General features: G+C 38.3%; 6 protein-coding genes and 2 pseudogenes across 7 annotated transcripts; 5 read left to right on the top strand and 3 right to left on the bottom strand.

Moving 5' to 3' along the window:
* Positions 1-2,190: 2,190 nt before the first annotated feature.
* LOC114823731 (uncharacterized) lies at positions 2,191-2,913 on the bottom strand. Its single transcript, XM_029099163.1, has one exon. It carries the CDS (start codon positions 2,911-2,913, stop codon positions 2,191-2,193), a length of 723 nt encoding a protein of 240 aa, XP_028954996.1.
* Positions 2,914-9,146: 6,233 nt separating this feature from the next.
* Positions 9,147-12,619, bottom strand: LOC103407444 (protein NRT1/ PTR FAMILY 5.4-like; annotated as a pseudogene).
* Positions 12,620-14,785: 2,166 nt separating this feature from the next.
* Positions 14,786-18,541, bottom strand: LOC103407445 (protein NRT1/ PTR FAMILY 5.4-like; annotated as a pseudogene).
* A 6,705-nt stretch (positions 18,542-25,246) lies between these two features.
* Positions 25,247-41,508, top strand: LOC103412127 (DNA-directed RNA polymerase V subunit 1-like). Of its 2 annotated transcripts, none has more exons than XM_029096080.2 (19): positions 25,247-25,406; positions 25,540-25,613; positions 25,860-25,927; positions 26,264-26,357; positions 26,820-26,946; positions 27,097-27,212; positions 27,896-27,949; positions 28,686-28,853; positions 29,722-31,770; positions 31,925-32,100; positions 33,462-33,537; positions 33,637-33,779; positions 34,424-34,575; positions 35,452-35,726; positions 36,829-37,002; positions 37,111-37,251; positions 37,364-38,991; positions 39,998-40,112; positions 40,857-41,508. In XM_029096080.2, exons 4-19 carry the CDS (start codon positions 26,277-26,279, stop codon positions 41,184-41,186), a joined length of 5,805 nt encoding a protein of 1,934 aa, XP_028951913.1. In that variant the 5' UTR covers positions 25,247-25,406; positions 25,540-25,613; positions 25,860-25,927; positions 26,264-26,276; the 3' UTR covers positions 41,187-41,508. The 2 variants fall into 2 exon arrangements, with proteins under 2 accessions (XP_028951913.1, XP_070673992.1); XM_070817891.1 differs by having other exon boundaries at positions 25,302-25,406; positions 25,549-25,613.
* A 1,466-nt stretch (positions 41,509-42,974) lies between these two features.
* On the top strand, positions 42,975-52,874 carry LOC103411425 (uncharacterized). Its single transcript, XM_008350062.4, has 17 exons — positions 42,975-43,315; positions 44,084-44,323; positions 44,707-44,853; positions 45,083-45,161; positions 45,341-45,524; positions 45,878-45,943; positions 46,262-46,501; positions 47,562-47,768; positions 47,885-48,188; positions 48,768-48,927; positions 49,319-49,427; positions 49,528-49,663; positions 49,783-49,838; positions 49,920-50,219; positions 50,317-50,439; positions 51,728-52,411; positions 52,550-52,874. Exons 1-17 carry the CDS (start codon positions 43,180-43,182, stop codon positions 52,718-52,720), a joined length of 3,342 nt encoding a protein of 1,113 aa, XP_008348284.4. The 5' UTR covers positions 42,975-43,179; the 3' UTR covers positions 52,721-52,874.
* A 1,880-nt stretch (positions 52,875-54,754) lies between these two features.
* LOC103426991 (polyadenylation and cleavage factor homolog 4-like) lies at positions 54,755-56,017 on the top strand. Its single transcript, XM_008365069.3, has one exon. The coding sequence runs from the start codon at positions 54,755-54,757 to the stop codon at positions 56,015-56,017; it is 1,263 nt and encodes a 420-aa protein (XP_008363291.3).
* Positions 56,018-58,616: 2,599 nt separating this feature from the next.
* On the top strand, positions 58,617-61,617 carry LOC103411417 (nuclear intron maturase 4, mitochondrial). Its single transcript, XM_008350055.4, has 2 exons — positions 58,617-58,828; positions 59,049-61,617. Exon 2 carries the CDS (start codon positions 59,120-59,122, stop codon positions 61,580-61,582), a length of 2,463 nt encoding a protein of 820 aa, XP_008348277.3. The 5' UTR covers positions 58,617-58,828; positions 59,049-59,119; the 3' UTR covers positions 61,583-61,617.
* A 1,968-nt stretch (positions 61,618-63,585) lies between these two features.
* LOC103411408 (transcription initiation factor TFIID subunit 13) lies at positions 63,586-66,290 on the top strand. Its single transcript, XM_008350048.4, has 6 exons — positions 63,586-63,892; positions 64,792-64,922; positions 65,024-65,061; positions 65,257-65,316; positions 65,405-65,479; positions 65,955-66,290. The coding sequence occupies exons 2-6, from the start codon at positions 64,820-64,822 to the stop codon at positions 66,129-66,131; spliced, it is 453 nt and encodes a 150-aa protein (XP_008348270.1). The 5' UTR covers positions 63,586-63,892; positions 64,792-64,819; the 3' UTR covers positions 66,132-66,290.
* Positions 66,291-66,656: the final 366 nt, after the last annotated feature.

Below are 66,656 nucleotides of genomic sequence, written 5' to 3'. Positions count from 1 at the left end.
TTCAAGATTAAGCCCAAAAGCCCTTGAAGATCCGTTCATCACTGTTCTTCAAAGATCAAGCCCAAAAGCCCTTGAAGATCCGTTCATCACCGTTATTCAAGATCAAGCCTTAACGGCCCCTTGAAGAAACATTCATCCTTAAGATCAAGCCCCAACGGCTCCTTGAAGATCCGCTCAAATCCACCTTCAAAGATCAAGCCCACGGCCCCTTGAAGAAACTTCCAACAGTTCATCCAAGATCAAGCCTCAACGGCCCTTGGATCAACGAAACATCCACAAATCAACGCCTTACGGAGATCGAATCAGAGGATCAAATAGAGAGAGATTGTAACCCAAAATCATCAAAACTCAAAATATTTGTTTGTGCACGTTGTTCTTGTCTCTTTCGTTTCAGGAATTTTCGGTGTTCACAGTGCTGTTTTTGTTTTATTTTCGAATATTTGAACTCATTCGGCACTTAGTATTACGGTCTAATGGTATTACTCCTCACTTGTAAGTGAGAGGTTAAGTACGATTCTCGTCAAAAGCGAATTTGAACCACATTATTACTAGTTCATTGTAAAGTTTAACCAATTCCTCCACTCATGTAATATGTAGATAATATCGTTTATTCAAAAAAGAAAAAAAAAATGAAATCGTTCATTTTATTCTCATTTGACCTTTGAGAAAATTGACCATTTCGGTCCAGTCTACGGTTGTGTTATATACCAAAGTTGCTTCGATTTTTCAAATATAGACATTTTCTCTATGTATTTTCTCTATGTACAATTATTGTCATGGTGCTTTTGTGTGTTTATTGTATTACTATTCCTCGAAATACCGAATAGAATTTTTAACAATTACAAATAAACATGTTAATAATAGACAAAAATAAAGGGAGAAAATCGATCTTTTTTCAATTGACATAGCGAAAGTAAGCTAAAAATAATTTAGAAAATTATGAAGCTGATACGTGTATTTTTATTCACAATTTATGAGAATGTCCTTGTTAAGTTGATGAGACCCACATCCGTTCGAAGCATAATTCAACCACCAAGAAGACTTAAGTTGCTTACTACAATTTTTCCAAGCTCGGTTGTCCATGATAAAAAGATAAGGCAAGAGAACTAACGGTAGAATTAATAACTAATTTCTACTTTTAAGCTTTCCTCATTGAAGACATACTGCTTTATTTGAGGAAGCAAAATCACATCAACCGAGGATTAGCTTTTCTTGCACAAATGCTTCCCATCCATGCTTGATTTACTCTCTGGTCTCAGTGGAAAGGGATGGTGGCCCTCGACAACGTTGGGGAATTGTCGAAGGCTCTTGGGCTAGGTTCACCGGAATGAATGGAAGAGGTGTAGAGATAAAAATAAAGAAAACGTTTTTGCTTTCCTTGGGTTTTAGTTTAATGCTAATTTTTCTTTGCTACTAATTGAGGGCAAATTTGGGAGTTTGGTGAAAAAAAATTATAAGTTGGCAGAACTGACGATGAAAAACAATAGAATTATCCCTAAGTTTGTTTAGCATAATTTATTTTGGTCTTTCCATGAAAAATTTGTTAATAACTTCATTAAATTGTTACTTGAACGACCAAGTAACCACCTTTTTAAGGGTATTTTTATCAAACCAACCTCCTCTATTTGACGAGGATATTGATAGATTTTTCATTGAGGGACCAATTGATTCACAGTGGACAAACTCATGGACAACTGTTATCGGTTTTCATGGTCAGGGATCAAAGTTAGGAGTTATGGCAATCTCAAATACTACCTTAAGCTAAAATGCTTTTCCCAAATTAAAAGTATTTGAAATTGGACTAAGGCTATTCAAATAGATTCACACCATGTCACCTTTTGCATGTGGTCCAATATCCTAGTAGATAAGGTATTGAGTTTCTACCCATGTGTCCTCCGAGTTCAAAAGGCAATTGAATAAAGCAAAAATGGAACCAAACTACAAAGATGAAAATGCAAGAAAAAAAGGTGAAAATTTGAATGAACTTGTGCATTTGACCTTTTAATAATCACCTCCTATGAGAAATTAAGGCTAAAATATGTATGCTTTTGTTATTTTTTAACTTATTACATATGGGGTTTAATCCCTTATTTGACCTGCACTAGGTAATCCGAAGTACCAAGATACTTGTGTCACACTCGTGAGGTACCAAACCAAAATTTTCTTTGGTTGGTGCCGGTGGATTTAATTTCATTCATCACCATCGCTTGGCCCATCCGTCGTACTCCTGATTAGTGAATTGTATTTGGCTGGTGGTGGAATTTGATGTCTTTTTCCACCGTTGCTTGGCCCTTCCTCACTAATTCCAATTAATGAATTGTATTTGGTTGGTAGTGGAATTTGACGTCCTTTGCCACCATTACTTGGCCCTTCCTCACTAATTCCGATTAGTGATGTGTATTTGGCTGGTGGTGGAATTTGATGTCCGCCACCATCATTGCTTGGCCCTTCCTCACTAATTTCGATTAATGAATTGGCTGGTGGTGGAATGTAATATCCTTTGCCACCATTGCTTGGCCCTTTCTCACTAACTTCGATTGGTGATGTGTATTTGGCTGGCGGTGGAATTTGATGTCCGCCACCATTGCTTGGCCCTTCCTCACTAATTCCGATTAATGAATTGTATTTGGCTGGTGGTGGAATTTGATGTCCATTCCCACCATTGCTTGGCCCTTCCTCACTAATTCTGATTAGTGATGTGTATTTGGCTGGTGGTGGAATTTGATGTCCGCCACCATTGATTGGCCTTTCATCACTTATTCCGATTATTGAATTGTATTTGGTTGGTGGTGGAATTTGATGTCCTTTGCCACCATTGCTTGGCCCTTCCTCCCTAATTTCGATTAATGAAGTGTACGTGGCTAGTGGTGGAATTTGATGTCCTTCGCCACCATTGCTTTGCCCTTTCGACATAATCCTGATTAGTGAAGCGTATTTGGCTGATGATGGAATTTGATGTCCTTTGCCACCATTGCTTGGCCCTTGCTCACTAATTTCGATTAATGAATTGTATTTGGCTGGTGGTGGAATTCGATGTCCTTTGCCACCATTGCTTGGCCCTTCCTTGGTCAGTAATTCCGATTAGTGAAGTGTATTTGGCTAGTGGTGGAGTTTCATTTCCTTCACCACCTTTGCTTGGCCCTTCCTTCGTAATCCCAACTAGTGGCATTTTTAGACCACCATCGATTGGTCCCGAATCCTTAATCCCTTGTGACAATTGGTCGAATGAGCGTTCTTTCCCCTCATGATTAGTTCCAACCAATTCAAATGGACCTAATGGTCGGGCATTGATTTCAAGAAACATAAAACTCAATAGTAAAAGAAGAATTGGAGCACCAAAACTTTGGAGTGTTGGAACTCTAGCCATTTTACAAGTGATAATGGTAGAGCTAACTAAGCTATTGCTTGATGAGAATGCTGGTTGGGATATGCTTATACCATTGTATCAAGAGTCTTTTTATAGTGACCTATGGAAAGCTTAAACAATGAACTTTGTTTAAATTACTTGAATCCTCTCCTTCCACCCTTCCAACTTTGCATTTCTTTCTTCACTTTCATAGAACTAAATCCGGTTGTGACTTACAAATAAGTATATAAATTTCTCTAATACATATAAGTATTGTAGTCAAATCCATATATTCCTCTAATACAACCAAAACATCTCAAACCTCTTGTATCCCTTTCCACAAGAAGGAAATGAAAAAGTGGCAGACAATTGTGCCATGTTTAAAGTTCATAAAATTTTGACTTTCAATATAAAAAATGAAGTACATAAAAAAACCATTGTAAATCATGGAGTTTGTTGTTCAATAAGAGGGGATGTGGATTGGATTTGGAGGCTCAAATCAAATGCATCATCATTTTTTAGTTTAGTTTAATTGGGTAGATTTGGATTTGAATGAAATCCAATTAGAAAGTAAGGAGTGTTATAGGCTTATTTTATTGAAGAATTATAACGAAAAGGAGGCCGGTGACAGGAGAGAAAGGAGAGAATTAGTGAATTATTTGGTGTATATTATCTCACTCCACTGTGTCTTTATATAATGTAGTAAGGAAGAGAAAATAATTGTCTTTCAAGTAATACATTACAACTGCCAGTTAGTACTATGGTCTAGTGCTATTCCTCTTCACTTGTAAGTGAGAGGTCTTAGGTTTGATTTTCGCCAAAGGAGAATTTAAACCACATTATTGCTAGCTCATTGTGAGGCATAGCCCACTTCCCCACCCTTTAGTGTAGATAATATCATTAAAAAAAAAGTAATACATTACAACTAGGAAACTATTTAAAAAATATTATAGAATCCTATAAGGATTTAGACAATCACATTCCAAACTATTTTAGGACTACAAAAATGAGCTAATATTCAAGGATTGCTAAAATTTAAGGATTTTTATGTTTTTAGAAATAGGGTCGTTGGTTGTTGAATGGATCATGTTTTATGGCTTATTTACTAATTCATAATCAGAATGAGAGAAATTAAATTAAGGAGTTGTAATAGGGTGGGATCAGAATCAGATTCATGCTGAAACAGTTTACTAAAATTTCAAGAATCGGTTAATTCATATGAATCAGAATGAAAATCAGTGTGATCACTAAAATGCCTCTATTCTAGTAATCTATTTTATATGCTAATTATTTTAACCTTGTGAGGAAAACTTTAATTCTTTTTATTTTTCATTTTTTGGCTGAGAGAACATAATTGGTGTTGGATTAATGCGAAGGTAAATCTTGTAATTTAATAAATAAGTGAGGGCATAATGAGAGGAAAAATCCATTATGAATCCCCCAATAACTTAGAAATCAATTTCCCCCAAATTTTAGAGAATCTAAATCCTCCAAATTTTGGAGTTGTATTCCGAAATTTGGGATTTTAGAAACCCTACCCCTATATAACATATGGGAAGAAATTTATAAACAAAGAAGGTCTAGCAAGGCTTGTCCCTCATCAATGTGGGACAAATTGTTCCTCACATTTCAACTCTCAACACGCTCCCACACGTGTGACCAATTTTCAAGCCTACACGTGGACATCAAGTGGGTGATGCGTGAGCACGTGTAGCCCATGGACTTTCACACGAGGGACAACATGTTCTGATACCATGATAAAATTGGAGTTTCACCGAAAAATCAATTGGCAATATGGGAAGTAACCCAAGACCATATAAGCCACTAGTAAGGCTTGTCCCTCACATGTCAACTCTCAACATTATAAACTCCCCAAGTTTCCATTACCTTGGTTCAAGGTTCTAAAAAACGCTAGACGCTAGTCGGACGGCGGGCTAGCGCCTAGCGCCTAGGCGGCTAGGCGGGGTCTAGGTGGACACCTAGGCGGCCTAGGCGGATTTAGGTAAATTTCTTGTATATCTTGTAAATAAATGCAGATTGACACCTACAAAAAATTATATTTGTATCAAATTCATAGATAAGATAATAAAAGAATGATAAATGCAAAAAGAGTATCCAACAAGTCTAAAATTTAAAACACATTAAGCATATATGCCATATAACAATAATGAGGAGTATTATAGGATGACACATGTACAACAAGTTCACAATTCAAACCACATATAAATTAATCAAATTTACGACATACTATATATAAATAAACATTGATACTATGTTATTTAAAAAAAAAAGAATATATATAGGTATACATGTTAAATATGAGGATACATGTAAAGTTCAAAAATTATATTATTTTGTAAGCCCATATTATTGGGCCTCTCAATGAAACAAAACGTTGGCCTTTCATTTTTTTTTTATTTAATCCTTCACAGACTGTTTAAAGGAAGCAAAAAGTTGCAAATTGCTTAAAAGTTAAAACCCTAACTTGCAGCTCTTTGCAATTAGATTCATCTTCTACAACTTGCCACCGCACCCATCTCTACAAACCTTCTACAACCCGTCGCCATCACCCATCCCTGCAAATGCACAAATCTCATCTACATCTCTCTCTCTCTCTCTCTCTCTCTCTCTCTCTCTCTCTCTCTCTCTCTCTCTCTCACACACACACACACACACACACACCATATTCGACTTCTCTTCTCTCAGACGGCGAGACTCGGAAGGCTGTGAGTCTCGCGACATAAATTTCTTTTCTAGGCCACCCAGCATCCGTCGAGCCCGCCTAGCCCGCCCAGGCGACCGCCTTACACCGCTTAATGTCCTTGCCGATTTTGTGAACGATTTTGAGTTAATCGCGGCGGAGCACCGCCGCCTAGCGCCTAGGCGCCGCCTAGACCGCGTTTTAGAACATTGCCTTGGTTCCTTCGTTATTAACTAAAGGGACCAGTATGGCCCCTGGCCTACTGCCTTTTTTTTCTTTTCTTGCTACTATAACAGGTGATGTTGTTGCATGTCAGTCTAGTATCCTTAAAATTAAAGTGTGTTCTCAATTCGAATTTTTTTCCGTTCCAGGCAGGCCACATTTTTCTCTCTATCCCTCTTATTGCGGCATAGTAGTATTCACTTCCCCTCCTTATTCTTGTTTTCTTTGGCTATAACTTTTTTTTTTTTGAAAATTAAAGTGTGTTCTCAATTCGAATTTTTTTCCGTTCCAGGCAGGCCACATTTTTCTCTCTATCCCTCTTATTGCGGCATAGTAGTATTCACTTCCCCTCCTTATTCTTGTTTTCTTTGGCTATAACTTTTTTTTTTTTGAACAAACGACATCTATACTAAGAGGTTGGGGGAGTGGGCTAAGCCTCACAATAGGCTAGCAATAATGTGATTCAAATTTGTCTTTGGCAAGAATCGAACCTAAGACCTCTCACTTACAAGTGAAGAGTAATACCACTAGACTGTAGTACTAAGTAGCAACTTTTTATATACATTTCTTGCTTATTCTTTACCTCATATTCTGGTCTTTGGGTTTGTGCAATGTTTAGTTCTCTCTATTGAATTTATGGTCTTTCAATTTTTATGCAAATTACTTCAATCTCTCATGTTCTAAGTTTCAAACTACCAATGTATGTTAGAGGCCCTCCCATGCATGAAATCCTAGCTCTACCACTGATGTTAGTCTTCAATAGGCACTTTTAATACAATATAATACGAGATTATAATTTTTATTAACAAACTTCTTTTTACCTTTCACACACACACATCTGTCAATTTCTGGCTATCGAATCAAATTAATTGAAGAGGATCAAATAACATAAATTAAGAGGAAGTGGGTGGGAGGTAAAAAGAGATGCAAGGATAGCAACACCCTTAACAAATCATTAGTGATAGCTTTGGTGGATATTGAGATTATGAAATTTTAGCCAATGAAACAAACTGATCAAAACCAAAAGTGGCTGATGAAAATTTGACTACATAACAGATGAAAAGGGAATTTTTGATCAAGGAATTTCATACATGCAGATGCAGGCCTTTATACTAATTCTACTAGAGCCTGCTTTCTGAAATTCTATTGCTAGATCCCGATGTCCCAAATCATAAGGGAAGAGATGTAATTTTAAGCTGCGAGGCAGTTCTACGACATTACTGTTGGAAAATATTAGTATTTAGGTTTACTTTAATGTTTTGTTTTCTGGGTTTAGCCCGTTAGCATTAGGGTTTAGGGTTAGTTTATTATAAATAGAGTGCTTTGTTATTCATTAGATATCAAGCTATTCACAATGTAGTCTCTTAGGGTTTTGTAGCCGTTCCGGCATTATCAGTTAGTTTAATAATATTCCTATTATTTTGTTAGTCTCGTTTGTTGCGTATTCTGATATTCAACATGGTATCAGAGCAGGTTTGATCTTTCGGGATTTAATCTGTTCTTGATAGGTATCCATGTCGTTTGTTTGATAATAGTTTTCAGTGTTCGTTTTGAAAAGAAAAAAATTTGATTATGTTTGCTCGGACGACTCACCAGAATCTGCCCCACTTCCGCTGCATCGTCACCCAGCCATCAGCCTTCGTACCAGGTCTGCAACTAGAAACCCAGCACATCTGCCGTTCGTATCCAACACCAGCCGCACCACCACCCGTTGCCAGACCCACTTGAATCTCCGGCGCCGACCCATCACCTGCAACTCAGTCCTAAATCTCTCCATCCTCGCTACACTTGCTCGCATATGCCTAGCACCAGCACCGACAGAACCATACATGCACCATATCAGATCAACCCGACTCACACCCGCATCGCTGCAACCTGACCCAGTCCCAGCCGTTCGTCTGAACCATTCACCAGTACCCATTCTTGCTTTTGCTGTGTTAATTTTCTATTAAAAAGGAAAAGAAAGAAAAAGAAAAACTGTTGTCCAATGCAAGAAAAAGTTATGTTGTTTGTTGGAGGAAAGCATTCGAAAAGTCCCAGGAGAAAGAAAAAAAAAATTGGATGTTTGTTTATGGGCCCACACGGGCAGGGAAAGTATGGTTAAGTTTGTTTTAGGCCTCCATGAATTGTTGGTTGGCCTGTTTGGAATTGTTTTGTGATCGTCATTCGAGTACTTGGAATTGTGACCATTCAAGTGATAGTATTTGTGTTTGTTTGTTCGTTGCTAGAATTGAAATATGAAAATCTCGTCCGTTTAGTGACGGGTTCTTTTCATACTCTCAACACTAGCCAGTCAAGAATCAAGAACCAGTTTGCCAGTTTGCAATCAAGAATCAAGTCAAGTCAAGTCAAGAATCAAGTCAAGTCAAGTTTGCATACCTGCCTGTCTGTCTGTCCGCGTTGCGGAGCTTGCCTGTCTATCTGTCCGCGTTGCGGAGCCTGCCTGTCTGTCTGTCCGCGTTGCAGAGCCTGCCTGTCCGCGTTGCAGAGCCTGCCTGTCCGCGTTGCGGAGCCTGCCTGTCTGCCTGTCCGCGTTGCGGAGCCTGCCTGTCTGTCTGTCCGCCTAACGGAGCCAGTCCGCATCTGCTTGTTTGCAAACCCATGTCGTATACCGCCATGAGTTTGACGGGGGGTGTTGGAAAATATTAGTATTTAGGTTTACTTTAATGTTTTGTTTTCTGGGCTTAGCCCGTTAGCATTAGGGTTTAGGGTTAGTTTATTATAAATAGAGTGCTTTGTTATTCATTAGATATCAAGCTATTCACAATGTAGTCTCTTAGGGTTTTGTAGCCGTTCCGGCATTATCAGTTAGTTTAATAATATTCCTATTATTTTGTTAGTCTCGTTTGTTGCGTATTCTGATATTCAACAATTACAACACAAAACATGTATTCTATACCACTAGTTTCTGTTATCTGCAAGATAGGCCAAGCTACAAGCTTCGGTTCTTGATCATCCAGATTGAGACGGCTCTGTCTGCTTCTCGGTTCCTTCTGTTTCAAACTCTTTGTATATGAAACGTTTAGCAATCCACACATAAATGAAAAAATTAACAGTGCTTAGTGCGGCAATTACCCAATAGAAGCAATCGAGGTGGGCACGATTGATATTGTCACTAAGCCATGTTTCGCCATGCTTTGAGCTAATTACTTGCACCACAGTTATTATACTAATGCTTACGAAGTTTCCAGCACCTATAACGCTGAGGTATGCTGCTGCTCCCATGCTTCTCATTTCCTCTGGCATTTGATCGTAAAAGAATTATTGGATTCCAACCAATGCAAATGCATCAGATAAACCGCATACCATGTACTGTGGAATTAACCACCACACTCTCATTGGCACTATTGTTTTCGGGTTGTCCAAGAGGTTTTGTTCTCTTGCAATGCTAACCCTTTTTGCTTCTACCAAACCTGACACAACCATGGTGATTATGGACAGAAATGGCCAATGCCGATTCTTTGTAAGATGGTGATGCCAGAGGACTGTCCCGTGAATTTTCGGGCAGTTGGGACAAAAACACGATCATAGATTGGAATGACAACTATAACTGTCAGGCTAACGAAGATTTGAAGTGATGCTTCGGGATGCACAAAGTTTGAACCAATTGACCGGACCATTGTGCTTCCTTGCTTGGTGAAGGTGGTCTGGAAAAAGGACTGGACTACAGCAAACATTAAGCAACACATCCATACGGGAATCAGGCGTAGGATGAGCTTTACTTGTTCTACTTGATTTTGTGAGCATAATCTCCATGGATTTCTGGTCATGCATGAAGCATCATGGTCGTCAACGATCATTGCCTTGTCCAAGCATCTAAATTTTTCAACGAGTAAGAAAAAGGAAAGCCATAAAAATCTTAGTATAACTACCAAGAGAAAAAGAACAATAGTACCTGAATTTCACTATACGCAATACAAATTTAAATAGGGATGTGATATCCACAAACCCCTTTTTACTTCTCACACATCTTTTGAATTTTCAGCCATCGGATCGGATGAAATAAAGAAGATCAAACGATAGAAATTAACAAGGATAAAAAGGGGTGTGGGGATAGCACACCCCTTATAAAATTATACCTAATGGAAAATATGTCTTTGGATTATGGTGGCATGTTAGACATACCTGAACTGACTGGTATGCGCCAAAGTCCTAGTCTCGTGTTGACTCTTGTCATCACTGTGCACAACACCACCAGTGGGTGTTCCATTGACGCGCCACTTCCTCGCTGCCGCCACAAACACCTGAGCCACCGAGGTGAAAGGGCTGCCTAAGGGTCCCTGCCTTCTGTACTTCTTGTAACCGAACAGGAACAGAACCAATGCGACCGCCATTGCCCCTGTCAATATTCCAAACCCTGCCGCCCACCCAACATAATCCTACACCACGGGTAGGCATAGTGACAAATTCAATACGTAAAATGACCACAAACTCAATCGGATGCCAAAGTTTTTGAATTTTTACATTATCTTAGGAACTATTTTGACACAATTGAAATACCACAACTTTAGGGTCACCATAATTTTTCTTAATATTAATCACCAAAAATGTTCCTCTGGTTTCTTATTAGGTGTAAATAAATGAGGTCCAGAGTCGACTCACATAACAGACAAAAAAAAAATCAGCTAGGATTCAAAATTTTGGGATTTGCTATCTTTATGTACCATTACTCTAAAACTAATGCTAAATGGACTTTTAGTTTTATTTGGCAAAACTTTGAAGAGAGAGAGAGAGAGACAAAAAAAAAAAAACAAAAAAAAACTCTACTTGTGCATGTAAATATGATCGGAGGAAGAGTCTCTTGACCTGTACATATATGACTACCAAAATGGCAGCAGAGGCACCAATTACGACCCCCAAGAACCACCAGTTGAAAAATGAGCTCTTCGCCTTCTTATCCCGCAGCGTGTCATTTCTTCATAAGGTAACTAAAACAAAAAAAAAGGTCGTACCCAGTGCACAAGGCTTCAACTAATTCAGTCAAGTAATTAAATGACTTTGACTGAAAAAAAATGTAATTAAGAGATAAATTAATAGACATTAACTGAAAAAAAAAAAACTAAAGCAGATTTAACTAATTTCCCTGGGCAGTGCACACAGAAGAGACGCGAAAATTCGAGGTTTTGCTGCTGCTGAAATGTTCATTTTTATTGTCTAAAAAAAACAAAGATGAAATAACATTACAAAGTGTTAAAGTCCCACATCGGTGGGTGCAAGAAAACCAAAGGGGTTTAAACTAACAAGAAAAGCGAAATGACTTTCACTACATAGACAATTAAAACTGCACCAGAGAAACCAGTGAAGTATATATCTCTATCCTTCAATCGTAACTAGATAACGATAAATCTGGTTTCCAATAGGGTGATTTTGAAAATAGAGTAAAATAACACATAAATTTGAGCAGAGAACAATATGACAACAGAAATTGTTATTAACCTTGCTGCAAGATGATGTGCATGAGTAGGTCACATTGGCGGTAAAAATGAAAATCTATCTTCTTTATTGAACTCGAATGATTGAATCAATTACAACAACATAATGTTCTTTGCTCTTTGCCTATAAACAAGCCTAAATCATCTCTGGATGCTCCGAGATCGAAATCATCATTTCAAATATATGTAGTTGCTGTCAATTAGTTCATCTAATTCCCGCAACCACCATGCTAAACTCTCCCGCAATCATTTTCTTTAACAACATTCCGATTTGCATTAGCATGCACTATAGAACCCAACTGTGACCTATCCTTGCCTCCTCTAGATCCGTCAGGTGCATTCGTATCTAGTTGATGTAGATTAGTTGATCTACTTCTTGCAACCACTATGGTATGTCCTCCGAAGCCGTTTCCCTTGACCACCTTCCTATCTGCATTTATCATGGACTATAAGATCCAAGTCTGACCTATCCGTGTTCCCTGTTGATCCCTCAGGTGCATTCAAGTACACAGCACCTTTATACATCCATCCCTTGGTCTCATGACTATAGAAATCGTCAAAACATTCGCCACATAACACGCACCAAATCTGATCTTCATCAGCAGGAACGGCGATTTCTTCATCAGCTGTCTTCTTTTCCACAGTGGTCTCAGCCTCAGCACAAGTAGTTTCAAACCCTAACCCTTTGAGGCTACCATCACGATTTCGTTTTTTTCGGTATTCATATGCAGGTGCTGTACAAGTGGTGGAAAACCCTAACCCTAACCCTAACTCTTTGAGGCTACCATCACGATTGCGTTTTTTTCGGTATTCATAACTGGGTTCCTCATATCTCCCACCGATTGATCCTCCACCAAGTCTAAAATCAAACACAGAATCAGATGGAGATGGAGATGCCCTCACAGTTACAGATAACATATTCGAAATCGAAATCGAAATCTTACAGTTGAGAAAGCAATACGTAATTATAGAGTGATTATTCTAAATCAACGAGTGAAATCAAATCAAACCCTACAATCGATAATCAAATATCAATTCTACAAGAAGGAAATTGGATATCTAATTAACAAGTAATATAACAGGAAACCCTAAATCAACGAGTAACATCAAAAGAAACCCTAAAAGCAAGCCCAAAATTACATAACGAAATTCAAAATTCAGAACATATCTTGGTCTGTGGTTGGATCGATCTCGATGAAATCGTCGACTCGTGTTTCTCGGCACAAAATGGGCGGCGACGGCGGAGGCAGAGGAATCGAGAACCAGGGCCACTGGCGACGTTGTTTATAGCGAGCGAGGAAAGGCAACGAAGGAAATCAATAATCAGAGAGAGAGAGAGAGAGAGAGAGATGAAGTACGCGCTTTTTTCTGCTGGCTTCGCTTCTGGTGTATAGCCTTGCAACGGTAACTTGAAAGAAAAAATTTGAATTTTTTTTTTTTTAAGAATTCGAAAGGGTCTTTGTAATTTTTATGGGTAACACTCTACCCTTTCAAGTTTGATGCAATTGCAACTTTATATATCTTTAATAATTTCAATTTTTTACATAAACTTGTATTTTATTGCAATTTCATACATTTATTAATCAATTCGTCAAATTTCATACATTCATTAATTTTTGACAAATATTATTTGAACCCAACATATTTCTTTTTACGGACCATATCTTTTTTCTTCCCAAACTAATATTTTTCTCGACACCCAACTTTTATATCTACAAATACTTACACAACCATAGTTAATTAAAATTTCACTTGATCTCTTAAAAGGGTACATAGACAATCTAGGATTCAACCCAGGTACAACGGCAAAATCAAACGAACATACGTAAATAAATACGGAATGAGACAGAACGAGACAGAATGAAATGAGATGGAACAGAGATTTCATACTATGTTTGGTATGCACAGACCGAAATGGGAGAGTTGTTATGTTCTGCGTTGGTACGTGTAAGGCGGAATGGAACGGAAGATTAAATGACAAACGTACATATGATTGTCTGTCCACCCCATCGACTCAACCCCATTTCTTTCGAAGCGATGGCAGATCCGTCATTGTCGCCGGAGCACGATGGTAGATCCGTCGTTGTCGCCGGAGCTCTGTATCTCACCACCTCGTGCGCCACCGCGTGCTTGTACTTCATTTACGATAGCATCATCTCTGCCAGGATCGGAGAGTCCGACTCCCGGGACCAAATCCTTGCTACTTCTTCACGGACCTTCCCCAGGACATCCGAACGCAAGTCAAGCAGCGTCCCGAGGACCAAATCCTTGTTGTCTTAAGTAATCGTGTTGCGTCGACCTACTCTCGATTTCAATTTTCACTCAGTTGCATCTTCTCTGTCAAAACTCTCTCTCTTTCTCTCGGTCGTTCTGCCACCGACACTCGACTCACCACCTCTCTCCTTTCCTTTCAGCCATATGGCAATGCTGTGTGCAGGTTCTGTCATACCTTCCAAATTGTTCTACCAATTTAAAAAGCAAGTCATATTCTATTCCCTAAAGAGTTGGAATTTGGGGTACAACTGCTGCAAACTAGGGATTTGGAGGAAGCTCAAGGACTAAGGGTATCTTGTTTTTGAATTAGGACTCGAATTAGGGATTTGGGGATCCTGCAAAACCGAAAAATTTTCAGGGATACCGAAATTTTGATTCGATTTCGGTTTTTAGAAACTCGTCCCAAAAGAGGTCGGTTTGGAATTCGGTTTGTGTTTTTCAGTTTAGAATCTCGTCCCGAATCACCCCTATTTATACCTTCTTATTGACTCTAACTTTGTTTTTGAGTTATGTTATGAAATAATGTGTGAAAATGCTAAATACTTTAGGTTTAGGGAGAAAAATATGGTCTTTGGTGAAAATTTTGATATTTTGATATTTAATAATCTAGCTCATAATTTATCACCTTTTTAATTATTTAAACTTATCTTATCCTTCGCACGCAGTTGAATGAGCTTGTACAACAATATGCGCTCCTTCTTCCTATTTAGAAAAGATCAAAGAGTTTAGTGTAAAACGCTACGGTAGCTTGCTTACCTAGTGCTTGCGTTAAAGTTCTAAAAGAAAAACTAAGCATGAGAAAAAGATAGGTCATAAGCTTGTGTTCTTGACCGTCCAGATTAAGTATTTCTCCTCGTTGGTTACTTTTGCTGCAAGCTTTTTGTATACAAAACGTTTAGCAATCCACAGATGAACGCACAAGTTCAAAGTGCTCAAAGCTGCAATTACCCAATAAAAGTAATTGAGGTGGGCACGATTGATGTTGTCATTAAGCCATTTTTCACCATGCTTTGAGCTAATCGCTTGCACCAGGGTTATAATACCGCTGCTTATGAAGCTTCCGACACCATTAACATTAAGGTATGCTGCCGCTCCCATGCTTCTCATTTCCTCCGGCATTTGATCGTAAAAGAATTCTTGGATTCCGACCAATGCAAATAAATCAGATAAATCGCATACCATGTACTGTGGAATTAACCACCACAATCTCATTGGCACTACTGCTTTCGGGTTGTCCAAGAGGTTGTGATCTTTTACAACGCTAACTCTTTTCGCTTCTACCAAACCTGACACGACCATGGTGATTATGGATAGAAATAGGCCAATGCCGATTCGTTGTAGGATGGTAATGCCAGAGGAATGTCTGTGATTTTTCGGGCTGTTGGGACAAAAACACGGTCATATATTGGAATCACAACTATAACCGTGAGAAAAACAAAGATTTGAAGTGATGCTTGCGGAAGCTTGAAGTTTGAACCAATTGAGCGGACCATTGTGCTTCCTTGCTTGGTGAAGAAGGTCTGAACAAAGGATTGGACTAAACCAAACACAAGCAACATGTCCATACCGGAATGAGGCGTAGGATGAGCTTTACTTGTTCAACTTGAGTTTGAGAGCATAATCTCCATGGATTTCTGGTCGTGCTTGAAGCATCGAGGTCATCAATGATCATTGCCTTGTCCAAGCATCTAAAGTTTGCAACTAGTTAGCAAACCATGTAGAAATATCAGAGAGACGGGCCATACGACCCACTTCCAACAACACCGATATTGTCCCCAACTTGGTAATTACCACCTGTACAATCCGTCAGGTGTGAGGTTTTATCACAAAAGGCCTCGGTATTAGTTGGAGTGGAATTAGGGTATTTAAACTCTTCTTTTGTCATTGATACGGTCGATGTGGGACATTTCAACACGCCCCCTGACGTGGGACCCAATTAGCAGGTCACACGTGGGAGATCCACACACCAACAACCACGTGGAGCCAAGGGGACTCACCCTACACGCGGGGCCAAGGGACCCACCATCATCGCGTGGGGCCAAGGGGACCCACCCATCACGTGGCAGTACGGTACGGGCCCGCTCCCTGGCGGTAATTACCACCTGTACAATCCGTCAGGTGTGGAGTTTTATCACAAAAGGCCTCGGTATTAGTTGGAGTAGAATTAGGGTATTTAAACTCTTCTTTTGTCATTGATACGGTCGATGTGGGACATTTCAACACGCCCCCTCACGTGGGACCCAATTAGCAGGTCACACGTGGGAGATCCACACACCGACAACCACGTGGAGCCAAGGGGACTCACCCTACACGCGGGGCCAAGGGACCCACCATCATCGCGTGGGGCCAAGGGGACCCACCCATCACGTGGCAGTACGGTACGGGCCCGCTCCCTGGCTCTGATACCATGTAGAAATATCAGAGAGACGGGTCATACGACCCACTTCCAACAACACCGATATTGTCCCCAACTTGGTAATTACCACCTATACAATCCGTCAGGTGTGGGGTTTTATCACAAAAGGCCTCGGTATTAGTTGGAGTGGAATTAGGGTATTTAAACTCTTCTTTTGTCATTGATACGGTCGATGTGGGACATTTCAACAAACCATGCATGTCATACATGCATAAGTGCTACAAACCAATACAAATTTAGAGAGAGAGAGAGATATGTACATATATATATAACTATAAATTCTATTATTCTACCTGAATTGGCTGGTATGTGCTAAAGTCCTGCTAGTATCATGACTCTTGTCATCTCTGTACACACCAAAACCAGTTGATGTTCCATCGAGGTGCCGCTTCCTCGCTGCCGCCACAAACACCTGAGCCACCATGGTGAAGGGGCTGCCTAAGGGTCCCGGCCATCTGAACTTCTTGTAACCGAACAAGAACAGAGCCAAGGCCACTACCATTGCCCCTGTCAGTATTCCAAACCCTGCCGCCCACCCGACATTATCTTACAACGGGGGAAATCATAGTGACAAATTTTCGGCCTCAGTATTACTGTTATAAACTTATTGAACTAAATAATCCAGGATTACCGAAATTTTTAATCACTGAACAAGTTACATCCTCGATTTCTTAATAAGGTTCGGAGCAGACTTGCGTGGTGTATGAATATATGACCAGAGTTAGAGTCTGTTAACCTGCACATATATGACTACAAAAACGGCAGCAGAGGCACTAAATATGATCCCCTAGTACCACCAGTTGAAGAACGAACTCTTCGCCTTCTTTTCCTCTGGCGAGTCCTCACAAAACTGGTCAACCGCAAAAGTTTGTGCACACGGTCTGTGGCCAGCTAGCCCAATTGACAATATGTAAAGTGCTACAAAGAACATTGCTTTGTGATAATGCAGAGGAATTACTGAAACTGTAATGTTCAACACCACCGTTGCCTTGCATTACAAGAAAAGATACAACGATCATGGGTGTGAAATTAAAAGGGTAACAAAATTAATGAAAGTTTTGAATTTAATTCTACGTACGAAGCAGTAAATGATAGACGAGACGAGGATGGTTTTGAATCGACCAAGATAGGCATCGGCTATGAAGGCTCCAATTACTGTGAGGAGATAGGAGACTCCAACCCAAGTGTTGACATTCTTTGTAGCCATGGGGATTGGCTCATGGAGTTCATTTGTGAGGTATGTGACGAGGTTACCAGACATGCCAAGGTAAACAAATCTCTCTGCCACCTCAACAACTGCAACCACAAAATAAGAAATAAGAGAAACAAAAATAAAACTTTTGCTGCCTGGTACTACAGTCTAACGGTACTTCTCTCCACTTGATAGTGCTTGTAAGCTGGAAGTCTAAACTTGGACTCTTGTGAATGACGAGTTCTATACAAAATTATTACGATTAGCCCATAGTGCGACATATCCCAAATCTCACACCTCTCGTTTACGTAAATATATCGGTCTTAAACAGAAAAACAAAAACACAGCTTCTAAGAAGGTTTAGCAGCTTACAGATGATGAAAATGGCAGCACTCCAGCCACCTCTTGAAGTGGAAGGTTCTTTATGGCCAGAGGTAGCCATAGGAAATTTGTGAAGAATTAATATGGACATTTTCTAAGTAATCTCACTTTTTGGCTTAACTTGGATAAATAAGCAACATATATATAAACAGTTGGTGGGGAAACTTGGGCCTTAAATTCTATGGGTATAATTCAAAAATTGCATGTCAATGTCAAGTAGGTAACCAGAACAGATGCAGTTCATGTAATCATGGAATTAAGAAAAGGAAAGAGATAAAGACAGGTGGAGAAGAAGACAAGCTGGCATGTTACTTGGACTGTGCACACACACGAGACGTCAAAGTTTGAGGTTTTGCAATCTATTCCAAACATTTTTTTTTTCTTTTTCTTGTAGAGATGGAATAGGGGGTGGGGCATCAAACCCATTGAATCGATCAAACCGATCAATTCGAATTGTATTGATTGGTTTGGTTGATTTTTACTGAGAAAAACAGTCAAATAATGTAAAACCGAACCGAACCAATTTACTTTAATTTGGTTCGGTTTTGATGCTTTTTGAAACCGAACTGATCATTATATTTCATTTATCAATTAATCTATTTTATTTATGTCGACATATTCTAGGTTATTTGGTGGTCTTACCACACACACACTTGTGTCTCAGCATATTATATGTAGTAATGATTATTAACAATTAGGAGATTTATATGTATTCTATGTTAATATGAGGTTGTAACGGTAAATCGTTTGCTAGTAAGAGATTTAATTGAATTAAAACTAACTTGAGTGCTACTAGACCCACCAAAGTGTCCTATTTTCCCACCCACATGATAATCTCACCCACCATAAAAAATTAAAAAGGTAAAATGTTATTTTCCCACCTACCATTATTCCCAAAATAACCATAATATATTTTTTTAAATAACTCTACTATATCTTTAAATAAATAAATAAAAATAGAAAAAATGAAAGAAAATGCAAGACCTAAGACCTAGACATTCATCATCTCCTTCACACCTATTACCGCCATGCAGAGACCTCGAACCCCCAAACCACTATTCTTCCTCCTTTTTTGTCAAAACCACAAATCTCACACCCAATTCTCTTTTTTCTCCATTGAAGTTTCTCGCCTTCGTCTAGCACACACCCATTCCTTCCTCCAACTTTTCCGTCGATTCTAACCCAAATCTTTCCCAACCTCTTTCCACCAAAGATATCACACCCCACCCACCATTATTTATTTATTATTTTAAATTATTTTTTGTTTTTTCAAAATTTTTGTAATGAATTAAATAGGGGTTTAAGTGTCTTTTTTTTTAAAGAATAAATATGTTATTAACATTTTCATTAAATGGTGGGTGGGGAAATAAGACACTGGGGTGGGAATATCACCACTCACTAAGTTCTTTTTTACTTGATGAAATTTTTATGTTCCAAAAAACATAATCTTTTGACCTGATTGGAATGTGAAAGATGTGTGGATGTTTGAGGGATTAAAATTACGAACCGTTGCCACTTAGTATTACGATATGGTGGTATTCCTCTTCACTTATAAGTGAGAGGTCTTAGGTTCAAATCTTGTGGATGACGACTTCGATACCAAATTAGGTTGCCCATTGTGTGGCTTAGCCAAAATCTTGTCTTCCCTTAGTGTAAAATATATTGTTGTACTAAAAAAAAGTTGAAATGTTGCACATTTGTATCAATATGTTCGATTAGGTTTAAACGACCGAATCAAACCGATTAATAATGGTTTGGTTTGGTCCGATTTCTATGTTGTATTGGTCAAACTCAAAATAAAATGAATCATTAATTGCTAGTTGGTTCAGCTATACTTTCGGTGTCAAACCGTACCGCGGCCACCCCTATACAAAAATTTGACGTGAAATCCGAAAACAAAGAGTAATTTAGTAAATATGCTTTTGAAATGATTCAAATTTAAACTATGGAGCTTTAATGAAAATGACTTGTGCTAAGTTTATTTTAACCAAAAACTATTCTATAATTTTATTTAATGAAAAAGGTTTAAACTTTAATAAAAATAAGGGTAAATTACATTTTACCCCCTCAGGTTTGGGGTCTATTTCAATTTCTTACAACATATTTAAAACATTTCAATTTCTTACAACATATTTAAAACATTTTAATTTCATACATTTACTTATCATTTTATTTTAATTTCATATATCCGTTAGAAAATTCGTTAAAAAAAAAAATTAGGTACCTTTGTAGTTTGAAGCATTTGAACAGTTCGGCGGGAGGAAGTATGCATGCGTTGGGCTTTGCTTTTTTTTTTTTTTTCTTTACTCTCTTGATAATATCATTAAAACAAGGTTTTATATAGTTCTTGTTATTTATCTTGTTCCATTTGTTTGCCTAATGGAAGATTTTCTTTTAATATTGGGATAATGCTTTGTTGTTGTTGTATTAATTTGTTGCTAAGAAAATGACCAACAAGTAAAACACGCATAATCTTACCAAGCAAAATGTTTCAGCATGCACTAAGCAAAAAGTAGCATGTCAAGATATAATGGGAACTTTAACGAAAAACCACATTTTTACACTAAAAAGTCAATCATGATACTATTTACTTTACCCTTTATTTTGTATTTATCGTTAAAAGTCAAAGTTTTCAAACATTTTTAATTAGTTTTCCTTATAATTAATGTGTAAACTTGTTTTGATTAGCATATTCAGAGGTGCTCTACAAAGTATGAACTATAAAGGCTTGCTTGGTGAGCCCGTTACGACATGTTGTGGACATTTAAAACGGACTTGAGTCTTAATCAATGTTTGATATGCTTAATTGAGGATCACAACGAAATTCTTTTTTGGACCCAAGTACAGAAAACCATCAGAATCATAATATCTCTGTCGGCATAGGTTACAAGTCACTCGCGCATTCTCCAGCTACAACCTCTAGTCGTCAACTTCAGCTTAACAACATAAAATAAATGGAAAATTTGATTCAAGTAAATAAATAATTTTAATACTTTAGCTTAGGTTCATAGTCATTTCATTTCCTAGTATAGACATTGAAAAAGAAAATCATTGATTATGTGTTATTGATTAAAAATGATTTTCTACACTATGAAAAATAGGAAATGTTTGGACAATGATTTAAAAAGAAAGACCCTTGGACCAATCCTTGGGTTAAACTAACCCAAACCATCTCTAACTAGGGGTGGGCAAATGGGTCCTGGACCCGCGAGTCGGGGCAGATCCTTGCTGACACGCTCTGATTCCGATATTCCTCAAATACCAGGATAGGCATGTGCTGACCGACACCCAAGGGTGACGAAAGCCATTTATTAAGTGCAAATACTGAAAATAAGGAATAGATAAAACTTATAATTGTAAAAGAATAAGGAATATGCATTTAAGGAACGTGTTCAGAGCATACAACTAACTAGAACACTAAAGGAAATAATATAAAATTAGATGAACAAATGAGTGGATCCTACACCGAGAGAACTCGAAGATGCCGATGCAGAAGTGCCTGAATGCCGGGATTGTATACCTTGATTCTAAGTCCTGAAGGGAGCGCAAAACAAACATGAGTGGACCAAGTTGATATAGATATAATAAAACAGTTATCAACATACTAACCCCCATGTTTTATGAAAACACATATATCATGATAAACATAGGTTTTCCGAAGCTTAGCATGCCGTGTAATGTCTCAAATCATAACTTGTATATATAATAATCACTAGTGAGTGTCCAATAACCCCCAGGCCCCATGCCGGCTCCCCGTCTCCCCGTCTCTGAGCAGACAGTTAGAGGAAAATACACTTCAGGTCTCATGCCGGCTCCCCGTCCCTGTGCTAAATAGTCAAAGGAAACACACTTCAGGCCCTATGCCAACACCATAATCGTCGTCCGGGACGGACCAGAATCTATCCCTACGTCTCGTAGCGGAAATGACCACTAGGTAAGTACAAAACTATTGAACATATCTATATTGAAAAACAACTTCATAGTATAAAGTCATTCATCATCTATACTATAAAGATGTGTTCGAATCATGTTCTAAATATCATATCGTCATCCATCGGATATTCTATAAGAACATGGGTTCTAGGAAAAATAATAGTAATTCAATCTAGCCTCAATAAGCATCTTATCTCAAAGCATTTCATAGAACATAATCGTTAAATCATGCTTTTCATGTATACATATCTACTATCAGAACATGCATTTATAGAAGGGGTCCACTCACAATACTTCACCGCCGAAAAGCCACGCAACCTATCGAAGAAGGAACGCTGCATATAATTGCCCCTAAGCACATAAAGGGTCCAATTATTAAAACTCTATTATAACAATTGAATCTGGGAAAACGGACGTCAGAAACGGGTTCAGGACGTTGAATTACCCTAAGAAGGGTCCCGGTTAAATTTCGTAAACGTAAATATAATATTCCAAAGAATATTCCCTAACAAAATATGAAATATTCCCTAATGGAATATTCCACAAGAAGGCTTGAGTCGGCTAGGGTTTAGGGTTGGTAGGGTTAAAGGGTTTAGGCTTAGGATGCACGAGCCTAAGGCCCTAAAGGAAAATGGCTTCAAGGCCTTAGGGTTTTTTAAAATCAATTAATAAAAAAAAATAATTAAAAAGGTTGGGGTTGGGCTTAGGGCCCCCAACAGCTACAGCCCAAAGGTCTTAAGCCTAAGGGTTTTAAAACAAAAACAAAATAAATTAAACTAAAAAGGGGTTTTGGGTTTGAAATAAAATAAATAGAAACAAAAAAAAAAAGAGTTGGGTTGGGTTTAAGCACAGCCCAAAGGGCCTGCTTCAAATGGGTTTAGGCCCGAAGGCCTTGGTTTCTTGGTCTCGCCGGAGAAGAAGGCCATAATTCAGCCGGAACTTCCCTAACTTTAAACGTTCATAACTTTGTCAAAACTTAACGAAATTGAGTGATTCAAAAAAGGAAAGTTGTAGCTCTCAAAGAGAAAAAGAGAATGGTACCATAGACGACGTCTAAGTCGCCATGGTTTGACCGGAAAATGCCTCGAAAGCCTCAGAGGTCGCCGGAAACTGGGTAAGATTCAAATGAGTATAACTTCTTCAATACTCAATGACATTGGGTGAAACAAAAAGGAAAGTTGTAGTACTCAGCGAGACGAAGAGATTGATACCTTGCACGTCGGCCAAATCACCGTGGTTTGCCCGGAATTTGCCTCGAAAGGGGCGGTCTGCGTCGGAGCTCTCGTACGGGGCTTCATGGTTCGACTTCCAAAATGCCAAGACTATGGTTGAATTCGTAGTGACGAGATAAAGACGATGGTGATGTTGAAATTGTGATTTGATGATGATTTTAGGATATGGTTTATGGGTGTGGCACGGTGAAGAAGAAGAAAGAGAGAAAGTGAGGGAGAGTGACGGGAAAAAGAGGGAAGAAGGAGACCAAAAAGGGGATGGGCCCCACGTGACACACAATTTAACACCAAAAACAATTTTTAAAAGAAAACAATACCCAAAACAAAATGAAATTACATTATTTTTAGGGATGGGGTTTTACACTTGCGGTTCAGATGAGTACGGGGTGAGTCCAAAAGTTATAAATACAAAACGGGACAGGGCGGGCCGATTCTTGAAAAATAACGGGGCATGCCGGTTCTAAAAATTGGAGAAAACGGGCCCTCGGCCCGGACTGTTCTCTACCCTCAAATCTGTATCTTTTTTTTTTGTCAAAGATACCCTTTAATCTCTTATCCTCAAACCCACCCAATTTGGCCAATTCACTTAACTCTCCCCTCACCTCACCCACTTTTTATCCCGACTCTGACTTCGACTCTCCTCCCTCGATCTCTCCTCCTTGAATCTCCTTTCCTCTCTCGTCTAAGATTCAATCTCGAGCCCAGGCTCCCATTTCAGATTTCAATCTTGAGCCCAGGCTCCCAAATCATATGGCATGCGTGAAAGCCCTCCAACAGAACAACTTCAACCTTAGTCGCTGATCGACCACTCATTCTCCGACATGCTGCAGATGCTAGCCCAACTCGACCCTGTTTGACTCACTAGAAGGATCAGCAAACAACAAGGATAAGGTGATGTTGGAGGTTTAATTGGGGAAGCAAAACTGTAACGTGGTGGCATGCGAAGGGTTGGACCGGGTCGAGAGGCACGATTACCATCGTGGCATCTCTCCTAACTCTCCATCGTGGCATCCCTAGGTAATTTATGAATTAGGATTTCTGATTTTGTTTTGATTCATCAACTAATGTAATTTGTAATGGCGAGGGTGGAGGTCTTGGATCCGTGAGGAAGACGACGTCTCTAGTATGATTTTTCGATTTTCCGATTTGGTTATTTGTGAGATTGATTTGATGTAGTTTTGTGTGTAAGTGTAATGGGTTCTGTTAGAAACTATGGATCTGGGATTTCATGGTTTGCTTATTTCGGGACATGCATGGAAGAATCGTACATGTGCGAAGTATATACATTGATTTGGTTGTGTTTAAACACATGCAGTGCAGAAATGTTTGTAGGATTTGTTTTTCTGTGTTCTGAGTAGTGCAAATGAGTGTCTAAAATGGATGGTTTTGCTTATGCTTCTGATCAGCAGATCGGCGCCGTTCCAAAATTGGAAAAAAGAAAAGAAAAAGTAATTGGACCCGTGGACCCATTTCGAACTGGCCTGTTTCAAACGGGCTGGGTTATGTTCGATTCCTAAACTCAAATTCCTTCTATCTGGCCTGGCCCAACCCCACCCGTTACATTTTAAAATGGGTAGGGCCAGGTTCCTCCAAATTAAGGCCCGGCTCAGCCCGTGCCCAACCCTATCTCCAACCATGTGGCCTAAAATAAGTTTTGAGTTAAAACCTAAAAGTTGAGCAAATTTCCCAAAAAATTGGCCAAACCTATTTTTGTGGCCACTTTTGCGCGTGGATGCGCTAGAAAGAGCCAGTCTCAGCCCAACCCACACCGGAACAACAAGAGTTAGAACCACCTGTTGGTTAAACTTAAAGTTTTGGGTTAAACTTTAAATATTCTTGGTTAAAATGTTTAGATTTTAATCAAGAGTTAAAATCGCAAATAAACTCTAACCCCAAATACACTCTCCATTTTGCCCTCCTTATTTTCACCAAACCAAAGCCAAACCTTGGTAAATAAAACGGTCAACGAGCCCCTTCCTGTCATTTCTCTCCCCAAAACCCCTCACACACCACACACCAGGTAAAGCAGTACGGCTCCAAAATTTCAAAAAAAACCAACCTGATTTTTATTTTTTTTCCTCTAGAAACCCCACGTTGATCTGTGAAAAGACCAAAAAGTCCAAATTCCCCAGGCCTCAACAAAATTCCCCTTTCTTCATGCAAAAACCCATTTCACTCTCCCACCATCTCACTCTCTCTCTCTCTCTCTCTGGTCATCAGAGTCTCGGAAGAGAGTGAAAGCGACAGCGGAAGAGGAAAACGGCGCCGTTTGCGAGGGTAAGCTCCCTCTGCCGGCCAATTTTTGTGTCATTTGCGAATTTTTTTACTGAAATTGTTTTTTTTGGTTTCAAAAGCTTTGGAGTATAGCTCTCACTCCGTTGAAAAACCCTTTTGGGTTTTTGGTTTTTAGGGTTTTCAGGGCTTATTCTAGGATTTTGGAGTTGAACCCCCGGTTTCAGAGTACGGAGGAATCGAAAAATTGTGGTAATTTTTGCTCTAAATTGTTTGCATTTTGCTATTTGGTGTTTGGTTGCTGAGAAAATGAGGGACTTTTTAATGGGCCTTTTTTTTTGCTTGGAAAATTTAACGGGGGAAAATGTTGCACATTGGTTAATTTTCTCTCAGTTTCTCAGTGACCAAAAGGACCTCTCTCTCTCTCTCTCTCTCCCCCCTCTTGCTCTGTATCTAACTGTGACGCTAAATACATTTGCTCTGCGTTTTGTTTTCTAGGTTCCAGTTAGGGTTTTTTTTTCCGGCCTGCATCGTAGCTCCAAGTACGATCAGACCCGAAGACTCTGGTAATTTTTGTTCTTTCCTTTTGCTGCATGTTTATTTTGTGTTTGGTAGCTGAGAATTGGATGAAAATTTATACCTTGTTTAGGTTTTTTGCTGAGTTCTGCTGGCCTTTTTTAATTCTTTCCTTTTTCTTAGAAACCATCAGATTTCTTGTATATCGTTTGCCTTTAACTTATTATTAATTTTAATTGTTTTAGAGGTTGGTACCTCCCACAAACTAACTTTTTCTTAAGTTTCTAGCTTAATAATTTTGTCTATGGTATATTTGCATGTTGATTTTGCTGTAATAGCTACAGTTGTCTTACTTTATATATGTTTCCCTGTCTCTTCCATGGCAGTTTCTTAAAGGAAATGGAGGAGGTCTCGACCTCGAATATTTTGGATGGGGAGATCGTTGGAATCAAATTTGGTTTAGCAACTCATCAAGAAATTGTAAGTAGAAATTTGACATTTAATTTGAGTAGTTATTGAGTCTATGCCATCTAAAGCTGAGAGGCCTTAACTACATTAGTTTGTTTCTAAAAAATAAAATTGCATTCATGGGATAGGATTTCGAGGGAGAATTCTGATTCATTTCTTGGAGGGAGTGGTCTTTAGAGTCCATATTGAATATTCACATTCTAAGCTCATATAAGGCTCCATTTACGGCCAAATGAAAATTATGGCTTTCCATTGGTCAAATGTAATATGCCTTCAGCAACGTGTTCCCCGTATTGTTCTTGTTAAAAAAAATAAAGTAAAAGATGCCTTCACAACTAACTCGTGACTAGTGTCTATGGGAGAGTAAATTAGAAAATCACCTCCAGCAAAGTGTTTTTTACAATTCGTTTCTTTACTACGAAAATCAACCTTTGGAATAATTTGTTTATACTTTTATGTTTACATTTTTGGCAGTGTACAGCATCTATTAGCGATTGCTCTATCAGCCATGCAAGCCAGCTTTCCAACCCATTCCTTGGCCTGCCCCTTGAGTTTGGAAAGTGTGAATCTTGTGGCACTTCCGAACCTGGGAAATGTGAAGGTAAATAAATTTCATTTCTCAACCTTTGGTACAGTGAGTTAAAATATACAATGTTGCCAAACAAGTCAGATGTAAGAAACATATTATACATTGAAATTTGAAAGAGTATGATTGGAAACGTAAGAAAGTGTATCCTTTATCCCTTTTCAGGTCATTTTGGGTATATTGAGTTACCAGTACCAATATTTCATCCCAATCATGTTAGCGAATTGAAGCGGATGCTGAGCTTATTGTGCTTGAAATGCTTGAAAATGAAAAAGAACAAGGTACCACCTGATTGAGTTTTTCATTGTTTATAATTGCTGCTATGATCATCACTTACTAAGCAGAGGCAATATATCCCCTTGGTTAGCTTGTTATTTGGACTTTTGTTGTCTGTTAAGGGAAGATATGCAGATTTGTGTTTGTTATAGTTTCAGCTGAGGAACAAAGAATAAAATGATTTACAATTTTACATGAAGAAGCAGTTGAATTTTGAACCTATTTACTGTGTCATTCAATCCAACCATTACTAAACTGCCTTTTTGTTTTTTAATTTATCATTTTGTACAAGTGCCCTTTATTGCACTGTATTTGTCATCTGTGGATTGATCTTGTTTCTTTTCTTTTAAATCTTATAAGTTTGCTTTATTTTCCTAATTTTCTCAAAAAGAGTCTGAAGTTTGAACTTAATTCTACAGAATCCACGATTGTATTATGTGAATAGTTCTTTGTCGACCACAATCTCACAATATTTTTGTTTTTGTTAACATGTCGTTGGAGGAAAAATTGTCTGTGACTGTGGGTTGCCCTTCAATTTCTATATTCTGTAAAGTGGTTGAGAACACTTCATATTTGAGTAGCAAATTTTTATTTTTAAAAACTATATAGTTAACTGGCAATGTTTTCTTATCATAAAAATCTCTGTGCTTATAGCCTTATATTCTGTATCCATTTTTTTACTATTCAGTTTCCAACCAAGAATGCTGGCTTAGCAGAAAGAATGTTAGCTTCATGTTGTGAGGTACGTATAAATTAATCGTTTCCATTTTTCATGATGTGAAGTATGCTCACTGTATCTAGAAATTTTGTGGATTTATCGCTCTCTGATTTCCTTACGGGCGCACAAGCACTTTCACACCCTCTCACCCAACCACTAATTCTAATTTAATCAAATACATGGTTTTTGAACCTTAGTTGCACAACTATCACTACATGGTTCTAGTTTCTAGTTAGAAATGTTTCACTATGGTATGTTTCAATTGCCAGTGCATCTTTGGTTTATTGAAGTTCTGTTTTAGTAATTCAAGTTTCCTAAAAGTTTTATTTGGAATGGCACTACATTCCATGAGCTCGCAAAAAAGATCAATACTTGAAATCTTGATGGTGTCAGTAATCCTGGTTTAGTTTGTTTTGTTTTCCCTAAATTCTTGTAAAAAAAGGTCAATTGTGTATTAGGTTATGTGTTCTAGAACATTATGTGTGTTATTATCTCGTATGTTTTCCTTTCTTGGGATGTTCCTGCCCTTATTAGGTGTTCAGAGGTTTGATTCTTTCATTTGGAGTACTATGTTTAAAGATTGAAATTATAGTTAGATAAAGTTGTTTGTCAACCGTCAAGAAATGCTATACTTGTTTTTTTTTTTTTAAAGTCTGTTACATTTAATTTTATATAAATTGGAATACTTTGTGATATGTTCTCTCTTCATCTCTCTTCATTTTCCATCTACTAGTTTTATGCCCTCTCATTCCTTCTGTAGGATGCTGCACAAGTGTGTATTGGAGAGACTAAACCAACAGATAGCTCTTGTTCCTTGCAATTGAAGCGACCTTCTAAATCAAGAACACCACCTGGTTTTTGGAATTTCCTCGAACGATATGGTTTTCGTTATGGCGATGATCATATACGTACTTTGCTTCCTTGTGAGGTATGCTTCTTGCTTCCTGACTGAATCCCTATCATCTCACATTCTTGGAACTTGAATTGAATTTTATTGTCCAGTTATGTGGATTGAAGTCTTTGTTTGCTCATAGTTCACTGTTATTTCTACGGTGTTTTTATTAGTGGAAAAGTTTGATGTTTTCCATTAAGAACTTATTTCTAATTTATTAATTTGACTCAAATACAAAGAAATCCTCACTTATCAGTTATCACAGAAATTGACACAGTGAGCACCTTATTTTGGATTCCTCTGTCTTACTTTATTGTATGCATTGATCAGGGGTTGCTATTGCTTCTGCCACCTTCCTTTGGTGTCAACCTTCATGATTGATTTTAGCTCCACTAATTGTTTTGATGGCTAAATTAGTTGAAGTCCTTGTTTGCACACCAATTCATTTGTGGGAAAAGTTTTCTGGTTTACTGTGATCACTACGTCTTAAATCTAGTTCTTACCCACATGCAATCATCCCCCTTATCACAGTAATCTGGCGAAGTTAGCATCTTACTGTTGGATTCTTCATTGAATGGATTGATCAGAGGGTGTTGTTGTCTTCCCTGTGGTTTCAACTGGCACAGTTTATTTTGTTTACAAAATAAATTGATGGTTAACTTAGTTGGCCAGATGTACAGCTCCATGTGGTTTCAACTGGCACAATTTATTTCATTCACTAACTAGTTTGATGGTTAACTTAGTTCACCAGATGTGTATAAGTAGATTCTAACCAAATGATTTTATTGCCAATCACTCATAATGAAAATCATACTTATCTTATATAATTCTGTTGGCCTTTCCTGTTTCTGCTGATTGTAATTGTTGTTCTCCTGATACATATTATTTTGGTAATGACTACCAGGTGATGGAGATGCTAAAGCGTATCCCTCAAGACACCAGGAAGAAACTTAATGCAAGAGGGTATTTTCCTCAAGATGGATACATCTTGCGTCATATACCTGTCCCTCCAAACTGTTTATCTGTTCCTGAAATTTCGGATGGTGTTAGTGTTATGTCTGCAGATCCTTCAATTTCAATGCTCAGAAAAGTTCTAAAGCAAATTGAAGTCATAAGAAGTTCAAGGTCAGGCATCCCAAACTTTGAATCACAAATTGTTGAAGCTAATGAACTTCAAGCCATAGTGGATCAGTATCTTCAAGTTAGGGGTACTGGGAAGGCATCACGGGATATAGATGCAAGGTTTGGGGTAAACAAGGAGCTGAATGCCTCTTCCACTAAAGCATGGCTTGAAAAAATGAGAACACTGTTCATTAGAAAGGGTTCAGGATTCTCTTCTCGCTCAGTAATCACTGGGGATGCCTTTAGAAGGGTAAATGAAGTTGGCATCCCCTATGAAATTGCTCAAAGAATCACCTTCGAGGAGAGGGTTAATGATCATAACATTAGGTACTTACAACAGTTGGTAGATAGCAAGTTGTGCCTAACCTATAGGGATGGATCATCAACTTACTCACTTAGGGAAGGTTCAAAGGGGCACACTTTTTTGAGGCCTGGTCAAGTGGTGCATCGGAGGATTATGGATGGGGACCTTGTATTTGTAAACAGGCCCCCAACTACCCATAAACATTCCCTACAAGCACTACAAGTGTATGTGCATGATGACCATGTGGTGAAAATAAATCCTTTGATATGTGGGCCACTAAGTGCTGACTTTGATGGTGATTGCATCCATTTGTTCTATCCGCAATCACTTGCTGCAAAAGCAGAAGTTTTGGAGCTTTTTTCAGTGGAGAAGCAGCTGCTTAGCTCTCATAGTGGAAAACCAAATCTGCAAATGGCCACTGATTCACTATTGTCATTGAGGATGATGTTTAAGAACTTTTTTTTGGATAAATCAGCAGCTCAGCAACTGGCCATGTTTGCTTCATCTTTGTTGCCACGACCTGCATTATTGAAAGCAAATGCTGCTTGCTCATATTGGACTGCTTTGCAGATATTACAGACTGCATTGCCTCTTGACTTTGACTACTGTGGGGAAAAGTACTTAGTCAATAAAAGTGAGATACTGAAAATTGAGTTCAGTACAAGTGCAGTTTCAGCGGTGATGAATGACATTGCTACTTCAGTTTTTTTTGAGAAAGGGGGCGAGGATGTCCTTAAATTCTTTGATTCTCTACAGCCCTTGCTGATGGAGAATATATTTTCAGAAGGGTTCAGTGTTGGCTTGGAGGATTTTTACATGTCAAAGACATCCATACAAGATATTAAGGAGAATATTCAGGGTACTTCAGATTTGTTGTATCATCTGAGGTCAACCTACAATGAATTTGTAGAGTTTCAGCTAGAGAGTCGAATCAAAAGCTTGAAAGTACCAGTTTCAAATTTTATCTTGGAGTCATCTGCATTCGGTGATTTAATCGACACCAAGAGTGATTCGGCAATCAACAAAGTTGTGCAACAAATTGGGTTCCTAGGCCTACAACTCTCTGATAAGGGAAGATTCTACTCAAAGACATTGGTTGAGGATGTGGCCTCTCTCTGTCACAACAAATATTCTTTTAACTCGGAGTATCCCTCTGCAGAATATGGCCTAGTTCAAAGTTGTTTCTTCCATGGGTTAGATCCATACGAGGAAATAGTTCACTCCATTGCTACACGAGAGGTGATTGTTCGGTCCTCAAGAGGATTGACTGAACCTGGGACCTTATTTAAAAATTTAATGGCCATTCTTCGTGATGTGGTTATTTGCTATGATGGCACAGTCAGAAATGTTTGTAGCAATTCAGTTATCCAATTTGAGTATGGAGTCAATGCTGGATCTAGGCCCCCGAATCTTTTCCCTGCTGGTGAACCTGTTGGCGTGTTAGCTGCCACTGCAATGTCAAATCCTGCGTACAAGGCAGTTCTTGATTCTACCCCAAGCAGCAACTCTTCATGGGAGCTGATGAAGGTAGTTGGCTTGGCTATTGATTATGATGGTGTTTTTCCTTTCAATTCATGTTTTTGATCTTTTATGTTTTCTTTTGCATAAATGTTTTTTGAGCTGATGAAGATACATGCATAAATGTTTATCGTAACTTGAATTTACATCGTCTGTTCTTCAGGAAATTCTACTTTGCAAAGTAAATTTTAAGAATGAGCTCATTGATCGCCGTGTAATTTTGTACTTGAATAACTGTGGTTGTGGAAGAAAGTACTGCCGAGAACGTGCAGCATGTTTGGTTAAGAATCAGTTGAAGAAAGTCAGTCTTAAAGATACTGCAGTCGAATTCATGATTGAGTATGCTCTGCCTCTTCATACTTATTTTTTTGGCAACACTTTCACATATGGTTTTATTTAAGTATGTTTCTAGGAATTTATTTCTCAATCCCTTAGTTCATGTTGATTAAGTTGTCAGTTGTCATATTCCCTGCTTTATCTGCATCAACCTTTCTTGAAAGGTAACCCCACCCACAGTTGAACTGGAAATGAGTACCTGTTACTACCTCTTCCGTGCTTTAAGTTATTTTCTATGCTGACATGCTTTTTCCGTCTCCCACCACACTGTGGCACTACTACCTGCAATTTTAATATTTATTTGCAGCTCTCTTGGTATCTATTTGAATCTGTTGATATCTGTTAGGTTTTTCTAGCCCATGATAAGTTGTCCTAAGTCTATAAGTAATTATGGTCTTAGAGGATTAAATTGTTTACCCAATTGGAGTTAGTTTCTCAATTGGAGTAGGTTTTATAACTAGATTCCAATTAGGATTTAGGATTAATAATCCTTATTGAAGAAGACCTTTATTATGTCTATATAAAGGGGCTATTGTACTAGTTTTGAATTGGAGGGAGCAAAACAATAAATTGTATACCACTCAAGGGATTAGAGTGAGAGAATATTGTAAAGTGTGTGCGAGAGAAAAGAAAAGAGATAGTATATTTCTTGTTCTTGTTCTTTCAGGTTTTTCGTCAAGTCCTAGTTCTAGAGATTTGGCAAGATTATTGGTTGTACTCATTATTGATATAGTGAAAGATTGTTGTTGCTGCCCCGTGGACGTAGGCACATATTGCGAACCATGTAAATTCTTGGTGTTATTTATCTTGGTTATTTGTTTTTCGATTTCCGGAGTTTGTTCTTGTTTTTCCCATTCTTAAACGCGATATTCTCAACAATATCAAGTTCTGCAGATCAAATACGTGGTTTTGTTTTCTAGAAACTCTTGCATGTTTCTCAGGAGATTATGCTTTAAGAATTCTGGAAGAATTATTTGTTATGCGAATAAGTGGATGTAATTCATTTTATGTCTATAAATGTGTGATTTGCTAACTAGGAAAGGTTTTGCCTTTGCTGAAATATATATTTAACAGTCTGCAGCTTCTTTTTGCATAGCTTGGGTTAACCATGCAAAGTTCCAGTTTAATAATAGTTAGATACTCAAGAGCTGATCAATATAGTAATAGTTGTGTACCTGATAATAGCAGAGTGTAATCTTCACTTCCACTTTTGTGAGAATATGTTTCTCTGTTACTACCAACATATTATTTGGTCACCATGTCATTGACAAGAAATTGAGTTTTGCATCTACTACACTTTGTACTTATTTGCAGTGGTATAAAATTAATGTGTGGGCTTGAAAAAGTTTGTGTTTTACATGCAGATATAGCAATCAGCTTTCTAGTTTGGGAAGTATGGTAAATGATGCAGGCCTAGTTGGCCATATTCATCTCAATGAGGTTTGCATAGTTCAATGTGTTGGAATGTTTTCTTTATATTTTCATTTACGAAGTTGCTATTACTTCATAGTTTGGGATAACGAGAGCTTTATTGAACAGGAGCTGTTACGGGAGTTAAATGTTGGTGTAGACGAGATTCAACAAAAATGCCAAGAAACTGTTAATTCATTTCGGAGGAAGAGAGTTGGGAAGAAGAAGTTCAACATTGGCTATCTTTTCAAAAATACAGTTTTGTTTGCCAGGTCTTTTCCCCCCCTCTCTGATTGGATCATATTTATGTTTACCAATTGCCTTATTGACTTGATCATTTATGTTTTCCTAATGAGGCGAGGACACAGCCTCAATTGATTTTGGTCAATATGATATTAATAAATTTTACTGATGAAAGTTATGGAACATTATGAGCTATGCTGTTATTCTTTGCTTATTTTATAGTGGTTTTTTGTTTGAATTTATTTGGCCCTTTTAGTTATGCTTCACTAAGATAAAGGAAGGAAAAAGTTCTGAAAGGAAAGGGGAGGTGAAAACATAATAGCTTGATAAGAGAAACGCCACCAGTACAAAGTCCACCACAGTAACATGGGCAGATCATTCTTGTTATTACCATAAAACGTAAATATGTGTAAGATTATAAATATATATATTGTATTTGTTTGTGTTCTGGAACCCTGACTGTTTACTGGATTTAAGAGCGCTAGAGATACTGAAATTTTCATGTCAAAAGAAGATTCGTATTTCAAAAATCATTTGCATGTGGCAGTTGCCTACTATCATAATCATATACAATGTTCATACTTGTATGACTTCCCCTTCCCCTATTGTGTTCCTAAGTTTACTTGTGTCTCCGCTTTAAACTACTTAATGATAAATGCTTCATTGTTTGCAGTGAGCATTGCTCTTTTCATCATTCCTGTGCAGACAAAGGATCTGACTCCCCGTGCTTGATGTTCTTCCTTCAAGCTACTGAAGAGTTGGAAACCACTTCGCAATACTATGCTGATTTGATTTGCCCTGTGCTTTTAGAAACAATAATAAAAGGTAGCTTTTGGAGTGATTTTCTAAAGAGTGAAATACTAATTTATTATTTGAGTTTCCTTGTTTTCCAGTGAATCTTGGTCTTTTGATTTGTTTTGCCAACTCACATCTAAAACAGGAATGTCAGTGATTATATGCAATTTGTGTGTTTTGCTTCTGTCTGTCTTATTGAAGTCCTACTTCTATTTGTTTTTTTAATAGAAAAATCCTACTTCTCTTCTGTCTCATGAACCTCATATTTACTTTTTTTTCATCCCATCCCAAGGTACACGTTTTTGTTGTGTTAGTTGCGTATGGGATGGCCATTACTTGTGATCATATCCAACGTAAGAGGCCAAATATGTGCCTATCAACAGTTTAGTGTTAAACTCTGCAAGAATGCAGTCGAAATATTCATAATTTATTTCTAGGTTGAGTTGTGCATTTTCATCCTCTTGTATAGTAATTAATGTATTAGTTGGAAACATTGTACTTTGAGGAGGCAAGTAAAAGCTTAGTGGAACTGTGGGTATGATGACTTCTTTTTTTTTTTTTTTTTTTTTGTTTTTTTGGTGGTGGGGGTGGGATTCAGTTGGATTCTATTGCTAGAAATTTGTAGGAAAAGTTTGGAGAGGTGCAGTGGCCTTGACGGATAGAGTGAAGGTTTTGACGTTTTAGCTTTAAGCATTAGTAATGCCTGAGTTGAGAGATAGTCCTTTCATGATTCTTGATCAGATTGGGTGCAGTTAGCTGATCTTTGGACTTTTGATGCTGGTGATAGAAGCAGTTTTTTATTTGACTTATTGTAGTTTTTATTAGATGGTGGACATGTTGTTTACTGCTGGAAACTATATTGTAACTCTTCTATTAGTAAAGTCTTAATGTCTCTAAAATGGACAGGTGACCCACGGATTACCTCAGCAAATATAATTTGGATTGATCCCGATACAACAACTTGGATTAGAAGTCCAAATAATTCTCAAAAGGGTGAATGGGCCTTGGATGTTGTTCTGGAGAGATCTGTTGTCAAGCAAAGCGGTGATGCATGGAGAATCGTTCTCGATTCTTGCCTCCCTGTGCTTCACCTAATTGACACCAGGCGTTCCATCCCGTATGCTATCAAACAGATTCAAGAACTATTGGGAGTGTCTTGTGCTTTTGATCAAGCAGTTCAGGTAAAATCAGAGGTTCACAATTTTCCTTCTTTCTACTGCGAATCTTGAACTTTATGATCCTATATCAGAAGTCATGCTAGCTTTTGTGGCTAGCTGTTTATATTATGGGTTGTTATAGGGCTGTGTATATCATGTTTTGTGTGTGTCATTTAGTATTAGGCACTAACTCAATTTTTATTAGCCATTTTATGTTTTGATACAGCTTGAAACTCAAAATTTTAGACATGGACTTAGTTGTCTCCAAGCCAAGTTCATTACTCATAATTCAATACACCTTTCATGTGAAAATTGCATTCAATCCATGTGCAAGAAAATCTAGGAAAAAACTCCTGATTCTAGAGAGATTCATTCAATAATACCAATCAAGAAGTACACAGGAAAAAATCTGAAATTTTCCTCATACAATACCAATTAAATAGTTTCTTCTGTCAAAATCTACTGTTTGATACTAGCTCAACCTTTTTATCGTTCGTTAACGAGTAGATAAAATTCAGATACACGTTGAGTAATCGCGGTAATATTGTGTTTGGTGATCATATTATGCTGCTGCATTACTAGGAAATTATCACCTATAGTGTCCAGTAGTTTCTGTGTGTCTAATAAGCTTCTCTCCCTTTGGAGTGTTTGACATGCTAGACTTCTGGTTAACTCTTTGCTTCCTTATTTATTTATTTTCTAGTGGGCATGCTTTATCACAGCCGACCCCACTTAGTGGGATAAGGCTTTTTTGTTGTTGTTGTTCGGCATACTTTATCACATCAGTTGTGTATATATTTGGATGTATATTTATTATACTACGATTTATTTTCTATACTTGTATCATTTCACCATTAGTTATGGTTCAGCCTTTCATGTGACTGATCTTCATTTAGTATGGACCTTATTTTGAATTTTGAATTTTTTTTTTTGGAATTGTGTGCTGCATTTGTGGTTTCCTCGGGCATGCCACCTTTTTTTAGTCCTGTATCATCATGTGCATCTTATGAAGTTTAACATTTTTAGTTTTCAAGGAAAATTGGATCATATTAGACCAACACTGGGTGATATGAGATACGTATTGTACTTTTCTACTAAGAATTCATTTTTGGATTTTATTACGCAGCGCCTCGCGACAGCTGTTACAATGGTGGCAAAAGGTGTCCTGAAAGAGCATCTTATCCTCCTGGCGAATAGCATGACATGTGCTGGAAATTTTGTTGGCTTCAATTCTAGTGGATATAAAGCACTATCTCGAGCATTGAATATTCAAGTACCATTTACAGAAGCAACACTTTTTGTGAGTAATTGAACTCTTGCCTAATTCTATAAATGACATTTACCTATAGTTTGTTGTTAGATGAACTACAATCACAACTAATTGTAGTTTCATTACATGTGGCTGTAGACACCAAGAAGGTGCTTTGAGAGAGCAGCTGAAAAGTGCCACATGGATTCTTTGTCAAGCATAGTTGCATCATGTTCATGGGGTAAACATGTTGCTGTTGGTACTGGCTCCAGGTTTGATATCCTCTGGGACACAAGAGAGGTAAATATGATTTTTAACATACTTCTAGTTTTTCCCAGCTGTATGGTAGTTTAATCTGCTGCTGGAATGTTCCGTGCCATTTAATTTAAATATTAATATTTTGTTTTTTCAGGGAGGATTGAATCAAGAGGGTGGACTAGATGTTTTCAACTTTCTGCATATGGTGAGCACAGCAAATGGAGAAGAAGCAACTACAGGAGCACTGGGGGCAGAAGTTGATGATCTTATGGTGGTAGATGAATTAGCAGATTCCTGCTTGTCGCCAGAACTTGACTCTGGTTTAGATAAGCCCGTCTTTGAAGATATTATAGAATTTGAGGAATCAGAAACTCTTCCTGGAAAGTCAAGTTGGGAAAAAGATTCCTCTGTATGGGGGACAAATCGTACAAGAGAAGATGCCACATCATCGTGGGATAAAAATGATACATCATCGTGGGATAAAACTCCAGCCAAAGAACCTGCCACATCTACATGGGGGATAGGCAAGGCAGCAGAAGTTACTACTCCTGCATGGAGGGCAAATACTGCTGGAGAAGCTTCCACATCTGCCTGGGGGGAAACTGGAGAGCCTACCACTTCTGCCTGGGGGGCAAGTAAGGGAGGTGAAAATGATTGGAGTGGTAGAGTGGCAGAGAAAGTTGCACCAATAGACCTCCAGCCGACAATAAAAGCCGTAGATGAAAAGGACAATGGATGGGGTGCTGTTTCTCCTAGGGAAACAGAAACAGGGAATGACAATGCTTGGTCTAGTGGGCAACAGAAAAAGTCTTCTGAAATTTCGACCAGTTCTTGGGGGCAGAAAAATCCTCCTGAGACAGAAACTCAACCTTGGGGTGCTGTTTCTTCTGGGGAAACAGAAACAGGGAATGACAATGCTTGGTCCAGTGGGCAACAGAAAAAATCTTCTGAAATTTCTACCAGTTCTTGGGGGCAGAAAAATGCTTGGTCTAGTGGGCAACAGAAAAAGTCTTCTGAAATTTCGACCAGTTCTTGGGGGCAGAAAAATCCTCCTGAGACAGAAACTCAACCTTGGGGTGCTGTTTCTTCTGGGGAAACAGAAACAGGGAATGCCAATGCTTGGTCTAGTGGGCAGCAGAAAAAGTCTTCTGAAATTTCGACCAGTTCTTGGGGGCAGAAAAATCCTCCTGAGACAGAAACTCAACCTTGGGGTGCTGTTTCTTATGGGGAAACAGAAACAGGGAATGACAAGGCTTGGTCTAGTGGGCAACAGAAAAAGTCTTCTGAAATTTCGACCAGTTCTTGGGGGCAGAAAAATCCTCCTGTGATAGAAACTCAACCTTGGGGTGCTGTTTCATCTGGGGAAACAGAATCAGGGAATGACAATGCTTGGTCTAGTGGGCAACAGAAAAAATCTTCCGAAATTTCTACCAGTTCTTGGGGGCAGAAAAATCCTCCTGAGACAGAAACTCAACCTGCGAGCTTGTCTGGGTGGGATTCACCTAGTGGAGATGGTAATACTGGTGAAAGACATCACCAATGGGGGCAGAACAAGAAAAGTCGTTTTGAAGGTTCAAAGAGTTGGGTTTCTAGTCCCGGGGAGTGGAAGAATAAGAACCGTCCTGCCAAACCACCTGGTATGGTGAATGATAACTCTAGTGTGGTTGGACTCTATACTGCAACAAGACAAAGATTGGATATGTTCCCTAGCGAGGAGCAAGACGTTCTTTCTAAAATTGAACCTGTTATGCGCTCTATCCGAAGAATAATGCATCAATCTGGGTTAGTTTTCTGTTTATATTCTTTCTTAACAATTAGGACTAGACTGATCGAATTATCTAAAGTATATGATACTTTTCAAATTAACTGGGTTAGTTTTCTGTTTATATTCTTTCTTAACAATTTTGACTTTGAGATGTCTTGTCTGAAGTAAGAATCCATTTAAATCCAGGGAATTTCTTGACGAAATCCTCCCTCAGTCGAAAATAATGCGTTAACATTTGAAGTGTTATACTCGCATGTAGTGCAACGATGTTGTTTCATATTCACCTGTCAAAGCTCTAGTTGAGCCTGAGTCTAAGACTGAAGTCCCTCCCAAAACATCATCGTAGAACATAGTTAGTTTTCAAACTCTTGGGGCTCCAAGTTTAAAGATAAAGTTTGGAGGTTGTGGACTATTTATGAGATACGGGTTGGGTTTTGGCACCTCTCTGTGGGCTTTGGTGTGTATCATGGTTGCCGTTGCCCATTCTTTTCAATTTCTACTAGAAAGCCGCTATGTCGTAGTTGTCCTGATTGTAGTGTGGGTGGTTTTGGTTCTATTTTCTGCGTTGTTGGATGCTGTACTGTCATAGTTTTAATATCTTGGTTATTGCAGTTTGTGGGCAGCATATTTGTGGACTGCTGGTCCACTTTGATTGTACTTCCCATTCATATTAGTTACTATTTGTTTTCTTTTGATGTATGAAGTCTAAAGTCTATCTTTATATAAAAAGTAAGCATAAGAACTATAAAGGAAATGCATCTGATAACTTACTGAATTCACGTGTTACATTTGACTTTGCTTTTGAGATGTCTCAAGGATATCATATTTTCACTGATCTCCATATGAAGGAATTGATTTCATTCTGGGGCATTATATCCGCTTTGCGTATGTTATTGGTGCCTAATTTTGCAACTTTTTTTCTTTCTTTCTTTCCTTTTTTGAATGTTTTAGTTGTTGCAACATCTTTGCTTGGTGCTTGACAATCCTCTAACCTACTATCGGTTTTTAAATTATTCTATCCAGGTACAATGATGGGGATCCACTGTCAGCTGACGACCAGTCATTTATACTTGATAATGTTCTCAATTACCACCCGGATAAAGCTGTTAAAATGGGTTCTGGAATTGGTCATCTCACAGTATGTTTATCTACCCTGTTCTTGCTTAACTGCGTTTTATTTAGAATTATGTTTCAGTGCACTTTTGATACATTATGCTTGGATTCTGTGACTGATTCCATTGTTATATTGGTTATTCTAATGTTCATATTATTTTTTACTGAACTATAACGTTTATACTGAATTTTGTACATTGTCCATTGAGGTAAACTTCCATGTGTTTTGTTGCATGCCTAAATTTGTTCTGCTTCTCAAAACCGTTTTTTATGTCAATAATTAGTTTTTAGCAAAGGGCTGTTACACATAGGAAGATGACTAGACGGGGTTTAGTTGGAAAACCATTTTTTTTTTCTCTATTGGTTTTGCTATTTACTCATAGCTCCCACCCTGCCAAGGCTGGTTGAGTGGATCTAATCTTTCAGATAAGAAGACATTAGAGAAGTATATACTTGTCTTTAAATACGAATTAAGACTATGCTCCGTCTTAAGGGTTTTTAAGTCTGGACTAGTAATGACGGGGAAAGGGTTTTCTTTCATAGTACTTGGAAACATAGCCAGGATGGAATACCTCATCTTATTTACCTTTTCTCAAGAACTACTTGTCTTGTAATAACAAACCCTGTATTGCTTATGTTGTGTTCTTATCGAAAACCAAAAGAAACACAAGTTTCCAAAGCTTTGTTGTTTACGAATGAATTTGGCTTGTGTGTTAATGGACTTATTTGGTTGCATATTGTCCTAATTTACACCGGCCATTGATGACAGGTTGATAGGCACGGCAGTTTCCAGGACAGCAGATGCTTTTTTGTTGTGACAACAGATGGTCACAAGGAAGATTTTTCATATCGAAAATGCCTGGAGAATTACATTAAGGAAAAGTATGCTGATGTTGCGGAAACATTCATAGGCAAGTATTTTACTAGGAGAGGAGGGAATCGGGAGCGAAACCCCACTCCAAGTCAATATCCCATTCCAGAACAGACTCCATGTCAAACTCCCATTGCAGAGCAAACTATAAGTCAAACTCCCATTGCAGAGCAAACTCTAAGTCAAACCCCCATTTCAGAGCAAACTGGGAACGAGGAGACACAATAGGGCATGGCTATTTCCGGGGCATCGGTCGTTTTGAGATTCTGATGTAATTAGATTTGAACATTCTGCCCCTCTACTTTTTGATTTGTATATACTAGGCAGTCGTTAGCAGCTCCTGACAAATCCAGCGTTTCGTTCGTTGATTTATGTTTAATCTGAGAGCATTGATTAGTTAACTAGTTGGTAGCTGCTGGATGCAGTTAACCTGAACCCTGAACTGGGAGAAAAGCAAGCTGCTTGCTTATGTTGCAGTTGCAAAAAAATCAAGTTTTATATATGAAATGCAGAAGTCTTGTCGATGGCCTTCAATGGCTTCCATTGCTCAGTTTATTATGCTTCTGGTTTGGAATTTTTTTTTTATTTAATGTTCTATATTTTTTCTGGTTTAGTGCTTATGATTATGGATGTAAACAAACCAAATCAATTTGGTCAAGCTTCGACGTGCCAAACACGAGCCCAACCCGATTCAAGCTCGAACTGTTTTGAGCCGATTTACAGCCTTACTTGTGATATAGGATTAATGCTTACAACCGGGCCATGATGAATTTCTTTGCAAATGGAAATGAACATGTGGAATTGATGGATATTGGTCTCTGTCTAGACAATCAAAAAGCCCCGAGTATAAATGCTTTGGAGCACCGTAGAATATTTTTTTTAATAATGTGATAATGAATGTGTAAATTGAACCAAGTCAAACTAAACTCGGACTACATTTTATTTGATTTATTTTGCCTTATTTGAAAATCGCTTAAACTAAACCAAACTAAACCAAACCATAACCAAGTACTTGGTTTTACACTTTTGCATTTTCCCCTTATTTGTTATCACAATTTTAATTCAACCCTTAATACCAAAAAGATTAAAATCCTAAACTCATTTGAATTTGATGTAGTTTATCTAAAAAATTCTGAGTCTCAGTCTATTACTTTTTGAATTTACACTATGAAATTCCTTTTATATATATTTGAGGTAATATAACAATATTTTCTCGATGGCTTACAAAGTGAAAAATGATAACCTCATTTTACACAACCTTATTTAATCATGTCCCTTTTTGTCATTTTAAGAGAGCGTATTTGATGATACAATCTAAAAAATTACTCTCCCAACACAATTAATATGATTAGGGTTAAATAACTGACTTGGAAACAAGTCAAAGTACTCAAAATTAAACTTATAATGCTTAATCAAAAACAGAAAAGTTACAAATGTTTAGTAAAAAAACTGAGAAACAGAGCGACAAACTCTAATTATTCCCCGTTTTAATTCATTTAGTTTGATAGTTAAACTAAAAAAGAGTGTGTATAAGAAAAAAAAACGGTTTAGCTTCCTTTACTAAACCTTTTGGTTCGACAATGCCACTAGCATGAGTCTTTTTTTATTTATTTTTTATTTTTTTATTTTTAACAAACTATATTTTCTATACTAAAAGAGAGAGTGTGAACTTAGCTTCACAATACGCTAGCAGTAATGTTGCTCAAACTCGCATTTGGCAAGAATCAATTTATTTTTATTTTTTTTAACAAACGATATTTTTTATACTAATAGGAGTGGGTGGACTTAGCCTCACAATAAGCTAACAGTAATGTTGTTCAAACTCTCATGTGGGAAAAATCAAACCTAAGACCCCATTTACAAGTGAAAAGTAACAAAAATCGAACCTAAGACTTCATTTACAAGTGAAAAGAAATAACACTAGACCATAATATTAAATGATCGACAGACTTTGAGTCTTAAACGTAGATTATAAATTATAATGCGCTTCAAAACGAACCAAACCAAACCGGCTAATCGGGGCACCGCTACCTGGCGCGATGTAATTGAAAGAGAAACGTGCGAGGTTATCCAATTATCCATTATTTTATTTTAACTTTTTGTGAGGGAAATAGCCAAAATCAATAAGCTAATACCAAGTCACCATTTTCATGATGTTTTACTGAGCTCCACTCTCTCACTCCTCTCCAATCTGATTGATCCAAACATCTGAGCTTCGGCCATGGCTTCTTCTTTGCCGGGTCAACTCGTTTCCCTGTTAGAGAATGGGCAGCATCATGTGTGGGAGGACCAGTCGATCATCAAGTGGCGGAAGAGAGACGCCCATGTCCCTTTACGCTGCCATGAATCAGTTGATGGTAAACCACTCATGGCATTTCAATCTCAGTTTCTTATTGCTTTGATTTTTGATTTTCTAAAATTGATTTGTTGAATTTGGTTTTTGTAATTTTTAGTTCTTGGTTGACTGATGGAATTGTTTTTTTTTTTTTTTTTTTTTTTTTTTTTTGCTGGGGTTTGCTGATGAATGGTTGAAGTATAATTCTTTGATTCAGATTCACATTGCATTTTGGATGTTGTAACGTTCGAATGCATTTAGCTAAATTGTTTACTGTGAATTTGAGGTTCTACACGCAATATATATCGTAAATGATGATGATTTGGTGATTTCATGTAGAATCACACAGCTTTGAGTATTTGTAATATGTATGTATATCCAAGCTCATCAGTTGGGTTAACATATGTGGACAAAGATTTTTGTTGAAGTTTTGATACATAAGGTTTTCAGTGTAAATGCTTTTTCTCAAATATCTAGGATGAATTGTTGTTGGAGCATGGTTGTGATGCAGATTTTTGTATTATCGTACATCTCTCATAAACTGCATCATGGTTTGGTATATGAGCATGGTGTTGCATGTTGCCAATAGTAGGTTGGGGGCACTAGCCGCAGTACGCATGATATTACACGTAACTGGGTAGGATTAGGAACATCGGAAAGAAAACGCAGAACCTAATTGGTTCAATGTTGGACTGAGAGGTTTGGGTGCTTGATTCAGGAGCACCATCATCTAAGTTCTGATTGTACGGCTTACTTTTAGAGGATATCTGATGTTGTTTATGTTGTGCAGGGTCTCTTAAATATTGGTATGAACGCAACAAAGTGAGTTTTGTGGTATCCAACTCTGCTGTTTGGAATGATGATGCTGTTGTTGGAGCTCTTGACAGCGCGGCTCTTTGGGTCAAGGGCTTGCCTTTTGTCAAGTCCTTGTCAGGCTATTGGAAATTCTTCTTGGCTTCCAATCCTAAAAATGTTCCCTTAAATTTTCATGACTCTGCATTTCATGATATACCGTGGGAAACTTTGCCCGGTAGGCATATATGATCTTTCGCTTTTTCTTCTTTATATTTATATGGTGTGTTGTGTTGGAGTGTATACGTGATAGTTGGCTCGCATCCAATCAAGTTCTAGTGAGTAATGGGAAACCATGAAAATTTGTCAAGATATATGTATATCTGTAACTACCCAGAATTTAAGGACCTACCTCTTAGGGAGAGGGTTAGGATCATGCCCATGATTCCATATTTATCTTTTCATCTTCATTTTTAAAAGAATAGGAAATTTAATAGTATTTTTATATTCTTAGTTGTTTATATCCTTATTCCTGTTTATGTTATTCACTGATCATGATTGCTGGGTCTAGGAAATGCAATTTTCATCCGACTCATTACTTTTTTTTCTCTAATGGAACAGTTCCTTCAAATTGGCAGATGCATGGATTTGATCGGCCTATTTATACAAATGTTGTGTATCCATTTCCACTGGATCCACCTTTTGTTCATGTGGACAATCCTACTGGCTGTTATAGGACATACTTTGACATTCCTAAAGAATGGAGTGGTATGATCAATTTGAATGCATTGCTAATTAGTGATGCTTTTGAATTCTTTTATTTTTGTTCTTTGTTTCCCTCTGTTTTTTGTTTCCTGATCTGTATTATATCAAACCTGTACCATGCTATAACTTGTATGCTTCGAAATAGTCTTATTTTCAACTTTGGTAATGTTTTAAAAGTAACCATTTTAAATGTAAATGTATGACATATTGACATGTGACTAGCATTTGACAGGCCGCAGGATTTTTTTGCACTTTGAAGCTGTTGATTCTGCTTTCTGTGCATGGGTGAATGGGGTCCCGATAGGATATAGGTAATTATTTAATGGCTTTTTGATCAGTTAGCAATAAGTGCATTTGTTGATCTTGTAGATTGTAGCACTCAGAGCATAGCAATGTCAAAATGAAGATCATTTTGTGCTTATAAGGGATGCATGGTTAGGTAGGAATCTCTATCAGATACATTAACAAGCTTTATTTCGTGCTAGGTCAGTCAGGACAGCAGACTTCCTGCTGAATTTGAAATCACCGATTATTGTTACCCATTCAGTACGGACAAGAAAAATGTACTAGCTGTTCAAGTTTTCAGATGGAGTGATGGCTCTTACCTTGAAGATCAAGATCATTGGTGGTTATCTGGCATTCATCGTGATGTGCTTCTCCTTTCCAAGCCACAGGTTCTATAATTTTCTTGCATTTGTGTTCTTTTCTTTTAAATACCATTATACTGTGTGATTGGCTTTTCTTGGAGCTATTACATAGCGGGAGACTGGGGACAATTATGTATGCATTGATGATTTGCATGGCTGCTTCTCTACATTAAGATCATTCCATCTCTTCTCTTTGCATGTCAGTGTGCGCAGTCATGACCTAGTTCATTAATTTGCTAACACATATTTTACTTTGATTACACATATAGGATTATCTCAACTATTTCCTCAGTAATTTGAGTAATGCAAACTGCTATTTGCTGCTAACTTAAGTTAAAGCATCGCATAACATTAAATCCTAAAGTATAACTGATGTGCAGGTATTCATCGCAGACTATTTTTTCAAATCAACTCTGGCCGAGGATTTTTCTTATGCAGACATACAGGCAAGTATCTACTAATCGAGAAAGGATGTCTTTGTTTTTAATGAGTAATAAAAACAAACAATGTTTTATAGCGTTGTCCGGATGAACCTCTTGCACATTACTGGACAGTAGTTTGTAACCCATTGACGTTTCTTATTGATTATATTTTTGTTATGCTCACTTTTTACTTTGATTATCACAATGTCTGTTAAGTTTATACTGTAACTGATTTATCTGTCATCAATATGATGAGATTATGTTCTCTTCTTAGTACTATTTAACTACATGGAATTTTTTTAATTCTTTATTTATTTATTTTCTTTTTGCATTTTTTACCAGGTTGAAGTGAAAATAGATAACTCCAGAGAAACATCTAAAGATAGTTTTCTTCCCAACTACACAATAGAAGCTTCATTATTTGACACGGCTAGCTGGTACAGTACTGATGGATATGCTGATCTGGCCTCATCTAATGTGGCTAGTTTAAAGCTTAATCCCTCACCCAGCACAAGCCTTGGATTTCATGGTTATTGGCTGGAAGGGAGACTGGAAATGCCGAGGCTTTGGTCTGCCGAGCAAGTAAGGACACTTCATTCGTTCTTTCATTTTGTTTCTTCCTGTCTTGTTCTTAAGCTAAAAAGCAGACCATTTGAAGTTATATATACGTTATTACTTACTAGTATTCATTGAGTGATGATTTCCAAAAATGTCTGTCAAGTGCTGGAAGTACCCGGGCACTGTGAATATTTTAACCTAACATGTAGCATTTGTGTGTGCTGCACCTTTTTGTTATATAACTGTTGACCCTTAATTTTGGGTCCAAACAATAACTTACTTTGCTTTCTTTTTCGAGATATGTTGAAAGAAATGTCTTGTTGAATTATAACAGCTTATAGGATAAGTAGATTTTTCTTTTTCACATGACACCAGAGTTTGTGAATACTAGAGATTACAACTTTCTCCCTTACTCAGCACGCCTCAACTAAACATGAGTTAGGATTAAGGGCTATTCAAGTTGTGTTGAGAATATGGCATTGGTTCTTTCCTACATGGTAGTCAAGTTCTCGTTCGACTTAAGCATAAAGCAGATAGATCACTTGACCACAGTAGTATACACCCCTGACTGGGGATGCTCTAAGAGAGTTCTTAATAGGGCAGAAGGATAGAGCAGATCACAATTAATATATACTATACATTGTCCATGATGAGTTTGTAGCAAAGTTTGTCTTACTTAATACCATCGCCTTTAAGAACCTCTAATGCTTTCAGTGATGCTGTACTGAATATTAAACAATTTGAATCTGTGGTTCAATTTTAGTTGCTGTCATTCCACTTCTCTTTTATGCTAGAAAGGAAGTATATGACCAGATTGAGACAGTAAGGGGAATAAAGCTTGTCGACTATCTATTTATGTTTCACAGATGGTTCGCTGATCGTGTGTTATAGTATTTGCTTTTGAACGCTTTTGACTTCTTCTATCCTCTCTCTCTCTCTCTCTCTCTCTCTCTCTATATATATATATATATATATATATATACACACATACATATATATATATACATATGCATATACATATATATATATATATGTATGTATGTATTGCATTCAAGTGTCTCAACGGATTGTTTACCATCCACAGCCAAATCTGTACACACTTGCTGTTATATTGAAAGATGCATCTGGTAACCTTGTGGACTGTGAATCATGCCTCGTAGGCATACGACAAGTATCAAAAGCCCCCAAACAGCTGCTTGTTAATGGGCGTCCAATAATAATAAGGGGTGTAAACAGGCATGAGCATCATCCACGTCTGGGAAAAACGAACATAGAATCCTGCATGGTTAAGGTGACAAATATTTTAGTTCCCTTCGTTTATTCTCTGCTTGCCTATTTGATTGGCACCTTGAGGGGGTGGTTCTGTTTATTACGTTCCTGAAGTTTTCATCTCTGTTTTGTGTACAGGATTTGATTTTAATGAAGCAATATAATTTCAATGCTGTGAGAAACAGTCATTATCCCCAACATCCCCGTTGGTATGAGCTTTGTGATTTGTTTGGCATGTACATGATAGATGAAGCCAACATTGAGACCCATGGTTTTGATTATTCTGGGCATGTGAAGCATCCTACATTAGAACCAAGCTGGGCTACTGCAATGATAGACCGTGTGATAGGCATGGTTGAGAGAGACAAAAATCATGCTTGCATTCTCTCCTGGTCCCTAGGAAATGAAGCGGGATATGGACCTAATCATTCTGCTTCAGCCGGTAACCATTTTCCTTAAACATCCTTATTTTGGTCGAGCTTCAAAGGAACTTATATAGAGAATGTCATACTTGTTCAAGAATTATATGTTTTGAATTAGCTGGTAACTTAAATTTCTAGGTAAACTTCTTAAATCCACAATACGATTCCCAAATGATTCTTTCTTCGAAAATAGGCTATTGGGAATCACATTGTGCGTTTAATAGGTTTACCTTGAAATAATGGTGATGAACTTGCGTTCAATAATTTCGTAAATAAGGAAGTAATAGCAATCATTTGGGAAGGGGCTTTACACTAGTAATATGAATTTTGTCGAAAGACAGAAGCATGCACTCTAATTTTGAATAATTCAGAAAATATTAAAATTCTATTAAAAGTTGGGTAAGCCAATCAAGATCACTTTGTCTATAATTTGGGTTCATTATCATATCCAATTTTTAAAATGTTTACATTTCCTATTAAAAAAAAAAGTTTAGATCACCTTTGTCCTTGGAATTTAATTGAAGTTGCTTCCAATGCATCTTTATTCGTCAACCTTTTCCTACCACTCATTGTTTACAATAATTGAATCTTGAACGTAGGCTGGATTCGTGGCAAGGATCCCTCACGGCTGTTACATTACGAAGGGGGTGGATCCAGAACTCCATCCACAGATATTGTATGTCCCATGTATATGCGGGTCTGGGACATTGTGAAGATTGCAAAAGATCCAAATGAAACACGTCCTTTGATATTGTGCGAGTACGTAAAATTACTATTTCTTTTACTGTTGTTTGAGATAAGTTGATTTTACCATATTCCCATAGTTAGAACATGAGTCAACTTATATTTATATTTGGCACTTCTCTGTCCTCAGTTATGTCGCCTCTTCACTAATAGAGTCCAACATGTGAAGTTCAATTATTTAGGGAGGTTGCAATTATGGGGATTTACACTGATGATTGCTTGGTCTAATACTATGATCAAGTTTGTTGCTTTACCACTACTCCGGAAAGCTTTAGCTATTAGATATAGTCCAATAATTGTTCTATATCAAACATGTTATTTATTCTGAAAAGTTATACAAGATGCCTCAGTTTATGCTCATAGAAATCAAATTTCTTCACTTAAAACCATGATAAAATAATGGCAGGTATTCACATGCAATGGGAAACAGCAGTGGCAATATACATAAATATTGGGAAGCAATTGATAGCACATTTGGTCTCCAAGGAGGCTTTATCTGGGAGTGGGTTGATCAGGTAACGTATCCTGGGTATAAGAAATATACTGATGATCATCAACATTAAGTTAAATATTGGATTCCATCAGGGGATAATAGATTTTTATCGTTGTATATAGGGCCTATTGAAGGAAAGTGCAGATGGTAGTAAGCACTGGGCTTATGGGGGTGACTTTGGAGATGTTCCTAATGATCTGAACTTCTGTTTGAATGGCCTTGTATGGCCAGATCGAACTCCTCATCCTGCAATGCATGGTAAGCTGATAATTTACGATAAACTTACAAATACCACTGTCCTCAAAGTTCTTTAAGATAACATTTGTTGGTCATTTATCTATTAAATCATTGCTCGCTGCTTTGATTATTATCTTCAGAAGTCAAGTATGTGTACCAACCAATCAAGGTTTCATTCAGGGAAGAAGCAGTAAAGGTACTTTTCACATATTTGTGTTTGCTTTATTCTTTTTCTTTCTTTTTATTAAATGTTTCTGTAACTGATATCACCTCACAGATAACAAATACTCACTTTTATGAAACAACACAAGGATTGGAGTTCAGCTGGTCTGCTCATGGGGATGGATATAAACTTGGATCTGGAATTCTGCCTCTTCCTTTGATTGAACCTCAGAAGAGTTTTTCTATTGAGTGGAAGTCAGCTCCATGGTATCCTCTATGGACTTCATCATTTGCGGAGGAATATTTTCTAACAATAACTGCTAAGCTTTTGCATTCCACAAAGTGGGTTAAAGCTGGTCATGTCATCTCATCTACACAAGTCCAGTTGCCTTCCAAGAGAGAAATTGTTCCTCATGTAATTGTTTTTTTCTTAATACCTAGTTAGACAATAAGAATGAATCTTACAGCTTTTGTCATATAAAACAATTTTTACAACTGGCCTTGCTTTCCAGGTCATCAAGACTAAAGAAGCTACATTCATCAGTGAAATTCTTGGGGATACAATTAAAGTGAGTCAGCAGAACCTTTGGGAGATAATATTGAATGTTAAAACGGGAGCAGTTGAAAGCTGGAAGGTATTCTCACCTTTTTCTATTTTCTTGGTGATAACACATTTTATTTTTATTTACAAAAATAAAGAGGTCGCACTTGGTGCGATGGCAAGTGCCTTCGCCCATGAGCGGTAGGTCTCGGGTTCGAGACTTGGGAGCAGCCTCTCCATAAAATTGGGGTAAGGCTAGCCGACATTCACCTCTCCCGTTAAAACGGGAGCAGTTGAAAGCTGGAAGGTATTCTCACCTTTTTCTATTTTCTTGGTGATAACACATTTTATTTTTATTTACAAAAATAAAGCGGGAGCCTTTGGTGCGATGGCAAGTGCCTTCGCCCATGAGCGGTAGGTCTCGGGTTCGAGACTTGGGAGCAGCCTCTCCATAAAATGGGGGTAAGGCTAGCCGACATTCACCTCTCCCAGACCCTGCGTAAAGCGGGAGCCTTGTGCACTGGGTACGACCTTTTACAAAAATTGTTTGATAACGATTTCATCCATCCCTCCAGGAAGTCTTCAGTGTTTGGATAATACATTATATACGAGGTTGTCACGTTCCTGTTTCCGATAAACCAGAATCCATTCTTACCATACTTAGATTATTTCTATTTGGAACTTAGTTATATGAAGTACATACGGTTTACATGTGAATGGGTGGGACGGGTCAGAAATGGAAATCCATCTGTTACGGCCTTTTCATGTTATCCTCTATTCTGTTACATAGTCAGACTAGAGGTGTCATTTCGAGGAAGATATCTGGGATGGAGAATCCTGTTTTAGTGCAATTTTTCCTCGCCTCCATAGGAATTCTTGGTTTAATAATGCTTCAATTGCTTGCATCTTTGTTCCCTTCTTTGTCCCCGCCAAAGATTTTCAAATTCCATAGGATTCCTCCCTCCTTTTCTTGGTTGAGAACATTTCATTATCACATTTAGACATGTAAAGAAGGCCTAGGTGTCTAGCGCAAGTTTTTTTTTAAAATACATTAATAATGGATCATTCCATTACCATCTCTATTTTCCACCTGTCTCTAATGATTTTTGATCTGTTTCTTCTTAGTTTCGTGACTGCTCCTTCATTCTTGTAAACTTGGACTGAAGCTGCTGCATCTTAGGGTTTATGATTGTATTTGCCTAGTTACTGTTCTGTTTGTGAGGATAACTATTGTATTACTTTATTTGTTTTCTCTGCTAGATGTTCTTTCTCGTGTGGATTGAGGGTTGTAAACTTTTCTTATGCCGGGCCTCTTAGAGTGTAGTTCTCAATTTGCGCTAACACTCATTCTGAATCCTATTTTTGAAAATAAAAAATGGTAGGTTGAAGGAGTTTCTTTGATGACGAAAGGCATATTTCCATGTTTCTGGCGAGCACCCACAGATAATGACAAAGGAGGAGGTGACAGTAGTTATTTCTCCTTGTGGAAAGCTGCTCGTATTGATAGCCTCAATTATATCACCAAAAGCTGTTCTATACAAACTAAGACTGACCATCTTGTGAGAGTAGCTGCGGTTTTTCTTGGTGTTCCCAAAAGTGAGGAGGGTTCTTTATCCAAGGAGGAAAGCGCATTAATTGAGATTGATGTGATTTACACAATTTACGGTTCAGGAGATGTTGTCATTGAATGCAATACAAGACCAAGTTCGAACCTTCCACCTCTGCCACGTGTTGGAGTTGAGTTCCATTTGGATAAGTCGATGGACCAGATTAAATGGTATGGAAGAGGACCGTTTGAATGCTATCCGGACAGAAAAGCAGCTGCTCATGTTGCGGTCTACGAGCAGAATGTGGGTGATATGCATGTCCCTTACATAGTTCCTGGGGAATGTTCAGGTAGGGCGGATGTTAGATGGGTGACATTTCAAAACAAGGATGGTTTCGGAATCTATGCTTCAATATATGGCAGCTCTCCACCTATGCAAATAAATGCAAGTTATTACACCACAGCTGAGCTTGACCGTGCAACGCACAATCACAACCTTGTCAAAGGAGATGACATTGAGGTAATTTCTTCTGCGTTTTTAGTTAGTACCTCTCATTTCAGTACGAGTCGATTTGTCTCAGATGTCCATTGTATTTAATACGAGTATATACAAAGAATGGTTTACGGTTTAGGGTGCTTACGGTCTATGGTGCTACAGGTTCATCTTGATCACAAGCACATGGGCCTGGCTGGGGATGATAGTTGGTCCCCCTGCGTCCACAAGGAGTATCTGATTCCTGCTGTTCCGTATTCATTCTCAATCAGGCTGTGCCCAATAACTCCAGCAACCTCTGGCCTCGATGTCTACAAATCTCAACTTCAATACTAAAGTACCGAATGCTTGACAATCTACTTACATGGCTATGAAATAAAGATGTTTTCCTTCTCTATGTTAGCTTGTTGGAGAATATAAAGGAAAACTTGGATTGTAATATGCTGATTATGAATCATTTTTATTCAATAATCAATATTTCCTTTATCAATTTTGTGGTGGATCATGTTCGTTATACAACCGCTGTTTGATGTTTGAGAAATTACTCGTTCTTTGGCTAGCATATTTACTGATGGCATCTCTCAGAAAAGGACTCGCCATTTCTCAAGTCGAAAATCTTACTCTCGCTAGGTATCTAAACGTGCCTTGGTGGCTTATGACCATGAAACCCGAGCTTCAGTTGTCTATGGGTGCTTCTGTTGCAATTGATTGAAGGCCATAGTGACTAAACCCAGATGGACTGCAGAAAAATGCAAAGAAATTGAACTACATGATAATACCAAGTCTAATGCAGGAACAACCAAAACCAAGATAATGCAAACTCTTGGGATCCGTTTGTTACACCGTGTAAAGTGTGACTACCTTGGCTAAGACCGATAACCCACGTTTGGTAAAGGCCGGGACTAGTTTAAATGTGGGAGATGAGCATAGGGTGGGTGCGATGGATGATGGTGTGAGCAATGAGCAGATAATGGATGGGAGAGATGCGATGTCAATCGGCAGGGACATGCCTAGCCCTGGCTCAGTTGGGCTATAGCCTGATCCCCTTAAAGGGCTTGTTGCATGATCATGTTCAAGACATGGGATATGGTTTTTTCCTCTTGATCGAATCTATAACTTCTATTAGCATATTCATTTTCTATGGTCCCAACTGATAATTCGACTCTCCAGCTAATAATTATATAATAGCCCCATCAGCCCAACTAAAACATCTTTTTTTTTTTTTTTTGGAACATACGATATTATCTATACTATTGGGAGAGGAGTGGGCTAAGCCTCACATTAGGCTGGCAATAATGTGGTTCAAATTTTCCTTTGGTGAGAATCGAACCTAAGACCTCTCACTGTGAAGAGAAATACCACTAGACTCGTAGTACTAAATAGTTGCCCAACTAAAACATCTAATTACACGTATACCTTCAAATTTCAGCTCACCCGGGTTTTGAATGCTAGATCTGTCCCCAATGTGGGAGATAAGTAGAGAATGAATCTAACTAGGGCGGCACCGCATCTGTAATCCTTTAAGATGATTTCTCTTTAAAATTGCCTCTCAATCTTGATTTCGTTTAAATTTATGGCCAATCAAATTGAAATAGGTTAAATTTCGGGTCTTGACGATCGTCTATTGTGCAACTACTGAATGCAAAGCCAATTCAGCTTATTAACATCTTTGTGGTCCGGGAGTCCTTATCTAACCTGCCAATAAACAAAACAGTTTGAAATTTGAAATTTTTTTTTTTTTTTTTCAAGTTACCGTTGTAGAAAAAGCGCGTACATTTTTTTTGGGTGAAAGAAGGAAGGCGCGCATTATATATCAATTGCTCTCGTCAGTCTTCTTCCACGTTCTTACGCTTCCATTCTTCCATTCCGTCGATTCCCTTTCCTTGTGCTCTCTACAAACGACGTCGTCGTCTTCGATTCCGGCCCCTGGTTCTCGCTTATCTTGCCGCCGCCGTGGCTGCCCATTCCGTGCCGTGAGAGACGGCCGGCGATTTCATCAAAACCCACCACAACCGTCGGCGATCAAAGATACGTTCTAAATTTTGAATTCTTTTATTCAAAGCTTCTGGATTTCGTTTTTTGTTTGTTATACTTCAATTATATAATTTTGCGATTTCTTTTAGGGTTTGGTTGGATTTTCCTAGTTGATTTGGGATTTCCTGTTATTCCTAGTTGATTTGGGATTTCCTGTTGTTCCCAGTAGAGTTAGGTTTCCTATTAGAATTGGGAATTGATTGTTACGATATATTGCTCACATTTTTGGAAAGTAAAATTGCTGCCTATTGCTTTCTCTTTCTGTGACCCAAAACAGATAACTGAGTAAACTACAACTGCGAGATTTCAATTTAGGTATCGGTTTCGATTTCAGATATGTTATCTGTTAGGGCATCCCCGTCTCCGTCTGGATTTGTGTTTGATTGTAGACTTAATGGAGGAGCAATTGGTCGGAAAGATGAGGGACCCAATTATGATTGCCTTAGAAAACGCTATTTTGATGGTAGTCATAAAGGGCCAGGGCTAGGGTTAGGGTTTGACACTACTACTTGTGTTGCACCTGCATGTCATAATAACCGCAGTAATGGAGGACTTGAACATCAGAGACCTAGGGGCGCATATGGAAAAGACGGTAGTAGGGTTGCTCAATTCCAATCTGAGGCAAATCGTAATTTGGGTTCTCACTACCCTCCTCAGCAAGCCTGCCCGATTATGCCTTTCCAGATGCCCTTTGTGGTGACTCGTATATCAGTGCCGTCTTCTACTTCTAGTGTAGACTCTCAATCTCTCATGCCGGTGCCATCTGTGGATTCAAGGCCTCATGTAAACATGCATAATTCTAGCCCTCCTGCTCCCACTGTGCACTCAACGTTATCTATGCAGCAGAACCAGAGGAATCAAGGCCCTTTTATTGTAAAACAAGCCATGCCACTTCTACCACCAGGTCCCCCTCCTTACCCACAAGACATACTTCCGGTTCAGAACCCTTATCCAGTTGCCTCTAGCAACCAGCCCGGCATCAGTGCATATTCTGGTTTGATTACTTCGCTCTTGGCCCAAGGTTTGATCTCAGTGACAAATCAAACCCCTCCCCAGGTTTCTTTAGGAGTTGAGTTTAAGGCCTACCCTCTCAAGGTGCGGCATGAATCTGTAATAACTGCTCTATACGGTGATCTTCCAGGACAATGCACAACCTGTGGCCGTAGGTTCAAGTGCCAAGAAGAGCATAGTAAGCATATGGATTGGCATGTAACCAAGAACTGTATGTCTAAAAGCCGTAAGCTGAAGCCCTCTCGTAAATGGTTTGTGAATATGAGCTTGTGGTTTATTGCTGCAGAGGCATTGTGTACTAATGCAGCTCCTAAATTTATGTCTGCTGAGACCACTGTGGAAAAGAAGAATAGTGATGAAGAAGTGGCTATTCCTGCTGAAGAAGATCAGACTTCGTGCGTGTTATGTAGAGAGTGCTTTGATGATTTTTATAGTCATGAGAGAGAGGAGTGGATGTATAAAGATGCTGTGTACTTGAATGCGCCTGAGGGATCAACAGAAGGCATGGATAGGTCAAAGTTGGGTCCTATAGTGCATGCTAAATGCAGGCAAGAGGGTAGTCAAAGAAAACGGTTGCGGAGGAGTTAGCATAGTGGTTTCAAGAAGTAGATGAACTAATTCACAGCATCTAGATTTATTTGTGAAGATGATTTAGAGTTCGGAGTGTAAGAAAAGATTTGAGGCTTGTTCATAGGCAAAGATCATATAAGTTGTTCTTATTGATTGTTTTTCATGTATAAACCATGATTCAAGTTTAATAAAGTCGATATATTTTCCCATCTTTTGCTTCTATGCTATGTACTCTCTCTCTCTCTCTCTCTCTCTCTCTCTCTCGTCCGTACTATTCTGTCCTTGCCATCTTTAACTTGAATTGTTTGGCTGATAAGTAACTTAAGCTATTTATAACTTTTGCATCTTCTGGATTTATGTCATTAATCCCAGCCATCTATTAAAAATTGTTCATTTAAATACAAAAATACTACACGGTTGCTATCGTGTATGTACTTGTGGAGTGAGTCTTATTTGAGGAATCTCTCAATTGAAGCTCCTTCGACATTGACATGTACGTATAATTAAACCTAAAGAATTTAAGTATCTTTGCCAAGCAAACAAGTGATTTCACTTTGAAAACCTTTGGAGGATCAAATGTGTGACAAAAGGACACAAATACTCGAAACTGACTCTCAAACATTGCAATAAACAAACGTAATATATTCACCAAATTTCTTTGGCTATGAAGATACAGAGAAGAATCTCATCCGTCAAGAAGAACCTTCCAGTTCGAGTGGTGGCTGCTACCTCACAAATGAACTCCATAATCTCGATTTGGGGTACTTGGGACTGTTGCTTCAGTACAGGTTTGATTACACGATTTGCATCGCTTTCTGCATAGGGATGAAGTCTTTTATTCTTGCATACATGGATTGCCCGGCTTTTGTGGTTTAAAAAAGAACCTACTCAAAATATTTGTTTTTCGAAAGGTATGTCTTGAGTGGACATGGAAATGGACAATCTTGGTTCCTATTTCCAGTAAGTATAAATATAACGACTCTCGTAGATATATTCACTCATAATCATGCACGTGGCTCACCGTTGTACTTTTTATTTAGTGTTTAACATTATAATTTTAGATTGGTGCTGTTCTCGCAGGTCTCGGATATTAATCTTTAGGTGGTATTAAGACAGCAATGAAAAGGATTCCCCATGGTTGGGATACCGCTTGGATTCCCACAGAAAAACTTTCTTTGAACGAGGCATTGAAGGGGTAGGGAACGCCGAATCATTTGATCCTTGAGATTTCATGTATTCGTTGACATAATTCGTCTTTAGACTGCTACTTAGGCTATTCGCGTCTTCCTTACTGGTGTCCCAGTCCAAAGTCACCCAGAATGCATCAAGTTACCCGACTGATTAACACGGTTTCGTGTTTCATCTCTCTTACAGTTCCACATGATACATTCACAATCATGACAGGTGCTCTTTCAGCTGCTCGCGCATGCTTTCTTGACAGTGATTTGGGATCTCTATCGCCCCGGCAAACTGGCAGACTTTGTCATACTGTCCATGGATTCGTGGGATGATGTCGTGGCTGAATAATCTGCATTAGTTGAAGCAACATATGTTGGTGGTATACACGCCTATCCCTGAAAGCACCAACATTTTCGGTATGGATATGATGTCCTGTAAAAAGCACTTCAGAAGATGTAGGTTTTGAGGTCTGTTTGTATGGTTTGTATCACAAGATATAATGAGGTATGTACATCTTATATTCACAAGATTTAGGTTCCGCTTCAGTCCCGGTTTTTCGCAATAGCCGGAAACTGTACAACGGTTATGTAGCCCAACACCGGAAATCCTCAAAATATTCAGTTGCTTTCTGCTAAATACTGGAAAGGCAGCATGAGTCTCAGTGTTCGATAGCAGCCAACCTAAATTGTGCACATGCTCAATAGTTAGCAAGTAGAGGTGGGCACTATCCACTTTGACCCGAACTGAACCGGATGATACAATTGGTTCGGTTCTCGACATTGACAATGATGATAAAGAAACCGAACCAACTCGGGCAAGGCCGGTTTGGCTCTAGCTATAGCCTTAGGGACTTCAAAGGTTTGGGGAGGAGTCCATGGATTTGGAAATCACTTCACGGGCAATAGTGATCGGGCTATTGGGTGGTGTAATTTCAAAAAGAAAAACAATATGAAATTGATTAAAAAGAAAAATAAAAGTAATAATTAATTTTTTAAAACAAGTGTAAGTGATGGATTGTCTTGGCGGTTAGATTTTTTATCTTTTAATACGTAACATTTTGGGCTCAAATATTATTTTCTCATGTAGGTTAGTGTTGCATATCATTTGTAATAATAATATAATAAAAAGTCTTGCAGGAACTATTTCAATTAAGGAATTAACTTGACTTCTCAATAGATGAGAACGAATTCCTGCTTCAGATGCTTTGTTATTTATTTATGGAAGTTCGGGCGTATAATCAAAACGGTTTATATTATTAATTACCATGTAAAAGTCAATTTTACAAATCAATTTAAAATAAGATGACTTAATTATTGAATTATTTAAAAAAAATGATTATAATTAAAGAATTATAAACCGATTATATATTTACTATTACAAAATAATTTAAAATATGAACAATTATAAACGGTTACGATCGCATTCATTTTTAACGATGAAAGGAGCCAATTTTTACATTTCTTAGGGAAACACAACTCATTAACTGTGAAAAACACCCACCCTTCCCACCACCGGCGACCCAACCAATCATCCTCCGTCTCCTCCTCCTCCTCCTCTCTCTCTCTCTTTCTCTCTCTCTCTGCCGGAGCAGCTGCTAATCTTATTGCTTGGATGAAGTATCTTCGAAGCTGCTCCAAGATACTTCCCAAGGTTAGTTCATGCTTAAAGTTTGATAATGTCAATGTCCTTCGATGCACGCCAAATGTTCGACGAAATGCTTCATATGCATATGCACCTGCACTGCTGCACATTGTGCTTCTCCCTATAGCCCAATGCACGCCACATCTTCCACAAAATGTTCAACATACTATCGCAATTGCCCATCCTTCTCACTGTAACTGAATACCCTCCCTATGTTTTGTTTTTGCAGAGGGCCTCGTAAATCTCTGAAACGGCTCTGCCTCGCAAGCAGCAGGAGTAGCACAAGCAACATTTTCTTCTATGTCTTTTGAAAAAAGGCTTGCTGTTGCCAGAAAAGCTGCCACTCTCACTGCTGGCCTCTGCGATAAGGTACAAAAGGTGGTTGTGGAGTCGGGCACTCGTTCAAACACAGAAAAGGTTACTACCGCTGCCGCAGCTGGTTATGATAGAGCTTCGGAAAGAGTACAAGAATCTGCAGATCATTGTGCTGTTGCCAGTGCTGCCGCTGATGGTGTCAATAGTGGCATTCGTAAAATGAAATTGGCAGAGAATTTAGCCTGTCTGGTAGAGGAGTCCTCTCATATCAATGAGAGAAGACCCAAGGGCCGAATGCAACTCAAGAGGTGTCTTGAATTGCGCATAAAGAAGAGAGTGAAGGAACAATACATCAATGGGAAGTTTCGAGACCTAATGGTAAAAGTAATTGCCAATCCAGAAACTCTTCAAGATGCTTATGATTGTATTAGACTCAACTCAAATGTTGATATAGCATTAAGTGATGCGAAAAACTCTTTTGATTCTATGGCTGAAGAGATGCGTCATGGGAGTTTTGATGCTAATGCCAATACCTTTTCTATCTCAAAAAGGGGTGTAGGGAATGAAGTCTTAGTACTTCCTAATCTAAATCTGAAGGTCATTCAAGAAGCCATCAGAGTTGTTCTTGAAGTTGTTTACAAGCCCGACTTCTCTAAGATTTCACATGGTTATCGAAGTGGGAGGGGGCATTCCACGGCTCTGAAGTACATTAGCAAGGAGATTTCGAATCCTGATTGGTGGTTTACAGTGCTCTTAAATAAAAAGCTAGATGCTTGTATACTTGGCGAACTCTTAAAAGCAATGGAGGGCAAGATAGTAGACCCCAGCCTCTTTGATATGATCAAAAGCATGTTTCATGCCAATGTGCTCAACTTGGAGTTTGGTGGTTTCCCGAAAGGTCATGGTCTTCCACAGGAGGGAATATTGTCCCCTATATTAATGAATATATATCTCGACCAATTTGACCGTGAATTTTACAGATTGTCGATGAAATATGAAGCTCTCAGTCTAGATTCTCAAAATGATCAAAATTCCCAGTCTAAGCTGCGCAGCTGGTTTAGGAGACACCTGAAAGGTAATAATGATCTTGGCTGTGCGGGTGAAGAGAGTTGTAGCGCAAGGGTCCATTCTTGTCGCTTCATGGATGAGATATTTTTTTCGTTTTCTGGTTCTAAGGATGCTGCTCTTGAGTTCAAATCTGAGGTCCTAAACTACTTGCAGAAGTCTTTGCACTTGGAAGTCGATGATCAAACAGAATTATTGCCATGTCAAAAACCGCATGGGATTCGCTTTTTAGGCACTTTGGTTAGAAGAAACGTGATAGAAAGTCCTGCCACAAAAGCAGTCCACAAGTTGAAGGAAAAAGTAGCTTTGTTTGGTCTACAGAAGCAAGAGGCCTGGAATGTTGGGACGGTTCATATAGGGAAGAAATGGTTAGGTCATGGTTTGAAGAAGGTCAAGGAGTCAGAGATCAAGCATTTAGCTGACAGTAGTTCTGTTCTGAACCAAATTTCCCATTTCCGTAAGTTTGGTATGGAAACTGATCATTGGTACAAGCACTTGTTGAAGATATGGATGCAAGACGTCAATGCCAAAGCAGAAGAGAGTGAGGAAGCTGTCCTGTCTAAGCATGTAGCAGAACCAGCTCTACCAGAAGAGCTAACAAACTCCTTTTACGAATTTCAGAGACAGGTGGAAAAGTATGTTTCTTCTGAGACCTCTTCTATTCTTGCCCTTTTGCCAAATGCCGGTTCTTCCGCTGAATCTGTTGTCATCACTGAGATAATTGCTCCTGTTAATGCCGTTAAAAAGCGTCTCCAACGATATGGATTGACCACATCTGATGGTTATCCCCGTACATCCTCTTTGCTTGTTTTACAAGATAATGACCAAATCATCGACTGGTTTTCAGGCATTGTTCGCCGTTGGCTGAGATGGTATGCCGAGTGTGTAAACTTTAAGGAGGTAAAGCTGTTGATTTCGGATCTAGTTAGAAAATCTTGCATCCGAACTCTTGCAGCGAAGTATCGTGTGCATGAAAATGAGATAGAAAGACGTTTTGACACAGAACTAAGCAGGATTCCGTCTACCCAAGAAATAGAACAAGAGATGGTTGATGAGACATCAGATACTCAGGCGTTTGAAAACGATGAGGCATTAATGTATGGAATTTCTTACAGTGGCTTGTGTGTACTCTCCCTTGCAAGAATGGTGAGCGAGTCACGGCCCTGCAATTGTTTTGTGTTCGGGTGTATGGCTTCGGCGCCGAGTGTTTATACACTTCATGTGATGGAAAGGCAGAAGTTTCCGGGGTGGAAGACAGGGTTCTCAAGTTGCATTCATCCCAGCTTGAATAGAAGGAGAATTGGTTTGTGCAAGCAACATTTAAAGGATTTGTACCTTGGTCATGTATCACTTCAGTCCGTTGATTTCGGGGCGTGGAAATGATTTGCTTAAATTAAATATAATCTTATTTAGCAACATATTTAGACGAGCCAAGCTCAGTACGAATACATAAGTTCGCCAAACACCGTATTCGTATTATATATTCCCATTCGAAGCCTTATAAGGTGTGTTATTCGCCAAACACCGTATTCGTATTATATATTCCAATTCGAAGCCTTATAAGGTGTGCCAAACGTGACCTTAAACTGAAAACATCATATCAAAAAGTTGAAAACACTTCATGGAAAAATAAATAAATAAAAAGGTAATGATGTTGGACAAAATGGAAGTTTTGCCTAATTATACAAAAAGCCAAAACCCTTGAATAGATCTCCTCTACATCATTGTTCAAAGTGCGAGACCGCAAGATGAGTTGATAAATGTTGTAGAGCAATTGCGAGTGTTGTTCAACAATCATCTAATGGAGTACGGACTTGAAATTTTGTCACTCATGTCTAAAACTCAATCGTTACCGTTGATACAAGATCGTCTTAAAAGAGTATGTTTTGTACAATCAATTTAGCAGACATGATACTGGTTGAGGCTTCTAACTCATTGGAATCAAATTCCAATCTAATTCACAAGAGGATCATTCCAACTTTATTCTTTCTTATCTTCCCCGCCAATCTAATTAATCTACAACACCAATTTGTAAGTTCTAAATTGTTGATCTCAACTCGTCCCAATTCTTATACCCAAAGCGAATGGATGCCATGAATCGATCACACTTTTCATTATACAAGTCTGTTATTCTGATCATGTTGGAAATTCAATTTTAGTTTTGGATTTCTTTGGAACAATTGAACTTCTAATAGGGTTTTGTTTCTTATGTTTATTTGATTTTAATTTTCAAGGTATTTAGTTTTTTTTAAGTGGTATTTATGCTATATTTGAAATATTTTATAAAAAATGACATTTATGAATATATGTGTTAAATTTTGGTTATTATTGACAAATACTCGTGAAAAAGTGGCTCAACTTAAGAGAAAATACAGATGATTGACTAGGGGTGCGCAAGGGTTGACGAGCTGCGGCGGCCTGTGACCACTCCCACGGCTGCTGCGGAGTCCTCGTGGGAGCGCCCTCCTTTCCGTATTGTTAAGATGAATTGTGATGGTGCATGGAGGAATGAAAAAGGTTGTTTTGGGTGGGTCGCAAGGAACTTTGCCGGAATATTCCGTGCAACTGCTGGGATCGGAAATTACCCTTGCGCATCTTGTTTCATAGCGGAAGCAAATGCAGTCAGGACGGCCCTTGTAGCTTCTATGGGGAACGGTTTTTTGGATGTGCATGTCGAATCTGAATCTTATAGAGATGATTAATGGTACTTTGCAACCGAAGGTAATGAGTGAAGGTATCCTATTTGATATTAAGACAATTACAACAACAACTGAGATCACTATAATTTCGTTTTACTTTCTATGTTTGTAATAGGGCAGCGCATTTAGTGACATATTTTGTGTTTAAGGAAGGTGATTTTCATAGTTGGAATAAATTTGAACCGGAACGGTTGTTCAACACTCTAACATCTGATGTAAACATTTCGATTCGAATTTAATCAAAATTTCTATGGTTTGAAAAGAAAAGAAAAACTAGGGGTGCGCAAAGAAACTGAAAAATCAAAACCGTAACGTATCAAACGGTTCAGTTTTTTTCGATTTCAGAACAAAACCGTACCGTTCTCGTTTGGTACGCAGACGGGACGGGACGGAACGAAACGGGACGGGACGGAACGAAGGTGTAATTTTTGAAAAAGACATGGGGTATATTTGTCTTAAAATGGTAAAACATTGTGTTCCACAGACGTGGAACAAACCCGTTCCAGGGGGGGAGGTGGAACGCAAAAACACCAAAAATCTGTCCCGTGGAACAGCCCGTTCCACCCATTTTTGGCGCACCAAACGCGGGACGGAACGCCTCGTCCCGTTCCGTCCCGTCCCGTCCCACGTACCAAACGCACCCTAAACTAACGGTTTCAGTTTCTTTATTTGCAAATCGTACCTTTCTGAAAAAACCACATGTCAGCATTCTATTGGTTTTTTGGAGAGCTTATACAACATTCTATGGACTTGTCCACACCATAGCCAAACTTGTTCTTCTCTCTTCTTTCGGTCTCTGGATTCTCCTCACGCACTCCGTCTCTCTATTCTCTCACTCTTTCGCCGGCGATTTCTGCTGCGAATTGGGAACAGCTGATCCTCTCAGAACCCGACTATTGATCCCGTGTCCGCCTCTCATCGCCGCCGAAAGCAACCTCGGCGCCGTTGCGGGCGGAGGAACGCCGCATACGAGCCACGGAGCACGCTACTGCTGGTAATTTCTCTTTTCTGATTTTATACGAATTGTTTTTTTGTTTGTTTGATGAGAAAATACGGAAAACTAGAGAAATGTTTTGAATTTAGGGTTTTCAATACACTAATTTTGAGTATGATTTGTCATGGGTTTTGGGTATCCTTTCTCTCGTGCTTTTTTTACTGCCTGCATCAACCCCTCTTCGTTTCTTTTCTTCTCTTCCAACTTATGCCCTCAATGATATTGGATTCTTATATGTTGCATAAAATTGCCCTCAATTTTGAGCTTGCTTTACGATTTTGAGCTTGCTTTTCGGTTTTAGTCGCGGCGGGTTGGTGCAAATTGTTCCCGGAAGTTTTTCTGCAAATTCAAGTGTCTGACAGAATAGTAACATTGCGCAGTTCACAATACCATCTTCCATTTTTTTTTCTTTGTCAAAAGTAATTTTATGTTTCATTATTCAATAAGAATTTGGTTTCCTTTATCCTAGTTCATTAGAACTTTCTATTGACTATACAAAAGCTAGCTTAGAGGCCTTGCGGGGTCTTAGAAAGTAGAACTCTTGATATAAAATCGGGCATTTCGATATAAATTGATAGGCGCCTTTCTCACTCTTTGATCCAACGTCTCTCTCTGCTCCTCTCGCAATCCAACTTTAGGGTTTTGAAGATCTCAACAGGTAAAATTTTCTTTTTGAATCTCATTTTGCCCCCTTCTTCGTTCCAACCAAGCAGTGCCTAGGGTTTCACTTATTTGAATTATGAAGATTCTTGTTTTTTTCAATTGATCTGGTTTGAAATCTGGGTCGATATAGTTCTTTGTTGCTGTTATCCTCTTTGCCCGCATCTTCAATTTTATCATTCTCCATATTATTAAATTGAAGAATTCGATTCAGTAATAGCTCTGTTCTGCGATGTTAGTGATTTCCGGGGCAGGTTTGCATAGAAGATGAGTAACCCTTCTGGAGGGACGACATCAAAATCAAAAGCGGGTGGCTCCCAGCCATCTGAAAGTTCAAATAAGCGAAAACGCGGAGTCTTTCAAAAAGAATGTATGTCTACAGTAATAATTTTTATGTTTAGCAAACTACTCTGCAAGTGTTTATGGGTTTTATTCAAAATGTTGACACACAATGTGTTGTGGATGTTATAGTGCAGCACATGATGTATGGTTTTGGAGACGATCCTAATGTAAGTAGCACCATCTAATTTGGGACTTGGAGTCTTTTCTCGGGCTGTGATGTGATATTTACATGGATGACGGGTATTTGGATATTGGGATATACCACTTGTTGTTGTGGTTCGGTTGGAGCTTAACCTGCGGTTCTTTTATTCTTTGCTTTCTGTTGCAAATAAAATTGACTTAACCGATTCTGTTGCTTTCAGCCTCTTCCAGAGAGTGTGGCACTCATGGAAGACATCGTTGTGGAATATGTGACTGATCTGGTAAGCTTTTCTCAAGGGTAGTTACTATTCATCATGCAAATGAGATAGTATGGTAAGTATTAAACCCAAATATGCAACACTACTGCAGGTGCATAAAGCCCAGGAGATTGGATCAAAGAGGGGAAGGTTATCAGTTGATGATTTTCTGTACTTAATTCGCAAGGTATCTTCTGTATATATTTCCACTGCATACTTTGATTGTGTGCAATAGGTTTATGCCATTTGGAATTTCATGTTACGGGCATAAAATCGAGTTACTTGTGATCGATTGGTCAATAATTTTATATCACTAGGCAGAGATACTTTATGTAGGTCTTTGCAATTTGTTGTGCTTTTGATTAGCACGATAGGAGAAAAATAAACAGGAAGACGTGAACATGGCATTGTATTTTGTCATTTTAGCATAAGAGAAACACAAACCACTCATTGAATGGATAGGATGATACTAACAGGACCTCTTTATAATATTGATGGCTGAACATGACTACGTTTACGTTATTTGACAGAGTTATGGTGTCACTTACTGATCATCAATTTATGTTAATTTTGTCCACTTTTAATTTTTTTTGTCAGTTTTGTGTTAATAGCGTAAAAAGAATCTGACATAAACACTGATGTAAATGTGGTAAACTCCCCAGGATTTTCCGAAACTCAATCGCTGTAGAGAATTGCTGTCAATGAATGAGGAGCTGAAACAGGCAAGGAGAGCTTTTGAGACAGATGAGGAAAAGCTGAGGAAGGCTTTCGAGACTGATGAAGAGAAAATGAGGAAGGCCTTTGAGGCAGACGAAGATAAAGTCGGGTCAACGGAGTAACGGGACTGTGTCTATTTAGGCTTGTTCCCCTGTAATCATTTTTGTTCGGGAATTCGTTGTTTCACTGTATCTTTAGGTTGAAACTTTGTTTAAATCCATCCAACAAATATTGAGGGTTGTTTAACATTCAGTTTGAAAAAAAATCTGTAGTTTTCAAAACCGGTGAAAGCAACTTAGTATATATGGGTTTCAAAAACACAAAAGTTGGATACCAAACAGGGTTGATTGAGAAGGAACAAAAACATAGACCCCTTGCCCTCTTTATAACCCTTACTCGATTTACTTTTTGGTGGAATGAGGAGGTACAAACAAAGGTGAAGGCTAAGAAGGAATGTTGTAAAGCCTTATACAAGGATAGGACCGATGAAAATGGTGAAAGGTATAGAAAAGCGAAGCAAGAGGCGAAGAAAGCTGTGAGAGAAGCTAAGTTAGCGGCTTATGACGATATGTATAAGCGACTAGATACCAAAGAAGGAGAGTTGGATATCTATAAACTAGCTAGAGCAAGGGAAAAGAAGACAAGCG

This window comes from Malus domestica, chromosome 02 (genome assembly GCF_042453785.1).
Source record: "Malus domestica chromosome 02, GDT2T_hap1".
Classification (NCBI taxonomy): Eukaryota; Viridiplantae; Streptophyta; class Magnoliopsida; order Rosales; family Rosaceae; genus Malus; species Malus domestica.
The sequence above is the reverse complement of the archived record's forward strand: the minus strand, read 5'-3'. Positions and strand labels throughout refer to the sequence as shown.

Excerpts from the sequence above, each read along its gene's own strand:
- LOC103411425 (XM_008350062.4), top strand. The coding sequence starts at position 43,180 with ATGGCTTCTTCTTTGCCGGGTCAACTCGTTTCCCTGTTAGAGAATGGG. Across the intron at positions 50,440-51,727 it reads GAGCAGTTGAAAGCTGGAAG|GTTGAAGGAGTTTCTTTGAT; the intron begins GTATTCTCACCT and ends AAAAAATGGTAG. Across the intron at positions 52,412-52,549 it reads TCAAAGGAGATGACATTGAG|GTTCATCTTGATCACAAGCA; the intron begins GTAATTTCTTCT and ends ATGGTGCTACAG.
- LOC103411417 (XM_008350055.4), top strand. The coding sequence starts at position 59,120 with ATGTCTTTTGAAAAAAGGCTTGCTGTTGCCAGAAAAGCTGCCACTCTC.
- LOC114823731 (XM_029099163.1), bottom strand. The coding sequence starts at position 2,913 with ATGTCGAAAGGGCAAAGCAATGGTGGCGAAGGACATCAAATTCCACCA.
- LOC103412127 (XM_029096080.2), top strand. The coding sequence starts at position 26,277 with ATGGAGGAGGTCTCGACCTCGAATATTTTGGATGGGGAGATCGTTGGA. Across the intron at positions 27,950-28,685 it reads TGTTAGCTTCATGTTGTGAG|GATGCTGCACAAGTGTGTAT; the intron begins GTACGTATAAAT and ends TTCCTTCTGTAG. Across the intron at positions 33,780-34,423 it reads AATACAGTTTTGTTTGCCAG|TGAGCATTGCTCTTTTCATC; the intron begins GTCTTTTCCCCC and ends CATTGTTTGCAG.
- LOC103426991 (XM_008365069.3), top strand. The coding sequence starts at position 54,755 with ATGTTATCTGTTAGGGCATCCCCGTCTCCGTCTGGATTTGTGTTTGAT.
- LOC103411408 (XM_008350048.4), top strand. The coding sequence starts at position 64,820 with ATGAGTAACCCTTCTGGAGGGACGACATCAAAATCAAAAGCGGGTGGC. Across the intron at positions 65,062-65,256 it reads GTTTTGGAGACGATCCTAAT|CCTCTTCCAGAGAGTGTGGC; the intron begins GTAAGTAGCACC and ends TGTTGCTTTCAG. Across the intron at positions 65,480-65,954 it reads TTCTGTACTTAATTCGCAAG|GATTTTCCGAAACTCAATCG; the intron begins GTATCTTCTGTA and ends TAAACTCCCCAG.